We start from the raw sequence: 61,238 nt of genomic DNA, 5'->3' as shown, positions 1-61,238 counted from the left end.
TGAGACACATTTTGTTTGCAGAGAACCACCCACTGTGTTATTTCCCAGATCCATCCAGACTGCTATGCTCTCATGCAGGGGATGACAATAAATACTTCCCTCGTTCTTTGCCCCTCTGGCCTTGAGAACACAGACCCAAGTATATTGGCACTCATGGAAATGGAAAACTACCAGGAAATGACTTCTGTGCTCAAGCTGACTTTGGTCCTACTGCTGTCTGGGTATTCCAGATATGTAACATTGCCTGTCTTTGCCTGAACCCCACAGAGACACTCCATGCATGCTTACCCATGCTGACATTTCAGTCCAGGGCCAGGCACTGAGCTGACATCCCTACCCTGGGAAACTTACGGTGAAGAGAAAAACCCATGGAGAAACCCAACCATATCCAGTCCTTTTACAGTGTAAGAGCTCTACTTAGAGACTCGCCCAGGCAAGGAGGAGTGAGTCTCACCCAGATATTTATCTTAAAAATCCTAAGTACAGCTCTGGTTCCTTGGGGTGAGTGAAGAAGTTTTAGGTGGTGGACATTATGTAGTAATACTTTGCAGGTTCTTTGCAATGTTTCTAAAGTCTGTCTTCCTCATGCATCAGGCAATTTTCCACCCCCAAGAGGAGGGGCTGACATCTCAGGGGCCAGGGTATAGTAGTCTTCATCCCTTAACAGATAGGCACCTAGTTTGAAGTGTGCTTAGACAGGACTAATGGATGCTTGGTAGGCACCCTCAGCTGCTGCCCTGAAACTTCCTGGTAATACCTGCTGAAAGTGGGGACCCAGGAGAATGGACTCCCCTGTTCCTAGACACCTCAGTAGTGTGAGATGACACCACCAGGTCAGTAGCCACACCCTTCTGCACCATGATGCTGAGGGCATAAAAATGCTGCTGCTGTCCATGAAAGGGCTAGGCTGACCCAAGTGTGTGGCAGGCTAGGTTTGGGGACAGTGTCCAGGCTTAGATAGAATCACACACAGGCTCTAGGCTCAAATTTAAGATCTTAATTTACTGCCACAGGGTTTATTTTTTGAAGTAAAGGTAATTATTCTCAGGCAGTACCTCTCCCTGGGCTTGAGAACATAGGGATGAATTTGAATAGAGCACAGATTATACAGTTGTTTTCTGTGTAATGATCATCATCGTCTTCATCCTCCTCCTCATACTCCTCATACTCCTCTTCCTCCACTGTATAATCCTCTTCTTCCTCATCCTCTCCTTCCTCGTCTTCTTCTTCCTCATCCTCCTCCGTATCCTCCTGATCTTCATCCTCCATATCCTCCTCATCCTCATCTTCCTCCTCCATATCCTCCTCATACTCGTCTTCCTCTTCTTCCTCCTCCTCTTCCTCCTCCTCTTCCTCCTCCTCCTCCTCTTCCTCCTGCAGAGTGTTCTCCCATTCAGTTATGACTGAAAGGGCAGCTTTCAGGATGTATCTGCATGGGTTGTATGAAGACAACATCCAGCCATATCTAAGGTACCATGAGTGGCTGGTGCGCTCATACCCAGGTACGTCCATATCAATATTAGCTGAAGGATATTCTGTATCATTATATGAAGAGATGAGTTTACATGGTTTATGTGTAGCCTGAGTTGGACTTTCAGCTGGGGCACTTACAGGTATGTTGCTCCTTTTATGTGGTCTCAAAGGCCTCATGGAGATGTTGCCTGCAGGTGTTGTTTGGTTGGTAAATGCCTGCTCTGGTATAATGCCATCTTCCTTGGCCATCCGGTTTATTCTGGATTGTGCAGCATTAAACGTATCCCAAGAAATTCTAGACTGCCTGATTTTCCAAGAGAGTTGTTCCACCAGTAGGGGCCACTGAGTGCTAGCTAGCATCACTGGTGTGGCAACAATCTGATGAAGTCATCATCCTCTTTGTTTGTCACATGATGTCACAATGTGGCCCAAGGGCAGTCTGGAGAGGGAGCCATGTCTCAGTGTAGGGCAGTTGTCAAAAAGTGAATAAAATTGAGCAGATTTCCAAATTAGTTTCAGTGTTCTAACAGGCACATGAACTGACCAACATGCAGTTCCTTCATGAACTGACCAACAGATACTATTTCTTCTTCCATTCCTCAAGAGCTGGAGATGAGGGGGCCACAGGGGTCAGTTTCTTTTTTTTTTTTAATTTTTAATATTTTTATTACATATTTTCCTCAGTTACATTTCCAATGCTATCCCAAAAGTTCCCCATAGCGCCCCCCACTTCCCTACCCACCCATTCCCATTCTTTTGGCCCTGGCATTCCCCTATATTGGGGCATATAAAGTTTGCAAGTCCAATGGGCCTCTCTTTCCAATGATGGCCGACTAGGCCATCTTTCGATACATATGCAGCTAGAGACAAGAGCTCCGGGGTTCTGGTTAGTACATCATGTTGTTCCAACAATAGGGTTGCAGATCCCTTTAGCCCCTTGGGTATTTTCTCTAGCTTCTGCATAGGGAGCCCTGTGATACATCCAATAGCTGACTGTGAACATCCACTCCTGTGTTTGCTAGGCCCCGGCATCGTCTCACAAGAGACAGCTATATTTGGGTCCTTTCAGCAAAATCTTGCTAGTGTATGCAATGGTGTCAGCGTTTAGAAGCTGCTTATGGGAAGAATCCCTGGATATGGCAGTCTCTAAATGGTCCATCCTTTCATCACAGCTACGAACTTTGTCTCTGTAACTCCTTCCCTGGGTGTTTTGTTCCCAATTCTAAGAAGGGGCACAGTGTCCACACTTTGGTCTTCATTCTTCTTGAGTTTCATGCATTTAGTAAATTGTATCTTATATCTTGGGTATCCTAAGTTTTGGGCTAATATCCACTTATCAGTGAATACATATTGTGTGAGTTCTTTTGTGATTGTGTTACTTCACTCAAGATGATGCCCTCCAGGTCCATCCATTTGGCTAGGAATTTCATAAATTCATTCTTTTTAATAGCTGAGTAGTACTCCATTGTGTAAATGTACCATAGTTTCTGTATCCATTCCTCTGTTGAGGGCTATCTTGCCAAAAGCAATCTACAGATTCAATGCAATCCCCATCAAAATTCCAAATCAATTCTTCAACGAATTAGAAAGTGCAATCTGCAAATTCATCTGGAATAACAAAAAACCTAGGATAGCAAAAACTCTTCTCAAGGATAAAAGAACCTCTGGTGGAATCACCATGCCGGACCTAAAGCTCTACTACAGAGCAATTGTGATAAAAACTGCATGGTACTGGTATAGTGACAGACAAATAGACCAATGGAATAGAATTGAAGACCCAGAAATGAACCCACATACCTACGGTCACTTGATCTTCGACAAGGGAGCTAAAAACATCCAGTGGAAGAAAGACAGCATTTTCAAAAAATGGTGCTGGCACAACTGGTTGTTAACATGTAGAAGAATGCGAATCGATCCATTCCTATCTCCTTGTACTAAGGTCAAGTCTAAGTGGATCAAGGAACTTCACATAAAACCAGAGACACTGAAACTTATAGAGGAGAAAGTGGGGAAAAGCCTTGAAGATATGGGCACAGGGGAAAAATTCCTGAATAGAACAGTAATAGCTTGTGCTGTAAGATCGAGAATTGACAAGTGGGACCTCATGAAACTACAAAGCTTCTGCAAGGCTAAAGACACCATCAATAAGACAAAAAAACCACCAACAGATTGGGAAAGGATCTTCACCATCCTAAATCAGATAAGGGACTAATATCCAATATATATAAAGAACTCAAGAAGGTGGACTCCAGAAAGGGGTCAGTTTCTTTCAACTCTGTTTTCCCAAAGGGCCAGTGTGAAATTAGTCCAAACTTCAGCAGTACTGAGACTACTAGACTACTAGGCTGCTAGAGGACTCTACCTTCCAGGCCACATGGTCTAGCCTTGCTTTCACCACCTACGTGTCCCAACACACACTCCTTTCTTGGTCTGGCATTGGTCTCTTCCAACTGCTCCTGCTGGCTGTCTGTGTCTGTTCACATAGGTCCTAGTAAGGAATGATTTTCACTACAAGTTGGAGTAGTACTATGCCCAAGTAGGACAAACTGAGTATACTTTTTTCTAAACACTTTTGTGATTAGAGGGCCACACATCCTTTGACTTTCCATGTACACTTCAGCTTGCTACCAAGTCTTGTTCTGGGGAGCACAATAGAATTGGCACTGCCTTTCCACTCTTCTCCAGAGATGACATTTTCCTATTCAGTGGCCCACTGGATTTTGTGGCCTGACTTAACCACATTCAATGACCCTGAGGAAAGTTGCTACTTGCTTAGCTAAAAGGAACTATGGGAATTCAAATGTGAAAGGGACCAGGGTGTCAGATGAGTTTGTGTGTGTGTGTGTGTGGTAAAGTGAGAGGCCCAAAAGACAGTCACCCTCCACCAGACGTGAGTAAGTGAGACTGAAGTCATCTCCTCTTTAGTATCAGAATATGTAGGGAGATACAGGCCTATATCAGAAATCCACAACCCAGACCTAAAGGGTTTTTTCTCTTTATTATGTGATACACTTTGGTGTATCTCAGGGGCAGCACTTTGTTTCAAGCTGGTGTGATGGGGGTAAGGGAGTAGTACAAAGAAGGATTTTCATCCTTTATCTCAAAGAAGGAAATGAGGACTGGAGGAAAATGCTGTACCCAGGTCTTTCAGCCCAAGGTCAGTCTAGACAGTAGGTTTAGCCCAGGTCTAGACTCAGGTTTGCTCCATTGTGATGGAACTTTGACATACTTCCGAGCCTTCATTTATGAACTTTGATTCTGGGGCTGGTGAGCTGACTCAGCATGGACAGCCAAGCTTGACACAGCCGTGTTCTCTAGACTGAACCAATATGGTGGTGGGAAGACTGTATGCATGCATTTCCTTTTAAGACCCTGCACTTACAAGGCAAGAAATGAAACAGAGCCCACTGGAACAGTGTCCCTGGAGGTGGCTTAGATTTCTTAGATTTCCCGAATACAAACTTTGTCCCTCACGAACACAGCAACATCCCTTTTGTTTTACGGATAGAGTTTGTTTTTCTTTTTAATAATGTTTTCACTTGGAACAGAATTACAGCACTCCTCTCTTCCCTGAGGTCCTTCCTGCTACCCTCCTTCCAGCCCCCCAGTTCCCTGCTCCCCAGCCCCTTGCAGTTACCTTCCTTGGAAACAGTTTCAGCCTCACTGCTATCAGGTTGATAACGACAATTGTTTAGTGATAGTTCCTATGCCCACTCTTTACTCTGTAACCCAGGACTGCCAAGCCAGATGAAGCTCCACCCACAATGGATTGGCCCTCCCCCATCTTTCACCAATCATGCAAATGCCATAACAGCATTGCCTGCAGCAGGGTCCTATGGAGGCATTTCTCACTAGTAGTTCCCTCCTCTAAGACTTTGCCAAGTTGAGATAAAACTACTCAGAACACTGCTCTACTGCTCTCCTCTGAACTATTGGCAATTACCGGTTCCTGGTCAGGGGGCCAGTTTTGTATACGACAGTGAGCCCTGTTGGTGTCTGCCTACCACAACCTATACATATGAAGATAGGTTATTACACACTTGAAGGACTACTCTAATCATAGCTCAGGACTTGTCATGGGTAATAATAAGTTCATAATTCTTGTACAGTCCTACGCCTGCCTTTCCCATCCTTCTCATGTCACACTTGGTGATCTACTTCAGACTAACCCCTTCAGCAGCAGCTATTCTATGACAGTCCCTAGGCTGGGAATCCCTGGGCTCCTGGCTCTGCCCCCAAAACATTCTGGGAACATGTCTGTCCCTAATACTCCCATTCTTTCCTCACATTGAGGAATTCCCCATCCACCCTGATTCTACTCAGCTTGTGAGTGTAACTGTCACCTTTAGGGAACCTGAGAGGATCCTTCCCATTTCCAGCACATCTGGGAAATCAGAGGTACCTGTGAGACCAGGCCTGGCTATGGTGGATATGCTGAGAGCTGGTGGATTGGTGTTGGGCTGGAAGCATGAGAAAACCTGGGCTCCCCACAGCCCCATAACCAGTAAGGCACAGATGGGGAAATCCCCATGCTGGGAGCCTCAGTGCTTTTCACCTGGGGAGAGGGTCTGATAGACTACCCATCAGGACTACTGGTACATGTCAGACATGTCAAGGTCCTGGTGCAGTACTTCATGTAAGGGGAACCAGAGCAAAAGGGGGAGGGGGTTGTTATTTCCATTACAATGCTCTTCCAGTCCTCTTGACCCTGGGGTGGTGTTACTATTACAGTTCTCCAGGACATACCAGAGGATATGTCGTGCAACAGGAGACAGGATAGCTAACTGGCCACAGGTAAACTTCAGAAACAAACATCATTAAATCCCTCAGTTTGTTGGTCACCAGTTGAAATCTGAGGGCCCACATCCTTCTGTTAACTTGGCTTTAACATATGCTGGCTAGGATTTGGAGCCTGGGAAACATTCCCCCATTGCTGGTGAAAGGACAAACTTGTAAAGCTACTCTGAAAATCAATTTTGCAGTTTCTTAGAACAGCAAGAATAGACCTATCTCAAAACCCAGTTATACAACTCCAGGGCACATACCCCAAAGATGGTCCACCCTCCCATAAGGATACTTTCTCAACTTTGCTCATAGCAGCCTTACAAAGTAATACCTAGAAACTGGAAACAATCCAGATTTCACTCAACTCATAATGGATGCACAAAATGTGGTACATCTACACAATGAAATATACTAGTCAGCTATTAAAAACAAGATATAATGAACTTTGCAGGCAGATGGACGGAACTAGAAAATGTCATCCTGAGTAAGGTAACACATACCAGAAAGGACATACATGGTATGTACTCAATTATAAGTGATAGCCATAAAGTACAGGATACACATGCAAGACTCCACAGAACCAAAGAAGCCAAATAACAAGGAGTAAAAAAGGATGATGGTGGACTCTTCCTCACAAGAGGAAATGAAATAGGTATTGGGCATGGATGTAGCAAGGGAATTGGGGGCCAAAAAGATGGGAAGGAGAAAGATGTGGGTCAGGATCAGATGCATGGGAGAAAGAATCAAAATTGGTCTTGTAGGGGCAATTGCTAGGATGTGACAAAGAACTCAGATAGAGGGAATCCCCTGGGCTCCTTAAGGGGTGACTCACACTGAGGCTTCTAGCAGTGGAGTATATGGATCTTGAAGTGGTCATTTCCTGTAGCCAGGATGAACTCGCAGTGGAAGAACAAGGACAGCATCCCACGCACAAAAACTTTGACTCAAAATGTATGTTCCCTACAAGACATGAAAGGCAAACATGAATCAGAGACTGAGAGAATGGCCAACCAGTGACTGCCCCAAATTGAGACCCATCCCATGGGCAAGGACCAACCCCTGACACTACTAATGATGCTATGTTTGCACATAGGAGCCTAGCATAGTTGTCCTCTTAGATGCTACACCCATTAGCTATTGGAAAGAGATCCAGAGACCCACAGCCAAACATAAGATGGAACTCGAGGAGTCTTGTGGAAGAGATGGGGGAATGACTGAGGAACTTGAAGCAGATACAGACTCCAGAGGAAGACTCACAGAACCACGTAGCCTGGGTCCTAGAGGCTCCTAGAGCCTCAACTGTTAGAAATATAAAGCAATATAATGAGTTGGCAGCAGGAGAACCTGCTGGTTTCCTGCCAGACCCTGGCAGGTTTTCCCTCTGAGGAATCACGCCATGTGACAGGCCTACTACGCAAAAGGTTTATTGAGGGAGAAGTGAGTGATGACCTGGAAAGGGGTAGAGGCAGAGAAGGGGGAGGGGAGAAGACAGAAAGAGAGGAAGAAAGGCTGGTCAAGAGCTCCTGAGAACAGGGAGAAATCCTAACCCCTGGAATAGGCAACAGGTGGGAAACTTAGGCTACTGATGGACAGGGGAACTTATTGGGATGTAATCCACTTGACCCATAAGAAATAGGACTGAGTGGGTTTCCTGAAGCTTAAAATGACCTTTCTGAATTTACAACAACAAAAAAAGACATTTTTAAACACGTTAAGGGCTACTCTTTATTGAAGTCCATGATACAGAAAAAGGCACTGGAGAGCATCTTTACTTCATCCTAATGGCTTGGTAGGCTTTTAAAAAAAAAAAAAAAAAAAAAACAACATGAGTATTCCTTAATGTAAGCTCAGCAAAGACAGAAAAATTCTGTGGAGCACAAGGGGTAAGAACAGCTTTTCCATAGATCCAGAAGACTGGGTGTACATGATGAGAAACATATGAAGTCTATATTTAAAGGACAATCTAAGGAAACTTAAAATCTTGAATTTGTGACTATGATAGTTGGTCATGTATTGGAATATTTTATCAGCATTTGGCTAATAGCTTCTCAGATTCTGTTGATTGGTGTTAGAACTCTGAACACTCAAAGACTTAATATAACAGTAGTATAGCAAGCAGAAGAAATTTGAAGAATTTTTGTACCAAAAATTATTTTCCTATCACCACCCAAGATGTTTTTTTTTTACATCCTATAACATTCATACTGCAATTACCAACCTCAAAACACTGGACTAGACCCTCAAAGATTTTCTTCCTATCTAATTATTTACCACCAGACACATGTGGTTGGTCATTGGGAGCAGTCACTAAAAATTGAGTTCATTGCACCACCAACCAAAGACCAAGTAAAGGGTCGACCGAGGACCCTTGCACAAATATAAAAGATGCACAGCTTGGTCTTTATTCAGGTCCCCCAGCACCTAGAGCAAGAACTGTCCATTAATCTCTTCCTGCCTGTGAATCCCCTTCCCCTAACTGGGCCACCTTGTCTGGCCTCAGCTGGAGAGAATGCACCTTGTATTGTAGTGACACCAGGTACCGGGGGTGGGGGTTCCTATTAGGGGTGAGAATGGAGGAATTAGGGCAACATCTCTGTGAAGGAGCACGATGAGAAGAGAAGATGATACTGGGATATAAAGCCAATTAATAAATAAAATAATTAAATACTGACCTCAAAACCAAAAGAAAAAAAAAACGCAACCATTGTCCTTACTGTACTTACTGCAGAGCATGTGGTCTTTGAAGAATTGAAGAAGGGACAAAGGTTCTAATTCTATACTTATGTTTGGACTTACTTAGTTAATAACAATACAAGATGATGATGATCATAAGGCAGAAAAAACTGACAATATTAGTGTATTCTTCATGAAAATGACAAGTTCTTTCCCACTACCCAAGAAAAATCTGTTCGAATGACCTGATGTCATGTAACATGCTCCAATTTAGACTCTTTACTTATGTGTTTTCAAACGGATAATGATCTACAACATAGGGAAGGAAATTGAATGTCTCATTAATTGAATTAATAAATGTAAAACATCTCCATCTAATTATGCACTTTACAAAGCAGCAACATTTTGGAAAACCAAGAAATCACAAGTCCCCCACTCAGTAGAGGAAGAATGGAAGGGTTCACAGTCTCCTCCCTCCAGCTCCCAAATGAGGGCACAGCACTGAGACCAATGACTCTGTCTGACCTGATGTTGGATGGCAACTGCCAGTGCACTAGAATGGGGCCCAGTCAGAGCAGAAGTACCACCTGCTGGGCGATCCTGATCTAGGTTCTCTTTATCTGATCTCTCAAAGCATCTCCATACCTGAAGGGATAGCCTCTAGGATTACTCCCAGTTGTGTTGGCAAAAAATTCTAAGATTTTTACTTTGGTCGTTTGGATATGGGTCCTTGTGCCCCACAGAAACTCTTGGCTAGGAGCATCCCTGTCAGGGACCTGGATGTATGCCGAGTACCCTTCCTGCACAAAATTCCCAGTAGTGAGACTCCTGAGTTCTCCACATGGAAAGGACCCTCTTGAAATTCAGCCCCACAGTACATATCCCACGCCAGACTATCTCCTCCCTGAGCAGGTGCCCTCTGTGAACATGATGAGCACTATGAGCAGGCCTGGCTTGGGTGTGCCTGGAACTCCATGCAGCTTCCAATCACAGGAGATCCCTATGGTAGAGACAAGAGAGGAAGAGTGGACAGTTGGGTCCACTTGTACCCTGTGAGAGCCAAAGGCCTGCCTCATGGACTGAGAGGCCCTACTTGTGATCCCAGGATAGTAATCCTCATAATCTCTTATGGCCCCATCCAGCATTTCTGCCCCTGCTTCCAACTGTATGTGATGAGCAGGAACTGCGACAAACCCAAACCCTTTCAAGTCAGGTTGTCCTGCAGGGATAAATCTTGGCAGGTACATCTCTTGATTTACAGAGGCCTCTACCAATGATGTCTTTACAATGGAAACTTTGGTAGTGGCAGGAGAGGAGACTCTCAGAGAACTCAGGGAAAAATGGTGTTCCACCAGGAGACACATCCCTCCATCCTGCCCCAGGTTTCTGGATCTGGGCACCCTCCAGGTCCCGTGCCTCCCTTTGGAACTGAGTGCTCTCCAGGAGGTTAAAGCACTGCTCTTCCATTTAGGATCTGTGCTGGTTTTCCTTGGGAACAAGGGCAGGATTGTGTGCATGTGAGAAAGACTCCCAGGCCTGCTGGAGAAAGGGTGAGTGGACTCTGAGAGCTGTACCACAGTCAGCAATCAAAAATGCCTGTTCCACAATTATGATTGTGCATGGCTCCAGGACCAAAGGACTCTGTGCTGCAGGGGCCCACATGGAAAGAGAGATGGCACTTTGAGTAAAATTTTCTTCCTGCCTGTGGCAAAGTCTCATAAGACGTCTGTCTGTCTCAGAGATGGAACAAAATGCAGTGAGGGCACCTCACATTCCAGGCAGTCCCCTTCCCTGTGGCCCATTAGTCCAAGGATTGGAGACCAGACTGGTTCTCATCCTGATACATGGCCAGATCTAGGACGTTTCAGTTTTTGCTGTGTTGCTCACCTTCATCAAGACAAATTCCAATTCAGAGAGACAGAAGCAAGAGGAAGGGAAAGGAATCCACCCAAAGTGTCAAGGCATTCCCATAGACAGCAGGAGGGCAGGGAGGGGTCTGGAATCATAATTTTGTCCAATGAACCTCCCTCAGTTCTCACCTTGAGTCTTCACACACCTGATCTTTCCTCAGATGACCTGTGTTAAGGTGTTTCTAACAACCCTGCTGAGCTAATGCCTGAGATCCTGGCATGAGGTTCAGACTAACATCTCTGCACAGGACTGTTTGAGTGACAGGGAAGACTTTGGTGAGTACCACCCTGTGCATTGGACTGGAGTTTCCTTACACTGTCCATGGAGTTCTCACTAGAACGTGTCCTGATTGGGAAACAGTGTGCCTCATTGAAATCTCCAGCTTAGATCTCCTTCCTCACCTCCCTGAGAAACACAACACTCCCAGAAGACTTGAGCTGGTATTGTATCCCATCAAAACCTGTGTGGGGTCACAAGTGATGCCCACATGACCTAGAATCATATCTATTAAGACAGGGTTTCCCAAAGCACAGCTTACATGCATTCATCTTATCCGTCCTTCCTGACAACTTCCTTTTCCAGTAGACCTCATCTGACCAAGGACACCCATCCCTTTCATCCTGAGGTACTGTGATGGTTTCTATATTCTTGGATCAGGGAGTGGCACCATTTGGAGGTGTGGCCTTGTTGGAATAGGTGTGACCTGGTTGGACTAGGTGTGTCACTCTCGGTGTGGGCTTTAGATCCTCACCCTAGTTGCCTGGAAGTCAGTCTTCCACAAGCAGCCTTTGGATGAAGACGTAGAACCTTCAGCTCTGCCTGCGCCATGCCTGCCTAGATGCTGCCATGCTCCCACCTTGATGATAATGGACTGAGCTTCTGAACCTGTAAGGAAGCCCCAATTAAATGTTGTTTTTCCTAAGACTTTCCATGGTCAATGTGTCTGTTCACAGCAGTAAAACCCTAACTAAGACAGGAACCTTAGGTAAGAAAGGCACTTCCTGCCTGTGAGGGTGGACTGTAGAACATGGCCAGGTTCTGCTGTCACTTCATTCATTCCTTTAGGTACCCACAGTCCTCAGGGGAGGTCCAAACCTTGAATCCCATGAACCCTATGAAGATGGACACAACTGCTGACATGAATTCAAACCTAGGTGTGAGCCATCTCCTTGTAGAGATGCCTCACCCCAAATCAAGAAAGAGGCCCAAGAGGGCCCAACCACAGCAGCCATGCAGTCAGAATTCCAAAGGCATGAGAACAGGGGCATAGTGGCTCATGGTGGTCCCTAGCTTGTAGAGTTGGTTCAGTACCATCACAGATCCAATTCTACCATGGTGACTCACCTTGTCATCTGGCAGATCCTAGATACCTCCTCTGGTAACTACACATGGCCTCTTCTGCTGCTGTGGCGTACACTTCTCTAGACAGGTCAGCTTCCAGGAGAGGATACCAAAGTAAATATCGATGGCAGGGAATTCAGACAGACATCCATGCTCTGGACTTTCTGTGTGACAGTGCCTCAGGGACATCTCTTGGGGGGTATGGGGTGGCGACTGTCTATGGTCTGAAGTGGAAACTCCTTTGCTCAACCCCTGGGATCCTTTCCTAATACTTCCCAGGAGCCTACTAGATGAAGAACTGTGTTCAAAAGAAGGCTCCCACTCTTCCAAAGTTCATTGTTAGAGACCCTGTAGAGCTCTCTGAAGGACTGAGCCTGTGGCAGAGTAGATCAGTCCCTGTGTGGGATCTGCAGTAAAGGCCATGTATCCTGGGTTTATCTCTGCTGATTTCAGAGGTCCCAACATGTACCTTGAAAGACACATTATCTTTCCTTCTTGGGATCTGAGCCTCGTATGCATAGCTTTGACAGTCCCCCACTCAGGGCTCTCCAGACACAGGAACAGGGGCATACTTGCTTTATGCACCCCTCAGTTTGGGGACAGGACCGTGTTCACATTTTTGACCATGACAGATTCCCTGGATTTCTAGTCAAAATGGATACCTCCTCTGGCACACAGGGCTGCCAGTCTCTGTGCTCTGGTTGTACCCCAGACTTGGCAGGCTCACCTTCCTGAGAGAGGAGACAAAAGACAAGATGTATCCTGCTGGACGGGGGCTATTCAGGATTGGCAAAATGGGCAGTACCGTACATTTTCTTGCAGATACTGAAGATTTTCATCCTCCTCGTTCCCCACCACTTCCTCCAGACTCTCAGATCCATCATTCAGGCCCCAAGCCATCTCTAATCACCACCTTCCCACCTAAACCACAAATAAGAGATGGCATCTTTCATTTATAGTGGCCCCCCACTAACATCCTGCTCTGCAGAGCAGAGAGCTTTTACATCTGTTTTATCAAAGGTCTTATCGAGGAAAGTGTCCTAGTGGCCCTAGTTCCTTACCCCTATATACCTGAGGCCTTTCTCCCAGGATAAATCCCCCCTCCTTCTCACACGTCAGTCTAAAGCAAAGGCCCAGTGAGACAAATCAGACTCCTCAAGGAATTTCATGATATATGTAGTGTGTAGTGACCCACTTTTGCTCTGAATTGCAGGGCAACATTTCTTGAATTGGGCCATACTATGTGCCTGGCTGCATTAATTCCATATACACTCTCTAGAAATTGTCTCTTACGTAAAGCAGGTCATGACATCTTGCCTCTGATAGGCTGAGATTCTCCTCTAGGAACTTCTTTTGCATGTAAAAGGCTGGGGAAATGGTCCATCCCAGCAGGTGGGCACTTAGGTATATTATAAACAGAAAGAACCAAAAACCTTGGCTCTAGCAATGTTAAGTCCTAGGAGAGGTATGGAGACAAGGAGATGTAATACCTCAAGTAGTCTAGGTTTGTTCCTTTGACTGTCAAAAGATTACAATGTAGCTTGATTATTCCAGTCTATCTATCTATCTGTCTGTTTTCAGGCTTGGGACTCTATTCTTTCTCTAACCCAAAATTGTTTCCATGCCTGAGACCTGGGTGATGGTGTGGCATAGGCCCATTCTCTCAATTACACACTAATGGAAACATCATAGCATTGACTCCTAGATAAAGTATGGCTTCTGCTGTGCCCTTGGGCCCCACATATACCATAAATATGAAGCAACTGTCGGGAATAACCTCACTTCTAAAAAGGGAAACATCATTTTCTTTGTCTCTATAGTAACTGGCTGGGCCAAGGTCTTGTTCTGGCAATGGGATTCTGTATAGTTAGCTCGCTAACCTCTGTGGCTTCTTGGATGACCCAAGATGATAAAGTTGCTACCATATGCTCTAGGAGAGCTCAAAGTCAATTAAGGCCTGGCACGGAATTGCATTTATGCTAAACAGGAAGGAAGCAGGATAAAGTCACATGTAGCCAGCAATAGGCACAAGCTGACTGGCTCCCACATTAGAGATTTGCTGGAATGGCTGTCATGTGGAGAAGTGCCATTTGCATATGCTCCCAGGATTTGCCCTCCCCAGTTTCATAATTGGTAGTCAACACTGCATATTGGCTGCAGAACTTGCAAGGCTAAACCCAGCAGAGTGGCCAGAAAAGAGGACCACCAGGTCATGATTGGTATTGCCATGTCCTAACCAGAGCTCACCAAGTCCCAGGTCAACAAGAATCGAGCAGGTTAGCAAAGACCTGCAAGGCAAGCAAGGTGAGGCAGCCAAGGGGGAAGCTGGAACAGCATGCTCCTCCATCTGAAGAGGGGGATATGTTCTTGGGACATGGTCTGGAAGGGAGCCTCTAGGAATTAAGTTTGCTCAGGGGCTGGAAGATCCTGCTGAGAAACAGGACTTCCTGCTCTGAGGGTGTACTGTCTGGTTTAGGGTGTCAACTTGACAGAGCTGGAGTTATCACAGAGAAAGGAGCATCAGTTGGGGAAGTGCCTCCACGAGATCCAGCTTCAAGGCATTTTCTCAATTAGTGAACAAGTGGGGAGGTCCCCTTGTGGGTGGTACCATCTCTGGACTGGTAGTCTTGGATTCTATAAGAAAGCAAGCTGAGCAAGCCAGTAAAGAACACCCCTCCATGGCCTCTGCATCTGCTCCTGCTTCCTGACCTGCTTGAGTTCCAGTCCTGACTTCCTTTGGTGATGAACAGCAGTATGGAAGTGTAAGCAGAATAAACCCTTTCCTCCCCAACTTGCTTCTTGTCATGATGTTTGTGCAGGAATAGAAACCCTGACTAAGAGGGCATGATGCAATGTTGCTGGTAGTGATGGCCTGGAAGAGTGGAGTCCAAAATAGTTCATAATTAGTATACTTGAAAGGCACCCATGGCCTTGGCAGACAGTAATGATGGGAGAGCATCAAGGCTAAGGGATATGGTGCGCTTGAAGGTGATGCAGAAGTTAAATAGAGAAGCATCAGCAAATGAAATGGTTTTGTGGGTTCAACGACATGGCATCAGGACAAGGGAGGGCATCAGGACTATGCAAAAGAGAGGACACTGGTATCACTCAATAGTTCACCTCAGCTGATCTATTGTCCTGGCATGACCACAAGGGATCCTGTTTCAGAACTTACTACAAATGAACAATGAGAGGTCAGAAATTTGTTGACTCTCCTAGAATCCTGTTGGCTAATTATCTGGCTTCTGCTGTCCCTTTTGACATGTGAACGGATTTCTTAGACCAGTCCCTGAGCTACCGCAAAAAAATATCTTGAGAGGTCCCTTCCACTCATAAGGAGTAAAGAGGTTCAGTTGAAGCTGGTACCAGCCCTGCTATCTGAGGTCAGCAGAAGAGTTTGAAATATTGGCCCCAGGAGATCAATCATGACCCAGGGCATCTCTGAATACAAGGGTATGGTGTTCAAAATCAAAAAGTTAGTATAACCCGTGGCTCTTAACAAAAAACAGAGGATCAGTGATGGCTGCATGGACCATTCTTTGCTCTATTGATGAGGACCTTGGCTCTGTTGTATCCCCACTATTATTGCTTTCGATACTTAGGCCGGGTGGTGGAAGAGAAATGTGGTCATAGGGGTTCCATGCGCTGGGACTGTGGGGGAGACAATATGGCAGGTAGAAACATGCAAAGAAAGGGGTAGTGTTGTCACTGAGCCCTAAGCTAGTGTGGTCATGGAGTAACGGGCTTATGGGGAGGCAGAAAGTGTCTTTGGCTATTCTTCCTTGTCTCCTAGGAAGAGTGGCTTGGCTGGACTCTTGCTTCACCCTAGGCTGAAAAAAGGTCCTACGCTGTGCATGTCTCTTAGAGCAAAAATGAACCAATAGGCTCAGTAGATGGGCAGTGTAAGATCAGGAGCTGATTTCCCCACATAGGTGAATGCTCTGCTTTAGCCAGCAGCTGCTCAGCCTGTGAGGGACTGTGTTTCTCTTCTCAGTCTTGGCAGTTGAGAGACTCCAAGCCTGGGGCTGATGGTCCAAATCTCCCAAAGAATGACTGGATGCTGGATTGAGTTCAGGTTTCTCGAGGGAATGTCATTCCTGTGGAATAAGATGCCCCTGAGGACAGAAGAGACCTTGGTCTGAAGGAGGCCCACAAAGGTAGACATTGTCTCAAGAAATTCCTCTATGTTGGGACTCACAAATGATATATTTTTGTTTCATATTTTTCACAGTGACACAGTATAACTGGTTTCCTTAGGCATTTCACACATACTTTGTGTTTGCTAATCTTTCCCCTCCACTATGCTACACATGACCCTGTCTCCTGCCTCCCCCTGGACTGCTTTTCTTTTCTTTCCCTTTTATGACACTTGTCCTATATTGCCACTGCTGCCCATTCATCTTGCCCCTCTTCTGGCTGTCCTCAGTACATGTAACACACAGAGAGACACACACATACCACACACAAACACACACACACTTGAAACGTAAGAATCACAAATAGAAGGGAAAAGATAGTATTAATATTCTAGGGCCTGGGTTAATAGCCTAAACATAGTAGGAGAATAGTCATTTTCCTTATCAATGCAAGAGACTGGGTCTTAACCCCACATATCTTGTTGCTCTGTAATCCTCCTCTGTCTCTGTCAGAGGGCTTGCTAACCTCTCCTTTCATGCAGTATGTGTTTGCTACCTCAGGTTGTATCTGCATCCATCTCGATGGGGAGAGGGGCCCTTATGGAGCAGGATCTCACACTGCACAGGACTGGGGAGTGCTCTTCTGTTCTGTGGCATGCACTCTGCACAGTGGACCCTTAGGCAGGTGGTAAGAAGGAGCCTATCCTTGGAAAGGGCCAACAGCAGCTTTTGAGAGCTGAAAGTAGGGCCCATATTGTCCAGGGAGAACACTGGATAGCCAGCATCACCTCCGTGTTGTACCTTCAAGAGAATTCTTTGATAAGGAAAGCCTTTCTGTCAACTTGTCAGTATACCAGAAGTGGGAATTTCTTCATTATGTGGAAAATGAGGCCAATTGGGATCCTCCTCTTCTGGCTGGGCTTCATTTATATTTGTGGAGTTCAAGTTGAGGGGCAGTGGAAAGCCCCTCAAGTGCCAAGTGTGCTGAAGGACAGAGCTATGATACGACTAGGGACACAGTAGCTCGCTCCTAGTTGTGGTCTCTGAGCCAAACAGAACGAGAAAGCTGGAAAAGTTGAAGGTTGTCTGGATAGGTGCAGCAGTGTCAGAAGAGGGTGTGAAAGAAGAGAAACAAACACAAGGCAGGGTGGTGCTTTGAGAACATACCAGGGACAAGGAACAGAAAACAAGAGAGGGGCTAGAGAAATGACTCAGTGTTTAAGACCCCCTGCTATCCTGGTAGGTGAGCTGGATTTGGTTCTCAGCACCTACATGGAGCCTCACAACCACTTGCAGGTCCAGTTCTAGAGCATCTGGTGCCCCCTTGTGGCCTTTGTTGGGACCTGAATGCATGAGGTATGGATGTGTACAAACAGAAGTATTGGAAAATTCAAAATGTAAAAGAATTACTTAAAAAAGAAAAAAACCAGAGCGCTATAAGAAAGAAGCAAGAAGAGATTAAAATGTAGAGGGAATCAACATGCAAAGGAATCGTTGTCTCTTTCTTTCTTTCTTTCTTTCTTTCTTTCTTTCTTTCTTTCTTTCTTTCTTTCTATATATGCCTGTCATATCCTGACATGATTTGAGAGCAATGCCCATCAAACTGGCATGACAAAGATCCCCCCCTTTCAGCAAGAGGACACAAGGGACTGTTCCAAGTTTCATATAAGGGAGAGTGGTTCCCACCCACCTGACTGTGACTACCTGGATTCCAGCACCGAAGCTCCTGCAGGATTCATCATGGTCTGTATATCTTGGAGAACCCGAGGCAGAGGTGCCATGCTCCAGGGTTCAGACTGGGCCATGCCAGAGTCACAGGCACCGTGAAGTGAAAGACCACTGAATTAACAATGACAGAGCCTTCTTTTTTTTTTTTTTTTTTTTTTTTTGTTAATGCTCGAGAGGCTCTCGAGTTTATTGAGAAGTGATTAATGGGAAAAAGAAAGGAAATGCCCTTTCCTCATTGGCTGAACAAGAAACTGAAGAAACATTCACTACATGTTTTACAATGTTTTCTCTTCCAAAATGCATTTCTGAAAACGAGTTTTGACCACTGTTCTTAGCTTTGAAATCAAATTAATCCTGACTTACTCAGTATAATACACAAGAACAGAACATTTTCTAGGACTCCTAGTGTTTTACTTGGAGTACCAAAGGGTCAGAGAAAATGAGCCACCCTTACAGACACAACCTTGGTTAACACGGTTATTAAACTTTCCTAGACAAAAATTCTTCATAAATATTTTCGTCCAGTTCGGAAGGGAAAAATCAACTTCTCACTTTGTGGGGTGGACACCCAAAATCTGCGCAACTCAAGTGTTCTCTGAGTGCAAATGTCAAAATGGGGGAGGAAAGGGTTTAAAAATTAGAGAAAATTGTATGCACTTATGGACTTAAAAATCCAAAAATAGAGTAAAAAATAAACAAACAAACAAACAAAACCAAAACCCAAAGCATTATGCTCTGAATCACAACCAAAGCCAAAATAAAAGGGACTTTTTTTTTTCATTTTACCTAAACTACCTAGAGGGAATTTTTGTTTAGGTTTTTTCCTTTTCTTTTTTTCCTTTTTTCCCCCTTTTTCCAGTTAAGTGCTATGTCTTTTGTGAAATTCCCATACATAAACTGCAAGTTTGCAATTGTCTCTGAAGTCAATGAAAATAAGAAAAAAGGTCCTAATTTTCTTGCAGGTCATCGTGTCCTCTTAGGATAAGCAGATGCAACAATTGCTGCAGTCTATGCAGAACCGCTTTCTATTTCCCACGACCTTGACCTTCCTTTTTAACACTTTCTTCTTCCTCTTGGCATTTCTCATAGTGTGAGAAGTCATCAAAAATGGAAGTGGTGTGCTTGTAGCTGGCTATGATTTTCAACACCTGCTTAGCTTTTTCCAGAGGCACTTCCTGAGTGTCCCTAGAGTTGGTCACTGGTTTATTCTCGTTGTTCTCTAGACCAATGTGTCGCAGTTGGCTATTGGGAATGTCCATCACAAAAATCCATCTGACATCGAAACCACCCTTCCATTTGTCCTAGGACCACACACCTGCACATGTGTTGTAGTCCACAGCAGATTTCATCTCTGCAACTCCACAGAAGTGTCCACTGCCGTTGACAATGAAAAGTAAGTACACGGGGCCCTTCCCATTCATGGACTGTTAGGCGACATCCAGTCTCTTGTTACCGTGCTCTGTGCTGCACCAGATATTCTACTTAATGTAATGGTGGATATTGTGCTCAGAGTAGGTCTTAATGATGAAAACCTGGCCATGTTTCAGATTCCAGTCGAAACATTTAGTGTTATAGTTATTAATGGGCCAAAGTTTCTCCAACACTTGGTGAGGCTCTGAAGGAGTAGATCCAGAACCTGCCTGAGATTGTCCTACTCCATTACCATCCACCCCATTATGACCAAACCCACTGCCACAGTTCCGAGGCGCTACCCAGCGAGTTGGCTGAGCTGCGTGTTGCTGGACTGAGAGCTGAGCAGGCTGAGGTGGAGGTGGAGGCAATGGCTGCGTCTGTTGCCCTACTCCTACTGATGTCTGACCACTGGTGGGCTATTATTGGCCTGCTGTCCAACAGGCTGAGGAGATCCCTGGATTGGCTGACCTATAGTTTGAATCAAAGCCTGTGAGGGGGCTTTTGCCACAGGACCCTTGTTATCTCAAGTTCCAATATCCATGTTATGCTTTCTTGGGGGTGGTGAAAGACTTGATCCTGCAATGCCATTCTTGGTCTTCAGTTTAGGTTGTTGTTCTGCAGGCTTGCTAGCAATATCAGCCCAAGATGCTGGTTTTGGAGGAGCAATAGTAGCTGGAGGCAAACAGCTAGAAGCCACAATGTTACTAGTGATGGACCCACTACCAACAGCAGAGCCTACAACTTTTGGAACACTGCTTGTAAATTCTGTGCTACCTAGTTTCAGTGCTGCCATCCTTTGGTCTATAGTATTCATGCCAGGAGATTTATTGAGGGTCTCATTGGCAAAAGCTGACTGTCCATCAATCACAGCTCCACCTAAGGAGCTGGGTGCATAAGCATAATTGCTACTATATCCAGAGCTTTGAGAAGACTGTCCCTGAGAACTGTGATTTCCCCATGCTGAGGAGTCAATCCCACTGGGAAAAAAAAAATTAAAGCTATGCTGTCCAAGAACTGGAGTGCTACCTAGGACTCCTGGTGGCCCAAACATTGCATCTGGTAGAAAGTGGGGCTCTCCTTTGCTCAGTTGTCCATAAGAAGTTAGATAGGGCATGGCTGTGTCGCCTCCAGTAGACCAAGCAGCTTAACCCAAATAATAGGAAAAGCCAAAGGAGGGGCTCTAGTAACTGGGTAAGTAGGAGTCTGACATGGTAGTATATGCATTGTTCGGCCTTGACTGTGGGCTCAAGTAAGGTTCAAAATCATCATCATTTAGTCTATCCTTTTGATGCACAGAACCATTTTGTATTTTGTTTCCTTGACCTTTGGGTCTCTGCTCCAAGAGGCTGCTGGCCAACATAACTCTCAAATCCTGGCGGACAACAATGGCAGCAGACTCCTCTTCAGGACAGTGGTGGTGACAGATGAGCCCCTACGATGACAGGAGCAGAGGGTGCAGCAGCCTCTTTTGTCCCTGACAATCCTAGCCTCACCTCTGTGGACTCAGCCAAGACACAGTGGGCGACTCTGGCTCTGACCCCAATCAGATGAAGCTCTAAGCAGCTGAGCTCAATGCGCCCTTCTCTATGCTCCAGCACCCAGGCCCACAACCTCGCAGCTCGAACGGGGGAGACCGAGCAGAAGAGCCTGGCTGCACAAGCACTCACTCTCACAGTCGCTGACCCATGCCCAGAGCATTCTTTTAAAAAAAGATTTAGTTTTAGTACTAATCATGTGGGTCTTGGGTCTTTGTTGGAGCACAGGAGTGCAGTTGCTCTTGGAAGACACTAGAGGATGTCTGACCCTTGAACAGGGATCAGACATGGGACGCTACCTTAACTGGTAAATGAAAGTGTAAAAGGGAAAACTCAAAGACTGCCAGGTAAGCAAACTGAACCCATCCATGCACCCATACTGTTGTCCCAGGGAAATGAAAGTAAATGGCAGGTGCTACCCCATATGTAGGCTGTCTTCCTGAACTGGTTAAGTGCATGTAGGGAAAAGTAACAGTTCCTGTGGGTGTGATTTACCTCTGTCAGTGGAATCTTGATTTGAGATCTCTAGAGTTTTCTTGCCTTTGTGTTCCTCTGGGTACCATGTGTGTTCAGTTTCCATGGAGACCAGAAGACAGAGCCTGATCACTTGGACTTGGACTCACAGACAGTTGCTGGTCAGCGGCTTGACTGGTGGCTGGGAAACTGTACCTGGAAGCTCTGCAAGAAGAGACATGGCCCCTGCACTGCTGAGGAATCTCCTCAGCCCCATGAGGCAATGCCAGTCTTTACCTCTTGGCGATGATTCTGCTAACACCAGACTTGCTCTGAAATGCACATATTCTAAAGTGCCTAGACAGGGAGAACCTCTTAAGTCCCCTAGTAGCTCTGTCACAGGAAAGTATTCTGGGGGAAATCTAAGATGAAGGGTTTTCCAGTTTTCACCACTGTCAGATTTCTCCACTGCTCTGGATGATTTTATCTTTATCTTGGGGGGTCTACAGTCATCTCTTTCCTTTAGACCAGCAGTGATTCTTTACCTGTGACTCTGGGCTGTGACACACCTGACCGCTCTCAAAACAAACTCCTCAACAGGTACCTTGGTCACAGTGAAAGACAGTCACAGGGGAAGGCAGGTGCTCCTTTCGTCTCTACAGAGGAAGCATGAAGACCACACGAAATGGACCATTGAGCACACGGGGCATGACCAGCAGAGAATCCTGGGAATGGCCAGAAACTTCCATACTGAGACCCTCAGGATGCACTCAGGGACAACCCCCCAATCCCGAGTGACTCAGGCACTGTTACCTTTCATTAGAAGGCTTTTCAGGAAGTGGCACTGGCCTCCTGGAGGGGTCTTTGGTTTGAAGCCTGATAAGACATTATGAAGAGCCATGAAGCTCCCTGTTCTTAAGAGCAGGAGGGTCAGCCCTGCTGCCACAAGTGTTGGTGCATGCAGACTCCTGCCTTGTGACCTGGGACAGGATTCAGGGAGATTTCCAATGCTGTGTACCTCAGAAATCTTCACCTGGGAAATGTTTGTGAGAAAGCCGGTCCATTAGGAAGCTGGAGTTTCTGGGCTACATGCAAATGCTTGTGGTGAGGAGAGCTATCCTGAAAGGTTGGGAATGAGATGGCTAAATGAGCCCAAATGAAATCTCATGGGGAAACTTCACTAAATTCTCCCTCTTGTGAGACACATGTTGACATCTGGGTGTTTCCCTCACAGGGAAACTCCTAGCTTGCTAGTCACAGACCAGCTCCAATCCACCCAAAAGCTACCTTTCCAGCCAAACCACTAGCCGCTGCCTTTCACCAAACTCCCAAAGCCATTATCTACTTAGAGTCCCCTAAATTACAATGGAGATGAGGAGGTCATCTTAGGGACCAGGACATGGGTCAGAACATGGACACTCAGGCTGCTAAACCTTCTGGATCTGCCTGAGCTCCCTGGAACCTGAAAACCTGGAGGGTATCATCAGTGGGCATCTGCAATCTATTCACATCCTTGGTGAGGTGTTAGGCAGATGGGCAGGGCGATGAACCACAATCTCTCAGGCCAGCCAGCCTGGATTATCATCGAGGGCAGCTGTAGAAATAGCAGTGATCCTGCCTGGAGGAGGAGGCATTAAAACCAGCAGAGATTCTGCCTTGACCCTGAGGAAGTGGAAAAATCGAGTGGAAAGGTGTTCTATTATGTCCACACTTCCACCGAGACCTGCAGACATATGCCCTCACACTTAATAACACAAACACACACACACACGCACACACACACACACCAATGCTTGTTAAATGTAAAGGCATCTGGGGCTAGATTTTCTGTCCAGTGGCTTAGTATTAATAGCACTTCCTGCTCTGGCAGAGAACCGGGGTTTATCTTCCACACTCATATGGAGGATTACAACCTCTCAAACTCCAGCTCCTTGAAATCTGTCACACTGCCCTGACCTCTAGAGATACCAGGGTCGCATGTAGTGCACAGTCATATGTGCAGGTAAAACACTTGTCCAAGTGAGAAACAATCAAGTTATCTTCCTAGACAGCTCTGCCTCTCCTGACCAAGGAGACAGAAGAGGAGGAGACCTAAGATCCACTTTCCCACCATGACTCACAAACCTGTTCCAGTGGTTTGGGGTCAGCCCTGCAGCGCATGTGGTGTGCTCAGCTCTAATTCCAGATCCTGTACCAGGACACTATTCTCTGACTAATCTGTTTGTTGTTGGACAGTTTGTTTCAGCCCAGGGGTTTGCACATGTTGTCTTGATGTTTCATCCCTGAAGGACAGTCCAGGCTGACTCCTCCCTGCCAAGTGACTCAAGAGCAAGGACTGCTCAGAGCAGTTTCCCCTTCTCTCTGCCCCAAGTCCATCACCCCTGAAAGGTCTGCTGTCAGCTCATTTTCCACACTTACAACTGCCATCTTTATGGCACTGGCATGTGGCTGCTCTTGCTGGCAGAGCACACTGCACCCTTTCTGTGCTTGGACTTCTGGTCTAAAGCATTTCTCAATGGCTTCCTTGAAAGTCTGTTCCTTCTGCACTCTCACATCCTGTGGGTAGTAACAGATCTGACTTCTCCCACATCCCAATAACACAGAGCCTTAGAGAGACCACGTGCTCACTAAACATTTGGCAGCAAGTCCATTTAGCTTTAGCTCTTGTAGTAAGTAGTTAAACAGAAAGAGACTAAACAAACATGCTGAAGAAATCAAGAAGAAATTTATTTTGTTATTCAAAATGATGTGAAGTTTCTTGCATTGTCAAGGAATTTCCATTTCCAATGCCAGGGAAAACAGTGGCATTGTACAAGCTAGACAGAAGAAGGCAATCTTCTTTCCCCCCCCCCAAATATTAAGACACTCCTAGTGTGGTTCAAGAATACATACTTTAGTAATTGGGATCATAACGGTGAAACATCTACAGCTAAGGAACCCTGTAATTAAAGCAACAACATTTTGGCACAGCAAGAAACCCCAAGACACCCAGTCAGAGAAGGAGAAATAGAATGGAACTCTTCCCAGTAGCTCTGAAATGAGGGTATAGTTCTTAAACCAATGACTCTGCCTGATCTGATATCGGATGGGAATTACCAGTGCACTAGAATGGGCGATGGTCAGAGCAGAGGTACCATTTGCAAGGTGCTCTTGGACTAGGGCCTCAGTAGCTCTTCTATCAAAGCCTCTGCAAACCTGAAGAGATTGGATTTGAGATGCTGCCTAACTATGCTGGCATAAAACATCCAGACTTTCATCTTGGTGGTTTCAGCACAGGCCCTTGGGCCCCACAGGAACTCACGTCTAGGAGGGAGGCTACCAGGCACCACCCTGTACTCCAGGTACCCTTCCTGTACAAAATGCTCAGTGATGAGTCTCCTGGGCTCCCCATACAGGAAATGATCAGTCCCTGCATGCAGCCCTATGTTGTTCAATATGCGCCACAACTCTGCCTCACTGATGCAGTTGTCATGCAAAAAGATGATGCATAGCACAATGATGACCAGGCCTGTCTTGGGTATGCCAGGAACGCCATGCTGCATCCCATCATAGGTGATCCCCAGTGCAGGGACAAAAGAGTAGGAGTTGACAAGGTGGTGCGCTTCTATAACGTCAGTGCCAAACAATAGCCACATGCAATCAGAGGCCTTACTAAATATCACATGGTAGGACGACTCATAAGCTCTTGTGATCTTATCCAGCATTTCTGCCCTAGTTACTATTTGGTTACTTCGATACTTGAGAAGCAGGAAGTGCACCAGACTAACTACTTTTCTATTTATTGCTTCCTGTGTAGGGAGCTCTGCACTGGCCCCTGCACTGGATGGGTTACCAGAACCCTCAGCAGATGGTGCCCCTGCAATGAAGCCCGTGGCAGTAGGAGGATAGGGGGCTGTCTGAGAACTCTGGGATGAACCCACCATTTCTCCCACAGACACATCCCCTGAGGTAGCTGCAATGGTCTCCTCCTCCCCTGCCCTTTCTATGGGGACCTGCGTACCCTCTAGGTCCCCTGCCTGGCTTTGGGACTGAGTGTTGTCTAGGACACTGGAGTTCTGGCTGTTCTCAGGAGGATCCATGCTGAGTTTTCTTGAGATCACAGGCAAGACACCTTAGAGGTCACAGGGATGAAGACTCACAGGACTGAGGGAGAAAGCAAGAAGGTGAGAGGACTCTGACAGCTGTCCCTTGGGCAGCTCTCACATGCCACTGTTACAGGATTTGGCTTGGGGAGTGCTCTATGGTCAGAGTATACTGGCACTGAATATGCCAGGGCCCCAAGAAGAGTACACATGGCTTCACTGTGCGTGCCTTGCTCTTCCCTGAGGTAAATTCTCAGAACAACTTTCTGTGTCTCTGAAGTGGAGCAGAAGGCAGTAAGGGGACCACCCACATCCTGATCCCTGGTCAAGGCTTACAAAAAGAGAGAACCCAATTCAGTATGGTTCATTTATGCTAAAACAGTACATACAGTATACTGAGTCTCACCTTGAGGAATGGCTAGGTCTAGCCTTTCTGGGTGATCACTCTGTCCAACTCCTTAAGGCAAGATGCTAATCTGTGAGCAAGGCAGAAGAACAGGAGAGGGGAAGGAATCTTACTCCAAGGGCCTCAGGTTTCCCATAGCCCTCAGGCAGGCAGGTAGGTTGTGAGGACTCTGTATAAGGAAGGGACTCTCTCAGCTCTCATGCTGTGTACTAACAGACCCGATCTTCCCTCTGATGACCCAGGCCGAGGTGCTCTCAGCATGCCCTTCAGTTCCTTTACACTTCTGCCTGGAACCAGGCAGTGCAGGGGACTCAGACTAGTATCCCTGTCCTGGACTCTTTGTGTGATGGTGCCTCAGAAAAGTCTCTTGTGAGGCCACTCTCCATGGTGTGCAGTGCAGACTCCTTTGCTCATCCCCTGTCTTTCTTTCCCTAACTTCCCATGTGCCTACTTAACCAAGAACCGATTCCAAGGGAGGACTCCCACTCTGGTGAAGTTCCTCATTTGAGTACCTTGTAATCCTCCCCAGAGAACTGGGACCCCTGTGTGGAATAACCTGTAATGGCTAACTGTCCTGGGCTCATCTTTTAGGAGAGAGGAGTTCCCTAAATCCATCTGCAGAGCATCTTAGCTCACTCACTTTCTTAGATCCCTGCTTTCCATGAAGGCATGAAAGCCCCCTAGTCAGGTCTCCCAGTCAGTGCAACATGCTTTATGCAGTTTTCTATTTGGGGAATGGGGCCCTCTTCACATGTTCATTGTTGGCCATGACTACATACCTGTATTCCCAGTCAAAATGTATACCTACTCTGGCACAGTTGCCTGGCACCCTGCGGCCTCTGGTGGTACACCAAACTTAACAGGCACTCCTTCCTGAGAAAGGAGAGAGAAGTCAAGATTATCATCACTTCTAGATATTCCTGGGCAGGGGCTTCTCCAAAATTGGCAAAGTGGACAATGTCCCTTATTTTTCTTTCAGATTCTGAAGATTTTCTTCCTCCTCATTGCCCACAAAGCACTTCTTGACCCCCCCCCACATACACACACACACACTTCCATCTTTCATAGCCAAGCCTCCGCTGAATATCACCTCAGCAACTAATCCACAAGTCAGAGATGATTATCTTTGTATACCGTGGACCTCCACTAGCATTTCGTGCAGCAGAGCAGGCAGCATTTCCATGTCCTTTATCAGGGGTCTTATGCTCCTCCTCGGTGGTCCTGGTTCCTTAGCCTTACATATCTGAGGCCTTACTCCGAAGAAAAATGTCCCTGTTCATTCTCACACCACAGTCTGAAGCAAAGGCACAGTGAAACAGTTTGGCATCCTCAAGGACTCCCAGAGCACAAGGGTGTGTAGTGATCACCCAACTGTGATCTGAATGGCAAGGATGTCATTATCTTTTTTAACATGGACCATACTTGGTGCCAGGCTCCATTAATTCAGCACCTACTATCTAACACTTTTCTCTTAGGTCAAGCTTATGCTGTCTCTCTGCTTCAGCCAGAGACCTTCCTGACCAGGAACTTCTTTTGTATGTAAAAGAGTGCGGGAAGTGGCTTATTGCAGCAAGTGGATACTTGGGCTTTCTGTAAGCAAAAGACCATTAAACATTGGCTTTAATGATGTCGAATCCTAGGAGAGAGATATGGAAGCCCTAGTAGTGGTATAACCCCAGTCCCCCTAGGTTTGTTACTTTGACTGCCAAAAGGATTACAAAGCAGCTTGATTGCATCTGTGAAAAGTGCTCAAGACAGCTAGCAGTTCTGTCTGTCTTCCTTGGGGACATGCTAACCAAAGTGTCAACAAGGCTCTATTGGAAAACTTTCTATTCTCAAAGGGGTCTTTGCAAACCTGAACACAGTCACATACTCTAAAAAAAGCATGCTGTCGGTGTCACACTGTAGTCAGCTCACAAACTGGCTCCCATTTATCTGCCTATGTGTGTAGCCTGGTAGGACCTACCCCCTGGCTCGTCAGAAAATTGCTATGGGCCCACCAAGTGCATGGATGAAGAATGTCTTGTGTGACTCTCTTTCTTCCAGGAACGTCACAAATAGCTTCAAACCCCACGAGGTCTCTTATGTAAGAAACACAGTATGGCCTCCACTGTTGAAGGTATGTCAGAAACTGACTGTGTGTCCCTCCTTTGCCTACAGTCTAAAGAGTGCCATTATCCACTCCCTTCCAGGCACCACAGAAAATGACTCTGTGTTGCCACCACCAAGGCCTGGATATAGAATCCTGTGGACAAAGGTCTCCATTCCAGGAACCTCACACTTCCAATTGTGTCAGAAAATAGCTCTGAGAGCCTCCTCTTCCCAATTAAGGAAGGCCTGACACACAGTGCTGATGACAGCCTTCCAGGCTTCCAGGCTTCCAGGCTTCCAGGTACTTCTGAGAGTCTTTCTAGGCCCCTTGAGTGGCTAAATCAGTAGAATGCAGTTCTTTATTGAAGGTCTCCCTTCAGGAACCTCACAAAATGGCTTGGGTCCCTTAAGGATCCAGATGCAAGAAGCTTGCTAAGCCTTCAGACTTGCAGGTCCTTCAGTAAATAGCCTCCTTCACAAATCCCCAAACACTGAAGCACTGAGTTACTGAAGCCCTTTGAGGCACAGCAGGAAAAGACACTGAACCCCTCAAGTACCTGGAACCCGCTTGATGTAGGTCTCTGTTCCAGGAGCCGCACAAAATGGTCTCGAAGTCCCCAATTTCCGAGAGTCAAGAAGCCAAGAGAGGCCTTCACACTTCCCGACCCGTCAGAAAATGGCTCCGAGTCCCCACGTCCCTATTCCCCCAGACCTGAGTCCCTACGTTAAAGATGTCCTTCCACAGAAAATGACTCTGAACCCCTCAAGTACCGGGAACCCGTGTGTGAAGGTCTCTGTCCCAGGAGCCTCACAAAATGGTCTCAACGCCCCAAATTTCCCAGAGTCAAGAAGCTGAGCGAGGCTTTCAGACTTCCGGACCTGTCAGAAAATGTCTCCGAGTCCCCACGCCCTATTCCCCCCAGACCTGAGTCCCTCCATTAAAGATGTCCTTCCACAGAAAATGACTCTGAACCCCTCAAGTACCGGGAACCCGCTTGATGTAGGTCTCTGTTCCAGGAGACGCACAAAATGGTCTCAACGCCCCAATTTCCAAGAGTCAAGAAGCTGAGCAAGGCTTTCACACTTCCGGACCAGTCAGAAAACGGCTCCAAGTCCCCACGCCCCTGTTCCCACAGACCTGAGTCACTACGTTAAAGATGTCCTTCCACAGAAAATGACTCTGAACCCCTCAAGTACCTGGAACCTGCTTGATGTAGGTCTCTGTTCCAGGAGCCGCACAAAATGGTCTCGACGCCCCCAATCTCAGAGAGTCAAGAAGCTCTGGAGCAAGGCCCTCACACTTCCGGACCCGTCAGATAATGGGTCCGAGTCCCCACGGCCCTATTTCCCCAGACCTGAGTCCCTACGTTAAAGATGTCCTTCCACAGAAAATGACTCTGAACCCCTCAAGTACCGGGAACCCGTGTGTGAAGGTCTCTGTCCCAGGAGCCGCACAAAATGGCTTTGAATGCTGGAAGTCACAGATGCAGGGAACTCATGAAGCCTTCACACTTCCGGACACCTCAGAAACTGGCTATGAGCGTCCACCATATCCCCATTCCCTTAACCTATTTTTGATGAGACTTTAGGGCTTTAAATATTTTCCTTTACTCTAAATTAGGATAGATACGAACCTTGAAAAAGTAGTATTTTGAATAGGAATTTACTGATACATACAATAACTTCGTTTTTTAATGATATAAATACAGAATAGACTATGTTAAAATGTTAGATGTTAGTTATTATTTTTAATGACTTAATGACATAGCCATTTTTTATTCCACACCGAGTAATTTTACCTCGGTTGAGGATGTTATTATTTCTTAAGAGTATATTTCCTGCAGTTTTCAAAATAAAAATTTAACTGCAAAGTGAATTCCTATGAACCACCAAGAAAAGAGTGTGCACAGGCTGGACCTAGGCCCCTTGCACATATACAAGAGATGTGCCGCATCATCTTCATGTGGATCCCCTACATGTAGTGCAGGGGCCGTTCCTTGAACATGTTGCTTGCCTACATGTGGACCCCCTTCCCCTAACTGGGCCACCTTGTCTGGCCTCAGCTGGAGAGAATGAACCTTGTATTGTAGTGACTTGAGGTGCCTTGGAGTGGGTGGGAGTGTGTATACAGAAGAAGATGGAGGAATGGGAGGGGGGGGTGAACTGTGTAAGGGGGTACTGTGAGAAGAGCAAATGATATTGGCATGTAAAATGAATGAATTGATTATTTGATGGGTTTATTTGATTTAAAAAGTGACCTGAAAAAAAAAAACAAGAAATAAAACAAACACAAACATTGTAGTTACTGTACTTGCTGCAGAGCATGTGCCCTTTGAAGATTTCAAGAAGGGACAAAGAGGGTGGCGGTATGGGACGTGGAACAGTCAGAGGATGGACAGGAAGGGGAATCAAATCTGGAGTATAAATCAATAAATAAATAAAAGATTAAATTTTAAAAAGAAAAAAAAAGAAGGGGCAAGGATTGTAGTTCCATACTTATGTTAGAACTTAGTTAATGAGAATAGGAGATGATAAAGATCATAAGGCAGAAAAAATAACAATATTAGTGTACTGTTCATGAAAATGACAAGTTCTTTCCAGCTACCCTGGAAATTCAGGTTCAAATGCCCTAGTATCCTGAAAAGCATTGCAACTTTGAATACATTTCTATCTGGTTTCGAACTGGTAATGTTCTTCAATCCTGGAGTAACCACACGGAATGCCTTAATTCCACTCATAAATGTAAAACATCTCCAGCAAATGAGCCATGTAGTTAAACCTCATGGAATAACAAGAAATCACAAGTCACCCAGTCAGTAGAGGAAGAATGGAAGGGTTCACAGTCTCCTCCCTCAAGCTCCCAAATGAGGGCACAGCACTGAGACCAATGACTCTGTCTGACCTGATGTTGGATGGCAACTGCCAGTGCACTAGAATGGGGCCCAGTCAGAGCAGAAGTACCACCTGCTGGGCGATCCTGATCTAGGTTCTCTTTGTCTGATCTCTCAAAGCATCTCCATACCTGAAGGGATAGCCTCTAGGATTACTCCCAGTTGTGTTGGCAAAAAATTCTAAGATTTTCACTTTGGTCGTTTGGGTATGGGTCCTTGTGCCCCACAGAAACACTTGGCTAGGAGCATCCCTGTCAGGGACCTGGATGTATGCCGGGTACCCTTCCTGCACAAAATTCCCAGTAGTGAGACTCCTGAGTTCTCCACATGGAAAGGACCCTCTTGAAATTCAGCCCCACAGTACATATCCCACGCCAGACTATCTCCTCCCTGAGCAGGTGCCCTCTGTGAACACGATGAGCACTATGAGCAGGCCTGGCTTGGGTGTGCCTGGAACTCCATGCAGCTTCCTATCACAGGAGATCCCTATGGTAGAGAGAAGAGAGGAAGAGTGGACAGTTGGGTCCACTTGCACCCTGTGAGAGCCAAAGGCCTGCCTCATGCACTGAGAGGCCTTACTTGTGATCCCAGGATAGTAATCCTCATAATCTCTTATGGCCCCATCCAGCATTTCTGCCCCTGCTTCCTCCTCTATGTGATGAGCAGGAACTGCACCAAACCCAAACTCTTTCAAGTCAGGTTGTCCCGCAGGGGTAAATCTGGGCAGGTACATCTCTTGCTTGATTTCGAGAGGCCCCAACAGACAATGTCCTTTCAACTGAGTCCACAGTATTGGGAAGAGAATAGGCACTCTAAAAACTCAGGGAGAACAGGTTGCATGACCATGGGACCACAACTCTCAAAGGAACTGTAACATCTACCCCAAGGGCCTACCTTAAAAATTTCAGAAGGCTCAGAGAGGATGCCTTTGTTTCAGAAATCTCACAAAATGGCTCGCAGTCCAAACCACACCCCAGACCACTGTATGTGGAGTTACAGGTAGAAATGTGCACAGAGGTTCATTTTTCAAATTAGAACAGATATATCCTCTGACCTCCAGACTCCCCACAATTTTATTGGGTTCCCTTCGGAGTCTGAGAATCCACACCTGCCTTTAGACCTCCAGTGAACCTCTTTACCTCTGAGCCTCTGTTGTACCACAAGTGACCACTCTCACCAAACACCTCAACAGGTACATCGGTCAGTGTGAAAGGCAGTCACGGGTGAGGGCAGGGTCTCCTTTGTAGCCCGCAGAGGGGGCATCAGAAACATCATAAAATATCGGCCAAGATGCAGGGATGGAACTGCCAGCACATGGGAGCACGGTCAATTTTAGGGGGAATTGGAATGTGCTGGGAGTGGACAGAAACTCCCACACTAGGACACTCAGCTGGAAGCACTCAGGGGAAACCTCTAAATATACTTAACTCATGAACTCATCTTTAGTCTGAGACTATTCTCAGAAGCGAACACAGGCCTCCTGCAAGGTCCTTCTACTTTTGGTCTGCTAAGATAATACAAAGAGCAGGGAAGATCCCTGCATTTGTCAGAGGGAAAGCATTGGTCTCGTATGGGTGAGAACTTCCTGGGTTACAGGTGTATACAAGATCTTGATCTCCCTCTCAGGCCTGTCATTTGTTAGGGGGGGAATCAGGGACATTCCCAATGCCAAGAGCCTCAAGGTTCTTCCCCTGGAAGTGGGACTTGCACAGGGAAGGCTGCATGTGAAAGACCTGGTGCAGTTCCTTGAGTGAGCAGAGCTATAGAGAAATATGGGACTGGGGAGAGCTAAGAAGCCAGAAGAAACATCACAAAGAAACTTCACTACATCCACCCATTCCTTAGACCAATGTTGACTATGTGTCAAAACTTCACAAGAGGTAAGTGAGCTAAAAAAGCTATTGTATTGTCGGGTGGCTGGATCTCGGGATAAAATTGGGAGCTGTTCATGCCTGAGGATCTGATTTCCTTCCCTGAACCATGAATACACAATGGGATGCAGCAGTGTATGCCTGTAACCCTAGTTCTCCCTTGGCAGCACGGGAGAAGGGCAGGAGAAGGTGCCAGCATCTTGCAGGCCAGCCAGCCAGGAGTACAAACTGCAGCAGCAGAAACAAGGGAAGCAAGAGGGATAGCATTTGAAATGTAAATAATGAAAATATCTAATAAAAAATTCTTTCTTCAAAAAAATATTTACTTCAAATTACATTGATTGCAGTTCGCCGTTTTTTGCCTGAGTTCAGGCTTGCAATTCACTTTGCAAGTGTTATTTTTTTATTAGACTAGCCAAGAAAGGCTCTGAGCTTTCTTTTGACATGTAAATTTCTTTAAGTTACATAGTCCATGATTTTGTTACAATTGCTTAAACAAATCAGATTCCCCCTAGATCTTTATTGCTTATTTCTCTTTATGTGTTATAATTTTGTTTATATGCTCAAAACATAAAGCAATATTCCTTAACCTGAAAAAAAAAAGAACCTCCTTGAAAGATATTCTCTTGTCACTTCCAAACAGCATGCAGGGCTCCAAGCTCACACTCCTGTATACATACACAAATGACTTCTTTTCAGACTTCAGTTGGTCTGGGGCTAGAACTTTGTCTAACTACTTCCTGCTCTTGCAGAGGAGTTTCAGTTTCAGGCACTCACATGGACACTCTCAACCATCTGTAACTCTGGCTCCTTGAATATGGCAGCCTCTTCTGCTCTCTGGGGACACCTGGGTCATGTGTGGTACACTTCACACTCAGGAAGCACACACTACACACAGTGATGTTAGTAGGCTGGTGGGTCTCGCTTGACCAGGGAGGTAGAAGAACACCAGAGAAGGAGTTCTAGGCCTCACATTCCCGTGATCCTGCCCTATACGTGAGGAAGCTCTTGCAGAAGGTGGCGAAAACCATGCCCTACATGGGCTGAGTTCATCTGTAACTCTAGCACCAGGACATGATTCCTCTCTGCACATTTCAGTTTCCTGTGTTTAGGTGATGGGGATACAATCTTCCTGACTGTATCTGCTATCCAAATGCCACCCCAGCTTGGGTCCTCTATGTCACCAACAGTGACAGCTCAGAGCAGTTTTCCTTTCTATCAGCCCTGAGTCACTTACACCTCCCTAAGGCCTCTCTACTTGGTTAGTATTTCTGAGACCTGTTACTGCCTTGGTTTATACCACTGACAAGGGACTCCCTGGCCCAGGGGACCCCTCTGAATCTTTCTTGTACTTATATTTGTGATAAAAAGGGAATTCTCACTTGTGTTTCTGACAGGGATACTGCAGTTAAACTTCCCCTTTTTGTTGGGAGCTATTAAGACAACTCTTGATCTCTAAATTGGGCCTCTCCCCCCGAGAAGAAAAAGGGGTCAAGCAGGCCACCGACACATGGATTCTGAGAACAACCACGGGATGTTCCAGCCCTAAGTCATCGCCCATGTCCTGACCACACCCTGATACCACCAAGTTCCTGCTTCCCAGTGTAGCTGCCAAAAGAAAGAATTTCTATTGCCCCCCTCCCATAAGTACTTCTCCTTTTGCTTGTATTGCCCCACCCCTCCCACTGATAAGTATCTGTACTTCCCTTTTGCTTGTGCATTTAAACCTCGGGCCTGACTAATAAATACATTTGGGGCCTTGATGCATTCCAGAACGGTTTCCGTGTCGTTATTCGCACAAGGCCCTCGTCTCTCTCTATCCCCCATTTGGTTCTTAGGAGGAGGTCCCCTCGAGACCCTCGAAAAGCTGGACCTGCTGGACGGGTCATCTTTTCACAGAAAAGGATAGGTAAGTCTTTCCTTCAAGTTCCATGCTAACAGGAACCTCTCACAGAGCAGCTGGTGCTTACTGAAGGTCTGGGAAAGAGATTGCATTCACCTTACATTAGCTTGCATTTTAATTAGCTAAGAACAGGAGATTAAAACCATTTAGCCCAAATATATCATTTTATTTTGTGTTTCAGGAAAATGCCAAGTTCTTTCCCAAGTCCTGTGTAGTTCCTATTAGAATACCATGGCATGTTGATACATATAATGAATTAGACATAAGTCATCCTCATTTGTTTATAAAACACTAAGATTGTCCTAAAATGAAGCTACAGTAGGAGGTGTGTTACTAATTCCCTTCATATACTTAGAAATCTCCAGATAATGAGCCTTGTAGTAAAAGTAGCAACATTTTGTAATAACAAGAAACCCCCAATCACCCAGTATGTAGAGAAAGAATGGAATGGTTTGGTTCGCACTCTCCTCCCACCAGCTCTCAAATGAGGGTACAGTACTTAGACCAATGAGTCAGCCTGACCTGATGTTGGATGGGAACTGCCAGTGCACTAGAATGGGTGCTGGTGAGAGCACAGTACCATCTGCAGGGCGATCCTGGTCTAGGCTCTCTGTAAGTCATCCCTTAAAGCATCTCCATACCTAGTGGGGTAGGATCTAGGATCCTGCTTAACAAGTCTGGCAAAAACCAAACCAAACCAAACAAAACCAAACCAAACAAAACAAAACAATTTTGAGTCCTAGGAGAGAGATATAGAAGCCCCAAGAGGGGTAATACCTCCAGCCATACGAGGTTTGATTCTCTGATGACCAAAACACTATAATTTAGCTTTATTTTTCCAGCTTTTCTATCTTTCTGGGGTATGGATTGGGGTCCCTAGTCTTTCTCTTTCTTTTTTTTTCAGGTTTCCGTGGAGATTTATTTCAGTTATATATTTTATTCCAGGCAAGTGTTTATTACATGGATAGTATTCATGTCTTAATACCTAAACTCAGAGCATGAACAGCCACTAGAGTACAGTTCAATAGTAAAAGAGCAATATGTACAAAAGTAGGGTTTTTGTAGTTTGTTTGCTTTTTTTCCCCCCACACGGCACATGTACACAAACACATAAAAATCACTACAGTCTGGGGTCGCTACAATTCATATTTCAGGAAACAGAGACACAGTGACCAAGTCCTCACTGTAAACAAGGGCCACCTCTTTGGGGATTGGGAGTGGGACCCTGGGATTGGGGTGGGGGGAGAAGCAGCTGTTCCTAGAGAGAGACTGTGGTGACCCAACTCCCCTCCAGGCATCCCCTGCCCTTCTTTGGCCCCCAGGGAGCCACTCTCCTCTTTTCCTCCCTGAGGTAAAGATCCCAGGCATTGAACCACTCCAAACAGAACAGGTAAAGCAGGAATAAGAGGTAAGGTGAGTGTATGTGTGTGTGTGTGTGTGTGTGTGTGTGTGTGTGTGTGTGTGTGTCCCATTCTGACTCTGGGGGCCACCTCCACTCTCTGCTCTGTGTTGTGACAAGGGGTAGAGTCTGGTGCTGGCTGGGTCAGACCACTTGTCCCATTAACCCTTCTCTGTGCCTCGAGGCCACTTGCAGAGTTGACAGCATCCTGTTGGCACCCAGGCCTGCACAGACACCTCATCATCCACCCAGCCCCCCCGCAGGGGTTCCTCCAGACCTAGTGCCAAATGACTATGTCCAGATTGGTGGTGATGGGTGTTGTCACTGTTTTTGTTTTTTGTGACTGCTGTGTGTCCAAGTGGGCAGCCACCTCCCAGCCCTTTCTTGGGCATCTCCCCTTTGAGAGCTGTTAGGACCACATCTGTCCTCACGTTGTGGGACCGCCTGGACCATCTCTAGTCTTTCTTACACCCAAAATTGCTTCCATGCCTGAATCCAAGTTGAGTGTATAGAATAGGACTTTCCTACCAACATCTCTGTGATGGAAGTAATCATGAGTTTGCATCCTAGATAGAGCAGAGCTTTTGTTGCCCTCTTGTGTCCCACTTATACCACAAATATGAAGCCACTGTCAGGAACAACCTCACTTCTAAAAAACATTCCTTGTTTTGTCTCCACAGTAACTGGTTGTCCAAAAGGCTGATTCTTGCAAACGGACCCCATTTGGTGCTTTCTCCTATAGCTAGTTACAGACAAAATTTTGTGAGACTCTCTGAAACCTCTCCCCCACCCCAGTGGCAGTTGGACCTGTGCAATTGGCTCCCAGCAAGTCACTTATGCTAACTCTCAGGTCCCTCTTGGTAACACTCTAACCAGTAGCAGCACTGTACAATGTGGCCGGGGACTCATGCATGCCTAAGGGTCACAACCTCATTGTAGGCTTACCTCAGGGGAGTAGCTTCATTGTTTTCAGTCCCTGTGTGGGGACCATGCTATCTGCAGACCTCGGCATGGCCTCACCTCTACTCCAGGTGACTCATACTGTCTAATCAAGGAAGCCCCGAGCCTGTCTCCTTCAGATTGCCTTAACCCAGAAAGCCACAAGTGTGATTCATACAACTCAGTCGTCAAGGAGAGGAGCAAAGTTGAGAGGAAGAAGTAGAGACTCAGGATAGTGTAATGAGATTGTATTTCAAGTGTCAAATTCTCAGTTAATGAGGCCTGTGTCACTGGGCCTCCAATATAATGGAAGCAGAAGCCACTGTGACATTTATAAGCCAGTGCAGGAAACGCAGATACCTAGGTTCATAGAGACAGGGCTACTAAGGAGGCACATGGAGTCAGCTGACACATTCCAGTGGGAAACCATTACCACCTTTGTTTATACCAGACCAAGTTTAGAGCCTCGCAATGCCTTGTCAGTGCATGGGAGCCATTCTGAGATTCTCAAGGAGAAGGCCAGGCCTCGTCGTGAGTTAAGGTGAGATCTCAGAATGTGTCATGGAAGATGCAACATATATGAAGATTATTCCCCAAGTGCTCCAATTGATAGTCCTTCGCTAATCGTTTGGAGGCAACTGTTACTAAATTGTTCTATATTCAGTTTATCTAAGTGAACTGTGACTTTCCTAAGATGTCCTGAGAACCACACACTAACTTTCCACGGATGCAGAAACCACAGGAACCACTCAAGCATCTCTAACTATCCAGTATGTCAGTTACTTTGTCAGGTGCTCTAATGCATTTGTACACTGTTCCTTCCATCCAGATAAAAATGCCTGCAAGACATATTTACCCATAGAAAAGCAACTGAGTCACAGGGATTTTAGAAAATTACCAGGATTCCTGCCCAACAAATGGCAAAACCCAGGACTGGGTTCCTCCTGTGTGCATTTATGAATGCTATAATTTTCCCATTCTTCCCTGCCCAGGTCAGACCTCTGTCTCTTAATTTAATTCTCTCTCAAGCACTGTCTGCTGCCACTCATGAAAGAAAGTGATCCATTCTAAATCTATTGTAGTATAAGACAACCTGAAGACAGAAAGTGTTGTGGATAGCCCTGGGGCTAATTATATTTGATGTTAATTCCATTCTCCAGTAAGTGGTTGTGAAGGAGGATTGAGTCAGCACTCAGGTGATTTCCTGTAAACCTGCTTCCCACCCTTATTTGTAAAATAAAGGAAAGCTGATGATTAGGCAGATAAAGGGAAGGTGGAGTGGAAGGTGGGGAGAGAGAGAGAGGAGAAAATGGAAGAGGGACAGGACACAAGGAGGAGGAAAAAGGAGAAGAGCAGTGCAGAAGCACATGGCTTAGAGAGACTGCAAGTTCTAAGCTGTGGAAGATGGTAGTGTAGCGGTAGATGCCCAATCTAGGAGCACACAGCATGTAATCATATTAACTGTCTTGTGTTTTCACTGCAGGGGCATATTTGGGAGATTTAAGGAAATGAGAAAGAAGGTGAAAAGAGACTCCTTCAATGTACTCTACTCCCAATAGAACCATCCAGAATTACCTGCTCTCCCCTTGACACTCATGATTCCTTTTTGGGAGTGGTGGTGGTGGTGGTGGTAGTGGTGAGGGGTCATTCACTATGGCATCTACTAGTAGCAATAGGACTTTTGACATAGAGTTTGCTTCAGAACACCACATTGTTATATGTGTTGATTTATCCTCTAGACATGTGAAAAGCACTTTCCTTGTCTTGTCCGGAAAGGGAATGTCAGGGTCAGAGGTGAACTGGAGCCCTGGAGGAGAATAAATGAAGCGAACATACAAAAATCAGGGCATCTCCCTATGTGACACTGCAGGTTGGAAGCAAGAACCCTTGTAGGAACAAATATATCACAATATGTAGCAGACAAGTGCAGAAAATATTGATAAGTAGGGGAGGGATTCCAGAGCTGGAACACCCAAGATGCCCATTGTGTCCTACTATATTTTGGGGTATAATGCTAATTGTTTCTCAACACCTACTTTGAATGATGTTTCTTAAGTATTTTAACCCGCCCTTGTAGGCCACCACCCACCAGTAGTGGAAAAAGAAAGGATATGGGGGAAGTAGACCTGTTTAGAAAGGTCTTTTTGGCGCAACAACCCACTATGTTGTCTGGAAACCAGCAGTTCAGTCCACCGGTTAGCAGGCAGCTAGATCCACTCACAGACACTTCATGGATACACCAGCAGTCTAGTTCGTTAGAGTCCTGATACCAACCATGAATCAGCAGTGGTGGCACTACCTAGCAGAGACAGCCAGGCCTCAGCCTTGGCACAAATCAACAGGAGGGACCAGGTGGAACACCAGAGTTCTAGGCTGTGCCTCTCTCAGGGGATCAAAGATCAGAGAAGAGGTGAGACCCACAAGCAGTACACAGCTAGCTCTATAAGCAAGCCACACTCAATCACCACCATTGTCCTTCAAGTCCTAATTATAATCTGCACACATCTCATGTCCTCCACAGGTCTTGCCTCAGCATGTGCACCTGTCATCACTCTGACATCACTCTGTCAATCAGCCCAAGTCCTTGGAAGCTGCAAGAAACTGCAGCACACCACCAGGTTTTTGATGCACTGCTCTCTATGGGGTCCAGACAGATGCAGCTCAACTATGCAATCAATGTAAGGCAGACCAATACATGTGTGTTGTTAGTAAAAATCCTTCATCAAGTGTCCTCTCATGTGCTCGTTTTAGCAGAAATCCTTTCTCCTGTGTCTGCTCCTCCCAATCGTTCTTCCCTGAGTTTCCCTTAGTCTTTTCCCTGTTTCCACTGCAGGGAAACCTTCCTTCACAGGTTTGCCCCAGGAAAACACAATCCAACAGAATTTTCAAAGAACCCTTACGTTTCTACTTCACTGCGGGTACCTTTTCAGCATCTGCTGCTTTTATCAGCTTCCTTGGCTAGACCTGTGTCATCCAGGAGATGACTTGTGTAAGCCAGAGCAGGTGAGAGTCTCCTTCCTTCTTGGCCACCACAGGAAACTGGTGAGGTTTCCTGGGGGCTTCTGCGAGGCCTTGAAACCATAATCGTGTGCCCCCAAGAAGCATATAGATGATTCCCCTTTGTGTATGTGTCCAGATTTTCCTTTTCTCCTAAGAACATTGTCATATTGCATTAACAACCCATTCTAATTATCTCATCTGAACGACTATGTCCCTATTGTCAAATGAAGTTGCTTTCACAAGTACTGTAACTTGGAAATAAGGTTTCAATTCGTTTTTGAAGGAATATTTTCAAATAACTCTATTATCTAAGTTCATACAAAGTCGGTTGCTAATACCGGATATAAGCCTCTCCAAGACTGTAACATGAGTGATGCTGACTCAGTATGTATCATACAATCCATATGTACATTAATTGAGGCTGTTGAAGACCAGTTTTCACCAGTAGGGTAAACCGAGGCAGGCAGCCTTTGCGGGTCAGTACTTAAAGTGGCTGATGGGGTAGATCCACATGCCTACTGGGGCTGCAGCCCATGGCAGCCAGCAGTTAGAGAAGTTCCCCTGAAGACTTTTCTCTAAGGGAACAAAGCTTGATTCATCGCAGCATGCACTCCCTGTGGCCAGCAGAAAACACTGAACTCTTTTAACTCTTTGGGGCAGGCAGGCAACAGACAAAAGAGAAGGAAAGAGAAAATTCACGCGCGCGCGCGCAGACACACACACACACACCCAAAGTAGGAAAAACCAAAAACAGAGTCCAAATAACTTCATACACACAAATGCATACATATATACATACATACATACATACATACAAACATATGTACATGCATATATACATGCATACAGACCTACCGACAGACATATACCCTTTTACACATTAAATCATTAGAGCAAACGTCCAGCAAGCAGGCTCCAGGAATTTCACACATACACACACATATATACACAGTTGGTGGATGGAGCAAGCCCCAACCCACACCGAGAGCTTAATATATGTATGGACATACACATAGTTGATGGGTGGAAAGAACAGTGTTCTAATTCCCACTCACACTGATCTTACACACACACACACACACACACACACACACACACACACACACACACACACATATATATATATATATATATATATATATATATATATGTGTGTGTGTATATATCTGTTATATATATATATATGTGTGTGTGTGTATATATATATATATATATATATAAATATATATATATATATATACCAGAAAGAATGTTCCAACCCTCACACTTTATTTTTTCTTTCATAGCTCATATATCCCAACATAATCTTTCAAGCAGTATAAAATTACAATGTGATTACATTTTAGTTTTCTTCTAGTAAATAATTATAAAAAAACCCAGTATGTTCCCTAGTACCTTTACAAAAAAAATAATAACATTAAGTAGTATAGGTAAAAAAATAAATAAATAAAAAAAACCAAAACACAAAGGAAAGCACAAAAACTCAATTATTTCCAAGAAAACACGTACATTCGTAAGTAAGCAGCTTGTTATAGATCAACAAAGCATAAGCAGGCAAGGTGGTTTTCTTCTGCCAGGTTCTTTTACTGGCAGGCAGCAAATTGCATGTACAAAGAAAGGAGTAATTATTTTATTATTTATCCTTAAAAGCAATCTTGTAAGAATCTTAAAAGTATCACAAGTCTAAACTCTTACATAACAATCAGTCACTTTAGATCCTCAGAATGCAGATGCACTCACCAGCAATTCTTATTAAATCCTATGAGGAAGCTGAATCAAAATGGGCATAAGAAATCAATTATCACCAGTCCAGCCTCAGTGAGAGTTGCCTCAGCCAGTGTTGCCATTATTCTTGTTCCTGACTATGAAAGGTCCCTAGCTTAAATAAGAAGAGTGTGTCTCTCTAAACTTCAAATTGTTCAAATTGATTTTCTACATCAGAGCCAGTAGTAAAAACATCTCAGCCTAGCTTCACCAACAATTTTATTTTTCCAAATGCTTTCTAAGGGTGGTGTTGGCTGCTGACAATCTACATCTCTAAGTTCTTCTCTAGGTTGGTGATTCATTGATTAATCTGCTCCAGCAGCAATGCCTGAAAGAGATCAAGCATTAGTACTGGGAGTGCCAGAGATACTGCCCAGTGAGGGACTTGAAACCCCCATAAAGTTCCCATAGAATTCCTAGATTAAGAGGGCCATGTGTGCAGCAAGCAGAGCAGAACTCTAGAACAGCATGATGAGAGAAGAGACAGAGAGGGCCAAGTCAGGTTCACACAGTAGATGGTAGTATGCTCTGACCAGCTCACATTTTAGTGTACTAGCAGTTCCCACCCAACATTAGGTCAGGCAGAGTATTTGGTCTAAGTACTTAAGAGTTCTTTTGAAAGCTTATGGGAGGAGAGTTGAGTCATTCTATTCCTCCTGTTGTGAGCGGGTGACTTGGGGTTTCTTTTTTGTTTGTTTGTTTTTGGTGTTTTGTTTTTGTTTTTTGTTTTTGTTTTTTCAAGACAGGATTTCTCTGTATAGCCCTGGCTGTCCTGGAACTCACTTGATAGACCAGGCTGGCCTCGAACTCAGAAATTCGCCTGCCTCTGCCTCCTGAGTGCTGGGATTAAAGGTGTGCGCCACCATGCCTGGCGACTTGGGGTTTCTTTTTGTTACAAAATGTTGCTGGTTTTCTACAAGGTGCATTAGCTGGAGAATTTTAAGTTGCAGATTATATTAGTATTATGTCTACTAGTGTTTATTATGCTAAGAGAGTCTACTATCTCATAAAGTAAGATGTTTTCCATTCAATTCTAACCTGTCACAAATGACCATAGCATTTGAATTGGTATTCCCTCAGCAATAAAATTTTAGTTCAGTTATCTCCAGCGAAATTTGGCTAACTGTAAGGAGGCATTGGGTTTTGGGAGTTGGTGAGAAATTGAACAGTTATTTGGGTGGGAAAACAGCTGAGAGGGATGGGGGGAAGGAGGGAAGGAGGAAGGGAGGGAGGGTGTGAGGGAAGGAGAGAGGGAGTGGAGAACGTGGTCCTTAACCCATTCTAGAAGTTTTTCTGAAGAATAGATTAATCTACATCCATAATTTTAAGTGTGTCCAAGAAAAGAAAATTTCATTAATTTTATTCCTGAAATTTCTTTGTGGCCTGTTAGCCAGTCTGTGTCCTGCTAGGCTATATATTTTCTGATATGTCCTAGAGGAATGATAGCAGCACCACTTGTGTTGTTTTGAGTAAGAATGGCTTCCATAGCTTCATATATTGGAATGCTTAGTCACTAGGAGTGGAACTCTTTTTGATATGATTAGAAGATTTAGAGGAATATGACTTTGTTGGAGGAAGTGTATCACTGTGGGTGAGCTTTAAGGTTCCAAAAGCCCATGTCAGGCCCAAGGCCCGCCTGCCTGCCTGCCTGCCTCTCTGTCTGCCCACATCCCATCTTCTTTCTGTCTCACCTTTGTCTATCTCTGTCTCTCTACCTATGAATCAGATATAGCTCTCAACCACTTCTTCATCACCATGCCGGGCATGCCTACTGCCATGCTACCTGCTAATATGATAATAAACTGACTCTCTGAAACTGTTGGCATAAGATACCACCCAAGGGTGTAAGGAGCTACCGGCCATCTACCTTTCACTACAGTCCCTATCACTCAAGGAATTTTAGCAGGGTTTGTACATGTAAGGCATGTGTTATAGCAATCCAAATGGACAGGCTATCATACCCCTTTCCCAGGTGAAGGGCCCTGAAGCTCCCAGCATTGGGAATTTCCCAGATCCCTGTCTACTAAGTGACAAGGCTGGGAGGATACCAGCTACCTGCCTAGACCTATGGTCCAGGCTATCCAAGATGTTCATAATGCTATTAAAATGGAGGATCATTCAGAAGTAATTTGTCTTTGAGAGCAGAACTATCATGAGAATTAATGTACTTATAAAAGTGACACCAAAAACCTTAGTTACTCTTGGAGCTATGAAAGGAATAGTTAGATCTGCTTTCTTTGGCTTTTAATCCATTCTTTAATTAAGCTTTGTTTGATAACATTTTCTTTTAAGAAATCAGAAGAGGGCCAAGTGTGGTAGAATAAATCTTTAGTCCCAGCAATAGGAGGCAAAGGTAGGTTTAATCCTAGCAGTCTGGAGGCAGAGGCAAAGAAATCTCTCTGAGTTTGAAACAAGTCGTGTGTGTGTGTGTGTGTGTGTGTATGTATGTATGTATGTATGCATTATATGTATATGTATTATGAGTTCCAGATCAGCCAAGTCTATATAGTGGAGACCCTGTCTCAAAACAAAAAAATAAAAACAAACAAACAAAAAGAAGTCAAAACCATATTTTCAACATTTGCTTAGAAAAATCTCCAGCATAATACAATATTTGTCATTCACTAAGTCAATTTTCCACAAAAACATAGGATACAAATCATCGATTTCTTGTCCACTTATAGCAGAATAGCACATTTTCCAAAATTGGGTTCTCTATCCATCTGAGACTTTACCAGAATGACTTTCTGTTGTGTTTTATAAAAAAGAAGAAGAAGCCAGGGATACGTTTGGTGGAGGTACTGTATGGTGAGGTGGAAAGGGGTGTCTCTGTGGGCCCATGCTGAGGCATCCCTTCCCTGACGTACCAGCCACAGGATGGGTATAATATAGAGTGGAGTTTATATAGGCCATAGGAAAGGGAGTTTGACCCGTCCAGCAGGTCCAGTTATTCGAGGGTCTCGAGGGGACCTTCTCCTAATAACCAAATGGGGGGTAGAGAGAGATGAGGGCCTTGTGCGAATAACAACATGGAACCGTTCTGGATTGCATCAAAGCCCCAAATGTATTAGCCAGGCCCGAGGTTTAAATGCACCAGCAAAAGGGGAAGTGCCTTTCAACAGGAGGAATGGGGCAGAGGAAATGCACCTCAGCAGGAGGGATGGGGCAGCAGAAAAAGAGGAAGTACTTCTCAGTAGGAGGGATGGGGCAGCGGAAATTTTTCTTTTGGCGACTGCACAGGGAAGCAGGAACTTGGTGGTATCAGGGTACATCTTGAGGTCAGGACATCCGGCACTGACTTAGGACTGGAACGATCTGTGGTTGTTCTCAGAATGGTGCGTCCGGTGGCCCGCTTTTGACCCTCTTTTCTTCTGGGGGGGGGGGGAGAGGCCCAATTCAGAGATCAGCACAATAGTGGTGCCTTAATAGCTCTCAACAGGAGTTGAGGGGATAGTAGACACAGAAAGAAAGAGAGAGAGAGAGAGAGAGAGAGAGAGAGAGAGAGAGAGAGAGAGAGAGAGAAGAGGAGCAGAGGCTGCCCATGAGCACTTGGGGAGAAAGGGGGAGGGGAATGGGGAGAAAAACATTCAACGGGGAAGAGGGAAAGAGAGCAAGAGAGAGAGGAGGAGGCAAGCAACCCCTTTTACAGTGTGTCAGGCACACCTGGCTATTGCTAGGTAACTGTGGGGTGGAGACTAGAAGAAATGCTAACATTTTCAACATTCCATTCATGATATAATGTGTATTTTCTTAAATGATAAGATTTAAATAGATTCCTCTCTTCTTTTAATCAGAATAATTTAAATTTCTATCAATTACTTTAAGAGAATGCTATGCACATTCCAGTGAAGTTTGCTTGGCAGGCCGAGAGGCCTGGGAACACTCACAAGGCAAAGAGTTTCGTGGAAACTCACCTCCTGGAACTTTGGCGTTCTCATAACCCGTATACTCAAACCCTATCCCCGTGTTAGTTTGGGGTATGGATCCACGTGCTCTCTTTTAGTATTGTTTTATTATAAGTGCCTTTTAAGATTGAATTCTGACATAGCTAAGCCTCCACCAGTGTTCCAATGCTTGAAGTCAGGAGCTTGGAATAGCTCAGGGGTGGTCTGCAGAGTGTTTACTTGGGACAGCAGCCAGTCTCCTCAAAACAAAGGAGTCCACATTGGCCTAGCTAATAGGTTGGTTTACCATGAAAGAGCTAGGGAATCCTACTGAGACAGGAATCTTCATTACAGCCAGGTATAGCAGGCTACATTGCATATTAGAAGCAAGTTGGTGAATTCTTCTGACAAATGGAGATTCTACACATGCACTTAAAAGAACAGCAAAGTAACACTCATACAAGAATTTATCAAGGCCTAGGAAATAGGGGGTTGTGGTATTGCATTATTCATGAGAAGGTCTGCTAGAGCAGAACCCCCTGGTGCTAGCTTTCACAGGCTCAAGGGAGTAGCACTAATTGTGACTAGGGTGTGAAATCCTTAGCTGTGATTAAGATGACCCTAGGCAGGACTGCTTTATCTTTACTGTAAACATTTACCTGGTTCCTGTAAGTCCTTTTGAAGTCATTCCTTTGTTTTGTGTCAGTAACTTCAATGTACTTTGCCTGCTGTGACATCCTACCCTTTGTTTTTATATTATATAAGACTGGTGTTCACTTTGTGACAATAAATCCAGATTCTACACAATCTCCTGTGTGCATCTGTCTGTCATTCAAGGACTCCTTGCCCATCTGCACCCAGAGACCCGTCCTATGCAGACAAGGGACTCAAGAGGGTCGGCGGCAAGAGAATAATCTTTTTCTAGCATATACCTCATAACTCTTCTAGTTTGTTCTCATCATCCAGTTCCAAAGCCAATCTTATGGTGTGTGTGTGTGTGTGTGTGTGTGTGTGTGTGTGTGTGTGCAGCACCACACTCCTGGCACCATATCTGTCTTATATTAGATTTATATAACAAAACACCATACACTGAGTAAGATCCAAAGCAGCCCCCCCCCCCAAATGGCATTGCTGCCAACAATGTTCTAAGATGTCATCTTGGATTTAACCCAGGCAGGACTATGACTGGGTAAGCAGAAGGGTTGTTATTGAGTAAACAGAAAACTAAACTCAACATTCCTCAGTAATCTCTTGTGAGTTTCTGTTTACCGGAAAAGCCACTACTTCCATCCTCCTCCTCAATAGTCAACCACCTAGAACATCTAGTTCCCAATTAATCTAAACATCATACAAAACAGATCAAACTCACCAGGCCGGATCAGCGCCAGGGTAGCGGGAGCGCAGGGTTGCCTGACACCCGCCAGCTACCCACGACCCCCGCCGCAGGATTTTGGGACTGCTGGTGAGTGGAACACAGCTTCTGCTCCAATCCAATTGCGCGGGACCTGAGACTGCATTAGTTAGGGAAGCAGAAACTGGCCTGAGTAGGGCCACAGGCCTCACCCGGCCGGATCAGCGCCAGGGTAGCGGGAGCGCAGGGTTGCCTGACACCCGCCAGCTACCCACGACCCCCGCCACAGGATTTTGGGACTGCTGGTGAGTGGAACACAGCTTCTGCTCCAATCCAATTGCGCGGGACCTGAGACTGCATTAGTTAGGGAAGCAGAAACCGGCCTGAGTAGGGCCACAGGCCTCACCCGGCCGGATCAGCGCCAGGGTAGCGGGAGCGCAGGGTTGCCTGACACCCGCCAGCTACCCACGACCCCCGCCGCAGGATTTTGGGACTGCTGGTGAGTGGAACACAGCTTCTGCTCCAGTCCAATCACGCGGGACCTGAGACTGCTCTGGTTGGGGAGAGAGAAATCCGGCCTACATAGGGCCACAACCCTCTTCCGGTCAGAAAAGCACCTGAGCAGCTGGGGCGCAGGGTCTGCTGACACTCGCCAACTGCCCACAACACCCGCCACAGGATCTTAAGACTTCTGGTGAGTGGAGCACAGCTTCTGCTCCAATCCAATTGCACGGGACCTGAGACTGCATTAGTTAGGGAAGCAGAAACTGGCCTGAGTAGGGCCACAGGCCTCACCCGGCCGGATCAGCGCCAGGGTAGCGGGAGCGCAGGGTTGCCTGACACCCGCCAGCTACCCACGACCCCCGCCGCAGGATTTTGGGACTGCTGGTGAGTGGAACACAGCTTCTGCTCCAATCCAATTGCGCGGGACCTGAGACTGCATTAGTTAGGAAAGCAGAAACTGGCCTGAGTAGGGCCACAGGCCTCACCCGGCGTACCATCAGCTACCCACGACCCCCGCTGCAGGATTTTGGGACTGCTGGTGAGTGGAACACAGCTTCTGCTCCAGTCCAATCACGCGGGACCTGAGACTGCTCTGGTTGGGGAGAGAGAAATCCGGCCTACATAGGGCCACAAGCCTCTTCCGGTCAGAAAAGCACCGGGGCAGCTGGGGCGCAGGGTCGGCTGACACTCACCAGCTACCCACAACACCCACCACAGGATCTTAAGACTTCTGGAGAGTGGAACACAGCTTCTGCTCCAATCCAATTGCACGCGGGACCAGAGACTGCATTAGTTAGGGAAGCAGAAAAACGGCCTGAGTAGGACCACAGGCCTCTTCCGGCTGGACCAGCACCGGGGTACCGTCAGCTACCCACGACCCCCGCCGCAGGATTTAGAGACTGCTGGTGAGTGGAACACAGCTTCTGCTCCAATCTTTAAATAGTGACAACGATAACAACTAACCCCAGAGATTACCAGATGGCGAAAGGTAAACGTAATAATCTTACTAACAGAAACCAAGACCACTCACCATCATCAGAACCCAGCACCCCCACTTCACCCAGTCCAGGGCACCCCAACACACCGGAAAAGCTAGACACGGATTTAAAAGCATATCTCCTGATGATGATAGAGGACTTCAAGAAGGACGTTAATAACACACTTAAAGAAATGCAGGAGAACACTGCTAAAAAGGAAGAAGACAATAAAGAGGAAGCACAAAAATCCCTTAAAGAATTGCAGGAGAACACTGCTAAAGAGTTACAAATCCTTAAAGAAAAACATGATAACATAATCAAACAGGTAGAAGTCCTTACAGAAAAACAGGAAAACACATCCAAACAGATGATGGAAATGAACAAAACCATACTAGACCTAAAAAGGGAAGTAGACACAATAAAGAAAACCCAAAATGAGGCAACACTGGAGATAGAAACCCTAGGAAAGAAATCTGGAACCATAGATACGAGCATCAGCAACAGAATACAAGAGATGGAAGAGAGAATCTCAGGTGCAGAAGATTCCATAGAGAACATCGGCACAACAATCAAGGAAAATGGAAAATGCAAAAAGATCCTAACTCAAAACATCCAAGAAATACAGGACATAATGAGAAGACCAAACCTACGGATAATAGGAGTGGATGAGAATGAAGATTTTCAACTCAAAGGACCAGCAAACATTTTCAACAAAATTATAGAAGAAAACTTCCCAAATCTAAAGAAAGAGATACCCATGAACATACAAGAAGCCTACAGAACTCCAAATAGACTGGATCAGAAAAGAAATACCTCCCGACACATAATAATCAGAGCAACAAATGCTCTAAATAAAGATAGAATACTAAAAGCAGTAAGAGAAAAAGGCCAAGTAACATATAAAGGCAAGCCTATCAGAATTACACCAGACTTTTCACCAGAGACTATGAAAGCCAGAAGATCCTGGACAGATGTTATACAGACACTAAAAGAACACAAATTCCAGCCCAGGCTACTATACCCAGCCAAACTCTCAATTAACATAGATGGAGAAACCAAAGTATTCCACGACAAAACCAAATTCACACATTATCTCTCCACGAATCCAGCCCTTCAAAGGATAATAACAGAAAAAAACCAATACAAGGACAGGAACCACGCCCTAGAAACAACAAGAAGGTAATCCCTCAACAAACCTAAAAGAAGACAGCCACAAGAACAAAATGCCAACTTTAACATCAAAAATAACAGGAAACACCAATTTCTTTTCCTTAATATCTCTTAATATCAATGGACTCAACTCCCCGATAAAAAGACATAGACTAACAAACTGGCTACACAAACAAGACCCAACATTTTGCTGCTTACAGGAAACTCATCTCAGAGAAAAGGATAGACACTACCTCAGAATGAAAGGCTGGAAAACAATTCTCCAAGCAAATGGCATGAAGAAACAAGCTGGAGTAGCCATTCTAATATCTGATAAGATTGACTTCCAACCCAAAGTCATTAAAAAAGACAGGGAGGGACACTTCATACTCATCAAAGGTAAAATCCTCCAAGAGGAACTATCAATCCTGAATATCTATGCTCCAAATACAAAGGCAGCCACATTCATTAAAGAAACTTTAGTAAATCTCAAAGCACACATTGCACCTCATACAATAATAGTGGGAGACTTCAACACACCACTTTCACCAATGGACAGATCATGGAAACAGAAACTAAACAGGGACACAGTGAAACTAAGAGAAATTATGAATCAAATGGATCTGGCAGATATCTACAGAACATTCTATCCTAAAACAAAAGGATATACCTTCTTCTCAGCACCTCATGGTACCTTCTCCAAAATTGACCACATAATTGGTCACAAAACAGGCCTCAACAGATATAAAAATATTGAAATTGTCCCATGCATCCTATCAGATCACCATGGACTAAGGCTGATCTTCAATAACAAAATAAATAATAGAAAGCCAACCTTCACGTGGAAACTGAACAACACTCTTCTCAATGATACCTTGGTCAAGGAAGGAATAAAGAAAGAAATTAAGGACTTTTTAGAGTTCAATGAAAATGAAGCCACAACATACCCAAACTTATGGGACGCAATGAAAGCATTTTTAAGAGGAAAACTCATAGCTCTGAGTGCCTCCAAAAGGAAACTAGAGAGAGCACACATTAGCAGCTTGACAACACACCTAAAAGCACTAGAACAAAAGGAAGCAAATTCACCCAAGAGGAGTAGACGGCAGGAAATAATCAAACTCAGGGGTGAAATCAACCAAGTGGAAACAAGAAAAACTATTCAAAGAATCAACCAATCAAGGAGCTGGTTCTTTGAGAAAATCAACAAGATAGATAAACCCTTAGCCAGACTCACTAGAGGGCACAGGGAAAGCATCCTAATTAACAAAATCAGAAATGAAAAAGGAGACATAACAACAGATCCTGAAGACATCCAAAACACCATCAGATCCTTCTACCAAAGGCTATACTCAACAAAACTGGAGAACCTGGATGAAATGGAGAAGTTCCTAGACAGATACAAGGTACCAAAGTTGAATCAAGATCAGGTTAATGATCTAAACAGCCCTATATCCCCCAAAGAAATAGAAGCAGTCATTAATAGTCTCCCAACTAAAAAAAGCCCAGGACCAGATGGGTTTAGTGCAGAGTTCTATCAGACCTTCAAAGAAGAGCTAATCCCAGTTCTTCACAAACTATTCCACAAAATAGAAACAGAAGGTACTCTACCCAACTCATTCTATGAAGCCACAATTACTCTGATACCTAAACCACAAAAAGACCCAACAAAGATAGAAAACTTCAGACCAATATCCCTTATGAATATTGATGCAAAAATCCTCAATAAAGTTCTTGCTAACCGAATCCAAGAACACATCAAAACAATCATCCATCCTGACCAAGTAGGTTTCATCCCAGGGATGCAGGGATGGTTCAATATACGGAAATCCATCAACGTAATCCAGTATATAAACAAACTCAAAGACAAAAACCACATGGTCATCTCCTTAGATGCGGAAAAAGCATTTGACAAGATCCAACACCCATTCATGATAAAAGTCTTGGAAAGATCAGGAATTCAAGGCCCATACCTAAACATGATAAAAGCAATCTACAGCAAACCAGTAGCCAACATCAAAGTAAATGGTGAGAAGCTTGAAGCAATCCCTCTAAAATCAGGGACTAGACAAGGCTGTCCACTTTCTCCATACCTATTCAACATTGTACTTGAAGTCCTAGCCAGAGCAATTCGACAACAAAAGGAGATCAAAGGGATACAAATTGGAAAAGATGAAGTCAAAATATCACTTTTTGCAGATGATATGATAGTATATATAAGTGACCCTAAAAATTCCACCAGAGAACTCCTAAGCCTGATAAACAGCTTCGGTGAAGTAGCTGGATATAAAATTAACTCAAACAAATCAATGGCCTTTCTCTACACAAAGAATAAACAGGCTGAGAAAGAAATTAGGGAAACAACACCCTTCTCAATAGTCACAAATAATATAAAATATCTTGGCGTGACTCTAACTAAGGAAGTGAAAGATCTGTATAATAAAAACTTCAAGTCTCTGAAGAAAGAAATTATAGAAGATCTCAGAAGATGGAAAGATCTCCCATGCTCATGGATTGGCAGGATCAACATTGTAAAAATGGCTATCTTGCCAAAAGCAATCTACAGATTCAATGCAATCCCCATCAAAATTCCAAATCAATTCTTCAACGAATTAGAAAGTGCAATCTGCAAATTCATCTGGAATAACAAAAAACCTAGGATAGCAAAAACTCTTCTCAAGGATAAAAGAACCTCTGGTGGAATCACCATGCCAGACCTAAAGCTCTACTACAGAGCAATTGTGATAAAAACTGCATGGTACTGGTATAGTGACAGACAAATAGACCAATGGAATAGAATTGAAGACCCAGAAATGAACCCACACACCTATGGTCACTTGATCTTCGACAAGGGAGCTAAAAACATCCAGTGGAAGAAAGACAGCATTTTCAACAAATGGTGCTGGCACAACTGGTTGTTAACATGTAGAAGAATGCGAATCGATCCATTCCTATCTCCTTGTACTAAGGTCAAGTCTAAGTGGATCAAGGAACTTCACATAAAACCAGAGACACTGAAACTTATAGAGGAGAAAGTGGGGAAAAGCCTTGAAGATATGGGCACAGGGGAAAAATTCCTGAATAGAACAGTAATGGCTTGTGCTGTAAGATCGAGAATTGACAAGTGGGACCTCATGAAACTACAAAGCTTCTGCAAGGCTAAAGACACCATCAATAAGACAAAAAAACCACCAACAGATTGGGAAAGGATCTTCACCTATCCTAAATCAGATAAGGGACTAATATCCAATATATATAAAGAACTCAAGAAGGTGGACTCCAGAAAGTCAAATAACCCCATTAAAAAATGGGGCTCAGAACTGAACAAAGAATTCTCACCTGAGGAATACCGAATGGCAGAGAAGCACCTGAAAAAATGTTCAACATCCTTAATCATCAGGGAAATGCAAATCAAAACAACCCTGAGATTCCACCTCACACCAGTCAGAATGGCTAAGATCAAAAATTCAGGTGACAGCAGATGCTGGCGAGGATGTGGAGAAAGAGGAACACTCCTCCATTGTTGGTGGGATTGCAAGCTTGTACAACCACTCTGGAAATCAGTCTGGCGGTTCCTCAGAAAATTGGACATAGTACTACCGGAGGATCCAGCAATACCTCTCCTGGGCATATATCCAGAAGATGTCCCAACCGGTAAAAAGGACACATGCTCCACTATGTTCATAGCAGCCCTATTTATAATAGCCAGAAGCTGGAAAGAACCCAGATGTCCCTCAACAGAGGAATGGATACAGAAATTATGGTACATTTACACAATGGAGTACTACTCAGCTATTAAAAAGAATGAATTTATGAAATTCCTAGCCAAATGGATGGACCTGGAGGGCATCATCTTGAGTGAAGTAACACAATCACAAAAGAACTCACACAATATGTATTCATTGATAAGTGGATATTAGCCCAAAACTTAGGATACCCAAGATATAAGATACAATTTGCTAAACGCATGAAACTCAAGAAGAATGAAGACCAAAGTGTGGACACTGTGCACCTTCTTAGAATTGGGAACAAAACACCCAGGGAAGGAGCTACAGAGACAAAGTTCGTAGCTGTGATGAAAGGATGGACCATTTAGAGACTGCTGTATCCAGGGATCCGTCCCATAATCAGCTTCTAAACGCTGACACCATTGCATACACTAGCAAGATCTTGCTGAAAGGACCCAAATATAGCTGTCTCTTGTGAGACGATGCCGGGGCCTAGCAAACACAGGAGTGGATGTTCACAGTCAGCTATTGGATGTATCACAGGGCTCCCAATGGAGAAGCTAGAGAAAGTACCCAAGGAGCTAAAGGGATCTGCAACCCTATTGTTGGAACAACATGATGTACTAACCGGAACCCTGGAGCTCTTGTCTCTAGCTGCATATGTATCGAAAGATGGCCTAGTCGGCCATCAATGGAAAGAGAGGCCCATTGGACTTGCAAACTTTATATGCCCCAATATAGGGGAATGCCAGGGCCAAAAGAATGGGAATGGGTGGGTAGGGAAGTGGGGGGCGCTATGGGGGACTTTTGGGATAGTATTGGAAATGTAATTGAGGAAATTATGTAATAAAAATATTAAAAAAAAAAAAACTAATGTTTGGCCTAGATCTTAAAATAAATCCTGCCTTTGAAACAAAGAAGGCATGTAAAATAAAAAAAAAAAAAACAAAACAAAACAGATCAAAGACCCCATGCTAACCCCCAAGCTGTTCTGGTCCTCACCCTATCTTCAAGACTTTTCCTACTGGACACTGCCTGAGGCAGCCCAGCAATTTGCTTCTCCAATATACTTTTCTTTCTATCTATGGAGCAATGTAATTATGTAGTTTAACTCTGTTTGACTTACACATTTAATATTTAAAATAACCAGAAATTTACTTTTTTTGTCTTCCAATTATGGGTGTTAGAAGTTCCTTGTCAATGACTAATTGTATGAGGTGAGGGCTCTTTTCATGGCTTATAGTGATCATCTGGTTGCTATTAAGTGGTCCAATGACCTTTTTCAGTATACATGAATAACAAACTCTCTAGTTATACTTCGTATAAAACACACTACCATGATAGGATCAAGGTCCTACATTTATAATCTCATTTAATCTTAGTTACTTCTATAGAGGCACCATTGCCAAGCATAGCCTCATTAGCATTTAAGGCTTTAATAAATAAACTTTGTAGGTACATAAACCTTGCTTCATAAAAACAGTTTCTTAAGCAGGATAAAAAACATAATCAATTAATGAGTAATTATGAATATATTCATTACATCAAAATGTAATATGTCCTTTTAAAACCATGTTTAACAAAGAGGAAAGATAAGGTAAAGAACAGTAGAAAATAATCTGATGCATTGGCTCCAGTCTATGCTGATAAACATCTGTAGCTACCCTTGTGGCTATTCATTATGATTATGGTGTTATAGAAGATAAGGAAGGCACTAGAACAGAATAGCAATTATGAGTAGCTCATGCATAGAACATAATTGCTTCACATGTTGTCTAATAAATAACTACATACATATATATATAACACATTTATACAAATATACACATAAATTGTATGTATATGTTACAAAGATCTTTACATTGTGAAAATTACTAGAACTAGACTATAAAATGTTGAAAGGCTCTCCTAACACTGTGATCCATCTACTTCCCTCACACTTGTGCCATCTCAGTAGACTCTAGAGTTCTAGAAAGAATACACAGGGGTTCATGGACAAAATAAACCAAGGGGAAGATGCTGAGAGAGAGGGCAGGGTTTTCCATATAAGTTCATTCTGTCCTTGCTGACAGCACTGGGGGAACCTTGGACATGGTTCTGGACATGACAACCATTGAGTTCTGCCCAATTAAACAGAGTGAAATGAAAACCTATTCTGTGGTCTCTGGAGCAGGTCTGTAGAGCAGAGATGTCTTGAAAAGGCAGGTCCTGAAAAGGATAAAAGCCAATGCTGACTTAAGTAGAACTACCCCAAATAAAGAGAATCTAAATAATCTATTATTATTGTCAGACCTATACCAAATATGGGCAAACATTTTGGCAGAGGACTTTCTCTATCTACCGCAGGAGCTCTGGATCGTAAAGTCTTTGTGGTGAGAATTATAGAGAACACATACACAGACCTATGCCCTTCTAAGGTGCTGATGGTAAACCAGAGTATCATTCCACTATAGTTTGCTCTGGTGAGCCAGTGAGTTTATTAGATTTACTTACAGAACACGGATTAGGGATTCTGGGCAGGCAGGAATGTGGGTGCTCATAAAGCAGCCTTACTGGAAGGTCTGGAGTCAGCATAGATGATTGGTTTCCCTTTGCCACATAGATAAGGCCTCCTTGTCCTAGTCTTTTCCAGCCTGTGTACTCTAGCACCTCCTATAGGCCCACAAACTACATTCAATAAGAATAGACATTTGCATACAAATGGCTAGAAGGAATGGCTGGGTGCTCAGGTAAGGATCCACTGACCCTCCCCACCCCTTCATTCTATTTAGCCTATAGGCTCAATCATAGTTGATGCTTGCAAGCTAGCACAGCTGATCTGATGAGGGTAGAGTCTGTTTTAGTCGGAGTATAGTACTCTTTCCTCCAGCTTGGCTTTTATATTCTTTTTGTCAACCTCTAAGATCTAGGGTAGACATTCAAGTCCCTAAGAGTTAGTACCTTGAGAGGAATGAATGTCTTGGCAGTGGAGTACAGAGGCATCCTAATTTCTGATACATGTAGTATGAAATATATCTGAGGCCAAGATGGCTTCCCCAAGAGAGGAGCTGTAATAGCAAAATTACATATAGGGACATCCATTATGTTAGCCTCTGAATTTTCAAGAATATTGGTAAATGAGAGGATGAGATGAAGATGTTGGCTTGCCACTTCTCATGGCAGTGAAGAAGAGACAGGTAAAAGGTAAAGAGAACCCAAGTTGGATCTGTTTTAATCAGCCCTGCCCAAAACTCTAAAAAAAAAATGGAAGCTATGGCAGGAGTCAGGTAGCAAAGAGGAAGAGAGAGAAATAGAGGTTACAGAAGCTCACCACAGCTTCAACAATTTGATAGAAAGGGAAAACCAGCCAGGCATAGGAGCACACACTTAAAAAAAAATTAAATTGGATATTTTCTTCATTTACATTTCAAATGTTTTCCCCTTTCCAAGTCTCCCCTTCAAAAACCCCCTATCCAACCCCCCACCCAGCCTCTATGAGGGTGCTCCCCCACTCACTCACTCCTGTCTTCCTGTCCTGGCATTCTTCTACACTGGGGCATCCAACACCCTCAGGCCCAAAGGCCACTCCTCCCACTGATGTCCATCAAGACCATCCTCTGCCACATATGTGGCCAGAGTCATGGGTCCCACCATATGTACTCTTTGGTTAGTGGTCCAGTCCCTCGGAGCTCCAGGGGGTCTGATCTGTTGCCACTGTTGCTCCTCCCGTGGGGCTGCAAACTCCCTCAGAGGAGCACACACCTTTTGTTTGTTTGGTTTGGTTTGGTTTGGTTTTCTAGTCAGGGTTTCTCTGTGTAGCCCTGGCTGTCCTGGAACTCACTCTGTAAACCAGGCTGGACTTGAACTCAGAAATCCGCCTGTCTCTGCCTCCCAGGTGCTGTGGTTAAAGACGTGCGCCATCACTGCCCTTTAATATCAGCGCTCTGAAGGTAGAGGCAGGCAGATCTCTATGAATTTGAGACCAGCCTAGTCTACAGAGCTAGTTCCAGGACAGTCAGAGCTATATAGTGCTCTTAACAATGCAGAGACTATGGAGATCAAAGATTATTCAGCAGTAGGATGCTGAAATTAGGGAAATACTTTAAACAAGTAGTGAAGGAGCCTCTTACCACCTGCCTTGCGAGGCTGTGGGACATGGGAACAGATGGGATCAGGTTGAGTGCTGTAGAAGCAGAGGAATTAAGCAATATATCCTTCCTTGAGACCCATGCTTCATAACTTGAGGCAGTATGAGTAGAATGAGGGAAACACCCTGGTGGAGTGGTTCATATGAGACATTAGAGATAGGTGCTTATCACTGGTAGAAGTTCCCACAGATATCAGGGACTGGAGGACAATAGAGGAAGGAGGGGCACTACTGAGGGAATTGGGAATGAGAAGAGCAATGGATGATGCCAAGTTCACTAGGAATAATGGAACTCTATTCAACAGAGTTCAAAGACAAGTTCATTCAGCAAGGACCTGGAGATTGCTGTGGGGCTTTCATGGCTTTGCTGAGTCCTTTACTGGGACAGGAGCTGTACAAAATTGGAGAGGTTTTGGCAGACCTAAGTGACTTCTACAAATGTAAACATGATGCCTGTGAAGTAGACTAACCTAGAGGAAATTAGAAAAAGGCAAAGCAAAGAACTCAAGAAGTTAGATTTCAAAAAATCCAAATAACCCAATTGAAAAATGGGGTACAGAGCTAAACAGAAAATTCTCAACAAGGAATCTCAAATGGCGAGAAGCACTTAAAGAAATGTTCAACATCCTTAGTCATCAGGGAAATGCAAATAAAAACAACCTGAGATTCTACCTCACACCAGTCAGAATGGCTAAGATCAAAAACTCAGGTGACAGCAGATGCTGGAAAGGAACACTCCTCCATTGCTGGTGGGATTGCAAGCTGGTACAACCACTCTGGAAATTAATCTAGTGGTTTTTCAGAAATTGGAAATAGTTCTTCCTGAAGACCTGGGCACAAACCCAAAAGATGCTCCAACATATAACAAGGACACATGCTCCACTATGTTCATAGCAGCTTTATTTATAATAGCCAGAAGCTGGAAACAATCCAAATGTCCCTCAACAGAGGAATGGATACAGAAAATATGCTTCATTTAAATAATGGCATACTATTCAGCTATTAAAAAAGAGAACATCATGAATTTTTCAGGCAAATGGATGGAACTAGAAAATATCATCCTGAGTGAGGTAACCCAGACACAAAAGGACATGCATGGTATGCGCTCACTGATAAGTGGGTATTAGCCAAAAAGTATAGAATACTTTTGACAGAATTCACAGATCCTATGGAGTATAACAAGAAGGAAGGCCCAAGTGAAGGTGCTTCAATCCCACTTAGAAGGGGTAACAAAATTATCATGGCAGGCAGAGGGAGGGACCTAGGTTGGGGAGGAAAAAGGGGGCAGGGTCAGGTATGGGGGGAGACAGGAGAGAAGCCCAGAGGGCCAGGAGAATAAATGGAAATATGCAGCAGTGTGGGGTGGGGGTGGGGGAACCTCTAGAAAGCCTGAGAGACCTGGGTTGTGAGAGGCTCCCAGGACACAATGGAGAGGACCTCAGCTGAAATGCCCTACAGTGTGGAGATGGAACCTGAAGAGACTACCTCCAGTAGATAGACAGGCCCCCAGTGGAGGAATGGGGTCACCAACCCATGATTGTTCCTGTGTAAAGGAAATGCAGGGACAAAAATGGAGCAGAGACTGAAGGAAAGGCCATCCTGGGACCAGTCCAACTTGGGATTCATCCCATGCTCAGGCACCAAACCCTGACACTATTACTGATGCCATATTTTGCTTGCAGGCAGGAGCCTAACATGGCCGTCCTCTGAGAGGCTCTACCAGCAACTGACTGAGACAGTCTCTTATAGCCAACCACTGAATTGAGGTCAGGGGTCCTGATGGAAGAGTTACAGGAAGAATTGAAAGAGCTGAAGTGGATTGCAACCCCATAGGAAAAACAACAGTATCAACTAACCCTCACCCCTCAGATCTCCCAGAGACTAAGCCACCAACCAAAGAGCATACATGGGCTGGTCCATGGTCCCTGGCACATATGTAGTACAGACTGCCTTGTCTGGCCTCAGTGGGAGAGGATGTGTGTAATCCTGTAGAGACTTGATGCCCCAGGAAAGGGGATGCTGGGGTGAGGGATGTGAGGTGAGAGTGGGTGGGGATGTGAGGGGGCCACGTGTGTGGGCGGGTGGTGGAGCATCCTCTCAGAGGCAAAGGAAAGGGGTATGGGGTGAAGAACTCTGGGAGGGGGGACTGAAAAGGGGAGTAACATTTACAATATAGATAAAATAATTTTTAAAAATAAAAAAAAAAGAAAAGAAAAAGGCAAAGCAGAAGAGGAGCTCTGTCTGGGTTACTTAAAGGCAAATGTGGCAAGATTTGTGCAGAGCCCAAGTGCCTAAGGAAAAACTGACAGCCAAATTCTATGTTAATGAGCTTCTGGGAGACTAAAGTCTGAAAAGCGGTTAGTTGAAAGAAAACATCCAAATAAGAAATATAGGTGAATATGATTAAGACTGTCCCAGAGTGAGTCATTAGGGTATAGTTAGTTCCCTGTGGCAAACATTTATGCTAGGATTGGGGACGGTTTGAAAAGTCAAGGTATCTCACAGCATGGTGAATGGAGAAGCAACAGATGCAACTACAGCCACAGTGCTAACCTTGTACCAACCTCTTGTATCAGGGAATCAACCTAAGCAGCAAATGAGAATGGAGCCCAGTTTCCCCTTGGCCTTAGGTGGGGGAGAATGGGTCAGCCCCACCAAGTATATTGGAGGTAGAAAAATGCAGAGACTCCATGCTGCCTACATACTTTCCATTATAGCTGCTTGGCCCTCCCCTACTCAGGTCCCAGACTCTCCCCATGCATCATAAATGCATTGGAGCCCCAGGGTGAACTATGGTAGACTCATGTTGTGATTCATTATTAGAACCTTATGAAGATGGAGTAAACGTCCTTTGCATCTCACTCTGAAAGGAATTCTCACAGCTCCCTTTTTCTGAGGATCAGAGAGTGAGGGGGGAAGGAGAGAGGAGAGGGAGAGGGAGGGAGAGGGTGAGTAGAGGGAGGGAGGGGGAGGAGAGAGAGAGAGAGAGAGAGAGAGAGAGAGAGAGAGAGAGAGAGAGAGAGAGAGAGAGAGAGAGAATATCGATTTGTGAGGGATCAATTGAGGTTAGGTTTAAGCCTCATCCCAGAAAGAGGTATCCCCAATAATGCAGCCATGCTCACAAGGGAGACAGACTTGTAGGAAGGTACTCAGCTCACTTATACTTCAAAGGATTCTGGGAGGTATGCCTTGTCTTAGAATCTGAAGGTCACGGCTCTGGTTCACTTAGTAGAAATGATAATATCCTGAGTACAGACTGAGGAAGTACGACAATAAAAGATCCCAAGTAATCCAGCATCTCCTCCTTTGTCAGTCCTGTACCACAAGGGAGATTTCTCAGGCAACACACCCCTATCCTACGCTTTCTAAAGCATCCTAACCTTCCCACTATGTTTGGACTGAGAGTATGTTGGATAGGATCCAATAATATCCCTGCTCTGAATCCAGACAAACACTGTGCAGAGGCGACATGCAAGTGATTCCTAATTTCCATATTCAGGTCTGAGAGAGCTTAGGGATTTTCCTATAAAGAGCATTGCCCCAGCCAAGAGAAGGGTCAAGGTCCTGGGCAGTGAAGGTAAGAAATGGAGGAACTTAGGGGAACCTCCACCCTATCATCTAAACATAGGAACACCCAATGTTGGATCACCAAAATATATACATAAAATATAAATAGGCTTAACAAGAATGGGCTCTAATGTCTAATGTCATGCTAGTGGAGGATG

General features: G+C 44.9%; 2 protein-coding genes and 1 pseudogene across 2 annotated transcripts; all 3 read right to left on the bottom strand.

Moving 5' to 3' along the window:
* Window positions 1-1,012: 1,012 nt before the first annotated feature.
* Window positions 1,013-1,788, bottom strand: LOC147004726 (uncharacterized). The gene has a single exon (XM_085837717.1). The coding sequence runs from the start codon at window positions 1,720-1,722 to the stop codon at window positions 1,045-1,047; it is 678 nt and encodes a 225-aa protein (XP_085693843.1). The 5' UTR covers window positions 1,723-1,788; the 3' UTR covers window positions 1,013-1,044.
* A 17,284-nt stretch (window positions 1,789-19,072) lies between these two features.
* LOC147004725 (YTH domain-containing family protein 2 pseudogene) lies at window positions 19,073-20,820 on the bottom strand (annotated as a pseudogene).
* Window positions 20,821-24,603: 3,783 nt separating this feature from the next.
* Window positions 24,604-25,371, bottom strand: LOC147004724 (melanoma-associated antigen 11-like). The gene has a single exon (XM_085837827.1). The coding sequence runs from the start codon at window positions 25,369-25,371 to the stop codon at window positions 24,604-24,606; it is 768 nt and encodes a 255-aa protein (XP_085693953.1).
* Window positions 25,372-61,238: the final 35,867 nt, after the last annotated feature.

This window comes from Mus caroli, unplaced genomic scaffold (assembly GCF_978045245.1).
Source record: "Mus caroli unplaced genomic scaffold, Mus_caroli_1 scaffold_5, whole genome shotgun sequence".
Taxonomy (NCBI): domain Eukaryota; kingdom Metazoa; phylum Chordata; class Mammalia; order Rodentia; family Muridae; genus Mus; species Mus caroli.
Note: the sequence above shows the minus strand (reverse complement) of the source record. Positions and strands in the feature narration are given on the sequence as shown.

Coding starts and splice junctions, on each gene's coding strand:
- LOC147004726 (XM_085837717.1), bottom strand. CDS start 1,722: ATGGCCAAGGAAGATGGCATTATACCAGAGCAGGCATTTACCAACCAA.
- LOC147004724 (XM_085837827.1), bottom strand. CDS start 25,371: ATGGTGGGTTCATCCCAGAGTTCTCAGACAGCCCCCTATCCTCCTACT.